This window comes from Hemitrygon akajei, chromosome 18 (genome assembly GCF_048418815.1).
Source record: "Hemitrygon akajei chromosome 18, sHemAka1.3, whole genome shotgun sequence".
Taxonomy (NCBI): Eukaryota; Metazoa; Chordata; class Chondrichthyes; order Myliobatiformes; family Dasyatidae; genus Hemitrygon; species Hemitrygon akajei.
Genome location: NC_133141.1, coordinates 71568783 through 71640318, shown reverse-complemented (window position 1 = coordinate 71640318; position 71536 = coordinate 71568783). Strand labels below are relative to the sequence as shown.

Genomic DNA, 71536 nt, shown 5'->3' with positions numbered 1-71536 from the left:
GAAAGGCCTAGGCAGAGTAGATGTGGAAAGGATGTTTCCCATGGTGAGAGTCTAGGACAAGAGGGCACAGCCTCAGGATGGAGGGGCACCCTTTCAAAAACAGAGATGCGGAGAAATTTCTTTAGCCAAAGGGTGGTGAAATAGTGGAATTTGTCGCCACGTGCAGCTGTAGAGGCCAGGTTTTTGGGTGTATTTAAGGCAGAGATTGATAGGTTCTTCATTGGACACGGCATCAAAGATTACGGGGAGAAGGCTGGGAACTGGGTTTGAGGAGGAGATAGAGAAAAGGATCAGCCATGATTGAATGGCGGAGCAGACTCGATGGGCCAGATGGCCTAGTTCTGCTCCCATGTCTTATAGTCTTATTGAGCATTGGAGAAAGTCCAGTAGAGGTTCACAAGAATGATGCCAGGAATGAAAGTGTTCACATGTCTGTTTGATGGCTCTGGGCTTGTACTCACTGTTTAGGAGAATGAGGGGGACACCTCATTGAAACCTATTGAATAGCCTAGATAGAGTGCATTTGGGAGATGTTTCCTGTAGTGGAGGAGTCTAGGACCAGGGGGCACAGCTTCAGAATAGAAGACCTCCATTTAGAACAGAGATGAATATCTTTAGCTAGAGGGTGGTGAAACTGTAGAATTCATTGCCAAAGATGGCTGTGGAAGCCAAGTCATTGGGAATATTTGAAGCAGAGGTTGATAGATTTGTCATTAGGGCATCAAAGGTTACACAAAGAAGACAGAAGAATGCGATTGAGGGGAATAATAAATCAGCCATAACAGAATGGTGGAGTAGACTGGATAGGCAGAATGACCTAATTCTACTCCCCTGTCTTACAGTGTCTATAAAATGGTACCTGGGGGAAGCAACAGAGTCCGGTCCTGTGGCTCAGAAGGGTAGGGAAAGGAAGAGGATGGCAGCAGTGATAGTGGACTCTAGTTAGGGGGTCAGACAGGCGATTCGGTGGACGCAGGAAAGAAGCACAGATGCCATGGTCTGGATGTTTCTGATCGCGTCCACAATATCCTGAAGTGGGAAGGAGAACAGCCAGAGGTCGTGGTACATATTGGTACCAACGACATAAGCAGGAAAAGGGAGGAGGTCCTGAAAGCAGACTACAGGGAGTTAGGAAGGAAGTTGAGAAACAGGACCACAAAAATAGTCATCTCGGGATTATTGCCTGAGCCACGTGACAGTGAATATAGGAAGACAGTGAGGTGGAGGATAAATGAGTGGCTGAGGGTTTGGAGCAGGGGACAGGGATTCAGATTTCTGGATCATTGGGACCTCTTTTGGGGCAGGTGTGACCTGTACAAAAAGGACGGGTTGCACTTGAATCCCAGGGGGACCAATATCCTGGCGGGGAGGTTTGCTAAGGCTATTGGGGAGAGTTTAAACTAGAATTGCTGGAGGGTGGGAACCAAACTGAAGAAACAGAGGAAGAGGCGGTTGGCTCACAAACAGAGAAAGCTTGGAGACGGTGCGAGAGGGAGGTTAGGCAGGTGTTAGAGAAGGGATGTGCTCAGACCGAAGACTTGAGATGTGTCTATTTTAATGTGAGGAGTGTTATGAATAAAGTGGGTGAGCTTAGAGCGTGGATCAGTACTTGGAGATATGATGTTGTGGTCATTACAGAGACTTGGATGGCTCAGAGGCATGAATGGTTACTTCGAGTGCCGGGTTTTAGATGTTTCAGAAAGGACCGGGAGGGAGGCAAAAGAGGTGGGGCTGTGGCACTGTTGATCAGAGATAGTGTCACGGCTGCAGAAAAGGAGGAGGCATGGAGGGATTGTCTATTGAGTCTCTTTGGGTGGAGGTTAGGAACAGGAAGGGGTCAATAACTCCACTGGGTGTTTTTTATAGACCACCCAATAGTAACAGGGACATCGAGGAGCAGATAGGGAGACAGGTTCTGGAAAGGTGTAATAATAACTAGGTTGTTGTGGTGGGAGAGTTTAATTTCACAAATATTGATTGGCATGTCCCTAGAGCGAGGGGTTTAGATGGGGTGGAATTTGTTAGGTGCGTTCAGGAAGGTTTCTTGACACAATATGTAGATAGGCCTACAAGAGGAGAGGCTAGACTTGATCTGATATTGGGAAATGAACCTGGTCATGTGTCAGATCTCTTAGTGGGAGAGTATTTTGGAGATAGTGATCACAATTCTATCTCCTTTACCATAGCATTGGAGAGGGATAGGAACGGACAAGTTAGGAAAGTGTTTGATTGAAGTAAGGGGAAAAATGAGGCTATCAGGCAGGAACTTGGAAGCATAAATTGAGGACAGATGTTCTCAGGGAAATGTACGGAAGAGATGCGGCAAATGTTCAGGGGATATTTGTGTGGGGTTCTGCATAGATACATTCCATTGAGACAGGGAAAGGATGGTAGGGTACAGGAATCGTGGTGTACAAAGGCTATTGTAAATCTAGTCAAGAAGAAAAGAAGAGCTTACGAAAGGTTAAAAAAACTAGGTAATTAAAGAGATCTAGAAGATTATAAGGATATCAGGAAGGAACTTAAGAAAGAAATTAGGAGAGCCAGAAGGGGCCATGAGAAGGCCTTGGCAGACAAGATTAAGGAGAACCCCAAGACATTCTACAAGTATGTGAAGAGCAAGAGGATAAGATGTGAGAGAATAGGACCAATCAAGTGTGACAGTGGGGAAGTGTGTATGGAGATAGCAGAGGTACTTAATGAATACTTTGCTTCAGTATTCACTATGGAAAAGGATCTTGGTGATTGTAGGGATGACTTACAGCGGACTGAGAAGCTTGAGCATGTAGATATTAAGGAAGAGGATGTGCTGGAGCTTTTGGAAAGCATCAAGTTGGATAAGTCGCCGGGACCGGATGAGATGTACCCCGGTCTACTGTGGGAGGTGAGGGAGGAGATTGCTGAGCCTCTGGTGATGATCTTTGCATCATCAATGGGGACGTGAGAGGTTCCGGAGGATTGGAGGGTTGCGGATGTTGCTCCCTTATTCAAGAAAGGGAGTAGAGATGGCACAGGAAATTATAGACCAGTGAATCTTACCTCAGTGGTTGGTAAGTTGATGGAGAAGATCCTGAGAGGCAGGATTTATGAACATTTGGAGAGGCATAATATGATTAGGAATAGTCAGCATGGCTTTGTCAAAGGCAGATCATGCCTTACAAGCCTGATTGAATTTTTTGAGGATGTAACTAAACACATTGATGAAGGTAGAGCTGTAGATGTAGTGTATATGGGTTTCAGCAAAGCATTTGACAAGGTATAAGCAAGGCTTATTGAGAAAGTAAGGAGGCATGGGATCCAAGGGGACATTGCTTTGTGGATCCAGAACTGGCTTGCCCACAGAAGGCAAAGAGTGGTTGTAGATGGGTCATATTCTGCATGGTAGTCGGTGACCTGGAGATTGGTGTGCCTCAGGGATCTGTTCTGGGACCCCTACTCTTTGTGATTTTTATAAATGACCTGGATGAAGAAGTGGAGGATGGGTTAGTAAACTTGCTGATGACACAAAGGTTGGAGGTGTTGTGGATAGTGTGGAGGGCTGTCAGAGGTTACAGCAGGACATTGATAGGATGCAAAACTGGGCTGAGAAGTGGCAGGTGGTGTTTAACCCAGATAAGTGCGAGGTGGTTCATTTTGGTAGGTCAAATATGGCAGAATATAGTATTAATGGTAAGACTCTTGGCAGTGTGGAGGAGCAGAGGGATCTTGGGGTCCGAGTCCATAGGACACTCAAAGCTGCTACGCAGTTGACTCTGTGGTTAAGAAGGCAGACGGTGCATTGGCTTTCATCAATCGTGGGATTGAGTTTAAGAGCCGAGAAGTAATGTTGCAGCTGTACAGGACCCTGGTCAGACCCCACTTGGAGTACTGTGCTCAGTTCTGGTCGTCTCACTACAGGAAGGATGTGGAAACCATAGAAATGGCTAACACGAGAGGGCACAGTTTTAAGGTGCTTGGAAGTTGTCATAGAGGAGATGTCGGGGTAAGTTTTTTACTCAGAGAGTGGTGAGTGTGTGGAATGGGCTGCCAGCAACGGTGGTGGAGGTGGATTCGATAGGGTCTTTTAAGAGACTCCTGGACAGGTACATGGAGCTTAGAAAAATAGAGGGCTATGGGTAATCCTTGGTAATTTCTAAGGTAAGGACATGTTCAACACAGCTTTGTGGGCTGAAGGGCCTGTATTGTGCTGTAGGTTTTCTATGTTGCTATATTGGGGGGGGTGAATACCTATGCAATCAGTTATTTTGTGTTTTAAATTTGTAATTTAGATCACTTTGTAGAGATCTGTTTTCACTATGACTTGAAAGAGTCTTTCCTGATCAGTGTAAAATAAAGCCAAATTAAATTCACTGTGATTCAATATTGTAAAATAATAAAACATGAAAACTTCTGGGGGGGGGGAGGGGGAGGGGTGAATACTTTATGTAGGCACTGTATGGTGTTTGGTCTGATGGTCATAGATGCTGCCTGACCTGCTGAATTCCTCCAGCATTTTGTTTGTGTGTTGCTCAAGACTTTACTGAATCTCTTGTGTATCAATTTAATTAAATACCTTTTGAAAGCTCATTTATACCATATCAACTTCATTTCCCTCTTTACAATTCATTACTTCATCAAAATTGACTCCATTTATTATAATTAAAGTACTCTAATTCTAAGTAAACTCATCTCCAAACAATTCAACCTGGGACTAAACACCTCTCTTTGCAACTGAGGTACAGGAGCCTCAGGTCCCACACCACCAGGTTCAGGAACAGTTATTACCCCTCAACCATCAGGAAGGAGGTACAGGAGCCTCAGGACCCACACCACCAGGTTCAGGAACAGTTATTACCCCTCAACCATCAGGAAGGAGGTACAGGAGCCTCAGGACCCACACCACCAGGTTCAGGAACAGTTATTACCCCTCAACCATCAGGAAGGAGGTACAGGAGCCTCAGGTCCCACACCACCAGGTTCAGGAACAGTTATTACCCCTCAACCATCAGGAAGGAGGTACAGGAGCCTCAGGTCCCACACCACCAGGTTCAGGAACAGTTATTACCCCTCAACCATCAGGAAGGAGGTACAGGAGCCTCAGGTCCCACACCACCAGGTTCAGGAACAGTTATTACCCCTCAACCATCAGGAAGGAGGTACAGGAGCCTCAGGACCCACACCACCAGGTTCAGGAACAGTTATTACCCCTCAACCATCAGGAAGGAGGTACAGGAGCCTCAAGACCCACACCACCAGGTTCAGGAACAGTTATTACCCCTAAACCATCTGGAAGGAGGTACAGGAGCCTCAGGTCCCACACCACCAGGTTCAGGAACAGTTATTACCCCTCAACCATCAGGAAGGAGGTACAGGAGCCTCAGGATCCACACCACCAGGTTCAGGAACAGTTATTACCCCTCAACCATCAGGAAGGAGGTACAGGAGCCTCAGGACCCACACCACCAGGTTCAGGAACAGTTATTACCCCTCAACCATCAGGAAGGAGGTACAGGAGCCTCAGGTCCCACACCACCAGGTTCAGGAACAGATATTACCCCTCAACCATCAGGAAGGAGGTACAGGAGCCTCAGGTCCCACACCACCAGGTTCAGGAACAGTTATTACCCCTCAACCATCAGGAAGGAGGTACAGGAGCCTCAGGTCCCACACCACCAGGTTCAGGAACAGTTATTACCCCTCAACCATCAGGAAGGAGGTACAGGAGCCTCAGGATCCACACCACCAGGTTCAGGAACAGTTATTACCCCTCAACCATCAGGAAGGAGGTACAGGAGCCTCAGGACCCACACCACCAGGTTCAGGAACAGTTATTACCCCTCAACCATCAGGAAGGAGGTACAGGAGCCTCAGGTCCCACACCACCAGGTTCAGGAACAGATATTACCCCTCAACCATCAGGAAGGAGGTACAGGAGCCTCAGGTCCCACACCACCAGGTTCAGGAACAGTTATTACCCCTCAACCATCAGGAAGGAGGTACAGGAGCCTCAGGATCCACACCACCAGGTTCAGGAACAGTTATTACCCCTCAACCATCAGGAAGGAGGTACAGGAGCCTCAGGACCCACACCACCAGGTTCAGGAACAGTTATTACCCCTCAACCATCAGGAAGGAGGTACAGGAGCCTCAGGTCCCACACCACCAGGTTCAGGAACAGTTATTACCCTCAACCATCAGGAAGGAGGTACAGGAGCCTCAGGACCCACACCACCAGGTTCAGGAACAGATATTACCCCTCAACCATCAGGAAGGTGGTACAGGAGCCTCAGGACCCACACCACCAGGTTCAGGAACAGTTATTACCCTCAACCATCAGGAAGGTGGTACAGGAGCCTCAGGACCCACACCACCAGGTTCAGGAACAGTTATTACCCTCAACCATCAGGAAGGAGGTACAGGAGCCTCAGGACCCACACCACCAGGTTCAGGAACAGATATTACCCCTCAACCATCAGGAAGGAGGTACAGGAGCCTCAGGACCCACACCACCAGGTTCAGGAACAGATATTACCCCTGAAACACCAGGTTTCTGAACCAATGTAGATAACTTTACTCACCTCAACTCTGAACTGATTCCACAACCTACAGATTCACTTTCAGGGACTCTATAATTCATGTTCTTAGTATTATTATTTTGTTAATATAGAGACACAGTACAGTAACAGGCTCTTCTGGCCCAATAAGCCCACGCTGCCCAATTACATCCGTGTGATCAATTAACCTACTAACCAGTACGCTCTTGGACTGCTGGAGAAAACGCATGCGATCGTGGGGAGAACGTCGAAACTCCTTACAGACACAGGCAGTAATTGAACTGAGGCAGTCACTAACGCTGTAATAGCGTTGCGTTTATCGCTACACTACTGCTCTGCCCCAAATAAAGTATTGTTTATTTATTATTAAGTCTCACACCGCCAGGTTCAGGAACAGCTGCTACCCTACAGCCATCAGGCTCCTGAACCAACGTGAACAACTTCACTCACCTCAACCCTGAACTGATTCTACAATCTACAGACTCACTTTCAAGGACTGGACAACTCATATTCTCAGTATTATTTATTATTTGCGCAGTTTGTCTTTTGCACATTGGTTGTTTGTCAGTCTTTGTAGATTTTCATTAATTCTATTGTATTTCTCTGTTTTACTCTGAATCTCAGGGTTGTATATGGTGACATAAAGGTACTTTGACCTTTGCCCCACAAGATGGCCTCGTCAGTCCTTACCGCCTTGTGCTCTCGTGACTGTTCAAAGTGTGTATTTGTTGATAATGGTGGTCATTTGGAATTCTCACTGTAAAATACTGACCATATTCTTCTGCCTCTTGTAGGATCCCTTTGGAGAGAGGCGAGGTCATTTTGATTACCAGACCTTACTGAGTCGGCTGCAGGTCATTAGACAGCGGTTGAAAAAGAAAAACGAAGAGGACACAGTGGAAGCCGAGTCTGACAGCAGCTCTTCAGGAAATGAGCAAGACAGTCAAGGTGCCTCCCATCCCTAGAAAACAAACTCTGGGACAGGCCCCACCTACGATGGTGAGGACCCAAAGGAGGTTGTGGGCTGAAGCCGCCGTCCAGGAGTGAGACTGAACACGTGGTTTTGTAAATAGACCAAAGATCTGGGATCTTTGTGGGCAGCCTGTTTTACTCAGCTTTCGCTTTGTAATGATAGCAAGAGGAAAGAAGGGTAGAATTGCCTTGGTAAGAATCATATAATTATAATTTTTTAAAAAGTTTTTTGCTCTCCAATCCGTACTCCCTAATGGCAGGGCACTGCTTTTATTGTGGAGTGTTGCTCTATAATACCTACATCACCCATCAAGGGTGCCAGTCCTTCTCAGTATAACCGCCTGTTTGAGATGGTATGGGCATTTTGTGTTTTTATATACTGGCATTTACATGCAGACAGGTCTGTGGTGACTTCCTCTGGGGTGTGATTGTTCCGTATACTTACAGGGGTTTTATGGACCAATGCCACTAAGCAAGGGCTCTGTGGAACCCAGGTTGGGAACCCCTGCCTTAGGCTGATGTGAGGAGAGATCTGCAAAAAAGAAAAATCTTTAAATCATGAAATTATCCATTCATTCTCAATATACAAAGTTAATTCACTCCATTTAAAGAAAATTGCCTTTGCACACACTCACGGATTGATCCATGGGGTGTTAAGGCCCTTTGATCTCACAACTACTGTACAGTTAAATACTTATTAAATACAAAATGAATAATACAAAATCAGAAAAGTACAGCACAGAAACAGGCCCTTCGGCCCATCCAGTATGTGCTGAACCATTTAACCTACCTAGTCCCTTTGACCTGCACCGGGACCACAGCCCTCTATCCCCCCTCCCATCCATCCAAACCTCACTTAAATGTTGCAATTGAAATGGCATCCACACTCGCGCTGCCAGCTCATTTCACGCTCACCACTTTCTGGATGAAGAAGTTTCCCCACGTGTGTAATGGAATTTCCACTTACATGCATCGATGTTAGCGACACAGTGCTCTAGTGGTTAGTGCAATGCTGTTACAGCTCGCGACGTCAGAGTTCGGAGTTCACTTCCGGCATCCTCTGTAAGAAAGTTTGTACCTTCTTCCTGTCTGCCTGTGGGTTTCCACTGGGTGCTCAGATTTCCTCCCACAGTGCAAAGACGTACTAGTGAGTAGGTTAATTGGGCCTGTGATTAGGCTGGTGTTGGATCAGAGGGTTGCTGGGTGATGTGGCTCAGTGGTCACGGACATGCACATACACAGTAACAGTACCTCAAATAAAGTAACAAATAAGGTGCATTTACGACACAAGTCAAAAAGTGAACAGTATAACGCTGCTGGTGCGATGAGACCTGGGTGGTGGTAGGGAGTTCAGAAGTCTTATGGCCTGGGGGGGAGAAGCTGTTTCCCATCCTGACCGTTCCTGTCCTAAATACCTAGTACCTGACAGTAGAGGGTCAAAAAGATTGTTGAACAGATGGGAGGGATCATTGACATACACAGCGATCCTGAATATACTTTTCAACGTATTGAGACTGGCAACTGTAAGTATTAAAAATGATGAATTGATCATAGCCTAACTTCAAATCTCATACCTAGTATTGTTGATCAACTCTAGACACCTGCAGATTGTCTTTTGGAATAACTTGCTCGGTAATCAGTTACCCATTACAACTGTGGGGGTTGGAGTTCAGAGTTCAATTCCGGAGTCCTCTGTAAGGAAGTTTGTACGTCCTCCCTGTGTGTGTGTGTGTGTGTGTGTGTGTATGTGTGTGTGTGTGTGTATGTGTGTGTGTGTGTGTGTGTGTGTGTGTGTGTGTGTGTGTGTGTGTGTGAGTGTGTGTGTGTCTGTGTGTGTGTGTGTATGTGTGTGTGTGTGTGTGTGTGTGTGAGTGTGTGTGTGTCTGTGTGTGTGTGTGTGTGTGTGTGTGTGTCTGTGTGTGTGTGTGTGTGTGTGTTTGGGGGGGTGGGGGGGGGTCTCCTCCGGGTGCACAGTCCAAAGACGTATCAATTGGTCATTGTAAATTGTCCTGTGATTAGGCTGGGTGGCACGGCTCAGTGACTCGCAAGGGCCAGTTCCACACTGCATCTCTAAATAAATAAATAGAAGGTTTTGTGAAGTGTGAGTTGGCAAATTAAATGGAATCCAGTAAAAGCCCTACTATGTAATGTGGGATAACAATCAGTTTGAAATATTCTACCTGATTTGTCTGTTTCGTTATGTATTTATGAGGCAGGTGATAGCTGTCTAGTTCTCTGGATCATATTTGAAGATTGCGTGTTTGTGACAAAGTCCTGAAGCACGGTATCTCAAATATTCAGTGAGCCAGCTCCCTGGAACGGAGCTGTACAGATCAGACAATGCAAAATATTAGAAATACTCAGCCAGTTAGGCAGCATTTGTGAAGAAAGAAACTGGGTTACTAGTTCTGTTCTTGCACAGCAAAACTTTTCCCTGCAGGCCAAAGGTAGCCAAGTTCTGATTCATTAGTGTCCATTGGGTTAGCGCATTCCTGTCTCCTTGACTTGCTGCCATTTATCGGGGGGAGGAGGAGAGTAACATTCTCCAAGCTGCCTTTGTTCCTGATAAGTACTCAAAAGTTCTTGTTGGGAAGTACTTGAGGATGAGTTCAGGTGTGGTGAACATCCTCAGTCAACCAGCCCGCGATTTCCCCCATTGGGAAAGGCATCTTGGGGAAGGATGCTTCTGCCACTCTACCCAGCAAAGAGTTGGGTGCTCCGATAGAAGTGTGCTTGGTTGCTATGTCACGTGCATTATTTCCACATTAAAGAGGCCGGTGATTATATCCAAAAGTATTGATTGCAGATGCTAAGCACTTCTAAATATACTGTATGATGCAATTAATACTGGAGGCCAGTGTGAGATTTGCTGTTCTAAGCAAATTCGTTGGATAGATACAGTACTTTGCAAAAGTCTGAGGCACATATATATAACCAGGGTGCCTGCACAGTACTGTATTTGTCAACGTGGGGCAGAGCAAGTTTGTAAATCTGGCGGGAGCAAAGGATGCTGGAAATGGTGAGGGTGGGGCGCTGTGGGAGGGGTGTGGGACAGGTGGCAGAAAAGGAGTGCTAGGGGTCAGGGGGTGCAGACACACCCAGCCCTGAGACACCAAACAATCGGTTTATTGATCATTACAGAATGTCTCCCTGGTGCTTCTCTCTCCCTTCCCCGTTTCCCAACCATGATCCCCCTCTCCCTGCCCCCCCCTTCCCACTGTCAGTCCATGAGACCCATTATCCCATTATCAGAGTAAACACGAGGAATCTGCAGATGCTGGAAATTCAAACAACACCACACACAAAATGCTGGTGGAACACAGCAGGCCAGGCAGCATCTATAGGGAGAAGCGCTGTCAACGTTTCAGGCAGAGACCCTTCGTCAGGACTAACCAAAAGTCTTTCGGGCAGAGACCCTCGTCAGGACTAACCAAAGACTTTCAGTTAGTCCTGACGAAGGGTCTCGGCCCGAAACGTCAACGGCGCTTCTCCCTATAGATGCTGCCTGGCCTGCTGTGTTCCACCAGCATTTTGTGTGTGTTGTTTATCCCATCATCAGAATTAGGTTTATCATCACTCACATATATCATGAAATTTGTTTTTTTGTGTGTCAGCAGTAAAGTGCAATACATAAAATTACTACAGTACCGTGCAAAAGTCTTGGTCTCACTCACACACATGGTGAGGGGTCCGTGGATGCCAGGTTGGAAACTCCTGCTCTCAGATGAACAACACCTGACTTCAGTCAGACCACCTCAGTCGCTTTGTTTTAGTGTAATGTCCAGGGACCGTTTATTCGTCAGTACTACTGCAAAACAGTTCAGGCAACATGCATTTCTCTGGTGTCATTTAAAATCTGTTGTCTTGCATCCTCCACAGACGACACGGTACAACATTGTACCATAGGGACATGAAAAACATCTTGCAGTTCATAGCTTGGCTTACTTTACACAGATGTGCAAATACTGCACCATTACAAATGTAGAGAAACCTCTTTCATGTGGAATGTAAGCTTCACAGCCCAGAACTAGGAGGAGAATTAGGCCATTCAGCCTTTCGCCATTCCATCATGCCTGATCTTATATATAGGGACCCCTGGGCTAAAAAAAATTCCTCCTCATCTCTGTCCTAAAAGGACATCCTTCTATTCTGAGGCCGTGCCATCAGGTCCTAGACTCTCCCACTATAGGACTGCCTCATGTCCACTCTATTTAGCCATTCTGATATTTGTTTCAAGGCAGATATTGACTTGGTCGTGCATATTCTCTGAATGTGAAGCAGGTTTGCCCCTCTGAGTTAGAGCCACCCATACATTAAGACAAAATTTCTCAAAGACACTATTGCTGAACAGAGGGAATGTTTGAACTGTTGTGTTTGGTCCATTACTAGATGACCGTGTTTAATGACCTATCCACCAGAGCCCTGGCCATTTGGGAAGATTGTTGGACTGTGAGTGAACTGCTCTCCCGTTTACTGAGTTTGTGGGTCATCTGTTCATTTCGGGTAGTAACTTGTCAAACTGGAATTGTATTGAAAGCTGTCATTCTGCGATTAACTGCCAAGCTGATTTATCTACCCAAAGGCTTACCTGAATGATAACTGCTGCCAGAATGGGAAGTATCAGAAAAGCTACTCATTGACAAAGAATGGATTGCAAAGATGTTGTTAGTGGGAGTCAGCCTAAAAGCTATTACTGTACATTCACTAGGATACCATTGAAGCGTACTGGTTGGGGTCCAACCAAAAAAGCACTGATTACTTCATTGCTGAATTGTCTCCTTTCCTACGGGTTGGAAGCTAGATCTCTTTTACATGGGCAGGAAAACCTCAAATCTCTTTCTGGTCAGAAAGGCTTCTCTCACAGAGGATTAATCTCTCACCTGTGTTTAGCTTTGTTTGAGCAATGCCTGCAATAATCCAATGCCTTTTATTTCAATTGCTTTATGTTAAACCCAATTTTTCATTTTTCTTTGTTAGTGAGTATTTGACTGTATGGTCTACACTTGAATGAGTGAATATGAGCTGACACTGGCCAACTAGAGCAGAAGATTCTAATTTTTGGAGGTGATGAGTTGATTCTGATGACTTTAGTTAGTCTTCCCAACCCACTCATCATCCACTGGCACCCAAAATGCTTGTATGTTGGCCTATAATAGGCACTTTACCGTCTCCGCTTTTGGCCAAGCAATCTGCACGTCACTACAGGAACATGTGAGCCATTTGCAGGAGGTTTTGTATTGGGGGGGGGGGGGGTGCAAGTGTCCAAGAACCATACCTCATCAAAGAATTAGGAAAGAAAATATCAGAGTTGAGAACTTTTTATATATTAAAAAAGTACATCTGCTTGCATCACATTTTGTAAATTTAAACACTGGTGTCCTTCAGCCTTGGCTTCTAATGTTAGTCACACCTCAATGCCACAATGCCTTGGTCAACAGACCCGGACCACATGGGAGATTTCTGCTCTCAAAAATACCAGACAGCGCTGCACTAGTTTTGGTCTCCAATTGGCTTCCTTTTCTGGTGGAAAACCCTATCAAGTAGAGTAATAATTCAGCTTGACGTGCTGTGGAAGTTGGAAGTTGTTCATCATCGGTGAGCTAGGACTTTATCCAAGGCAACATGAGGGAAGTGATTAATGTTTAATCATGGGGTAGAAGGACAATCCAGTGATGCTGATCAGGCTGGGCAATGATACCGATTGTGCAAGACTGTCCAATCATGGTTAATGACTAATATGCAAAAGCACTGATGATGTTTCATATTGTACATAAGCAACAAATGAATCTTTTGGTGCAATAAAATTTGCTAATAGCAGAAAATTTACATAAGTGTGTGGCTTCATTCTCTGTGGGATGTGTACTAGTTGAAATCTCAGCGTCATATTGATGTGGGTGATCATGGTCTCATGGTCATGATTGTTCTGGACAAATTTTTCCATAGAAGTTGTTTCCATTGTTGCCTTCTGAGCAATGTCTTTACAAGATGGGTGACTCCAGCCATGATCAATACTCTTCAGAGATTGTCTGCCTGGCATCCATAACCAGGACTTGTGATCTGCACCGGCTGCTCGTACGACCGTCCACCACCTGCTCCCGTGGCTTCACCTGACCCTGATCGGGGGCTAAGCAGGTGCTACACCTTGCCCAAGGGTGACCTGCAGGCTAGCGGAGGGAAGGAGCACCTCACACCTCCTTTGGTAGAGACATATCTCCACCCCACCACCCTAAAATCTCAGCACAGAGGTTTTATAAAAAGCCTTTCAGTTCATTATAAACACAAGAAATTCTGTAGATGCTGCCGGAGACCCTTCTTTATTCATTACATCACATTATATCCCTTCAACTTCAAACCAACACATCAGACAGGACCTCGATTCGAGTCAGGTCGCGGTATGGCGAGGTACAGGTACAAAGAAAACTTGCAGCAGTATCACAAGCACATAATGTAGGTACAAACACCACAATAGAAATTATACATAAAATTATTCTAAGTTATCCATTTGTCAGTCACTCTGTAGTCAACCCACCCACCTGTCCTAAGGGAGTCTGCAGAATCTGGAAATCTGGAGCAGCACATGTATGTTCTCCCCAAAGAATGCATGAATTTTCTCCAGGTGCTTCAGTTTTGGACTTTGGTTAATTGGTGATTGTAAATTGTCCTGTGATTACACTAGGGTTAAATTGGGTGGGGAGGTGGTTGATGGATGTTGTGCCTCAAGTGGCCTACTCCATGCTGTATCTCAATAAAAAGCTGGAGGAACTCAGCAGGTTGGGCAGCATCTATGGAAAGGAATAAAGAGCTGACCTTACATTAGACATTTTACAGAGCAATCCACTTACTGCCCCATTGCCTTGCAAACCTTTTTTTTAGATGACTCTTTGTGGAATCCATTGTGTCCACAAAACTAGATTTCACTTGAGAAGCAAGCAACTGAGTTGCTACATGTGGTTGTCATTTAGGAATTTGGATAGGTTCATGGATGGGAGAGGTATAGAGGGCTATGGTCCAGGCTGAGTTGATGGGACTGTGCCTAATTATCGTTCACAGATTTAGATGTGCCAAAGGATCTGTTTCTGTGCTGTAGTTCTCCATGACTTAAGATGTAATAGTCACTCAGGCTTAGGATGAGTCATTAGCAGATTCATCACTTTAAAGAAGACCATAAAACATTAGAGCAGAATTAGGCCATTCAGCCCATTGAGTCTGCTCCACCATTCCATCGTGGCTTATTTATTAACTTTCTCAGTCTCATTCTCCTGCCTTCTCCCGTAACCTTTAACACCAGTACTAATCAAGAACCTATCAACCTCTGTTCTAAATATACCTAATGATCTGGCCTCCACTACCATCTGTAATAAATTCCACAGATTCACCACCCTATAGTTAAAGAAATACCCCATCTCTGTTCTAAAAGGACATCCTTTTATTTTGAGTCTCTGCCCTCTGGTTCTAGACTCCCTCACAATAGGAAACATCCTCTCCATGTCCACTCTATCTGTGCCCTCTGGTCCTAGACTCCCCCACTATAGGAAACATCCTCTCCACATCCACTCTATCTGTGCCCTCTGGTCCTAGACTTCCCCACTATAGGAAACATCCTCTCCACATCCAGTCTATCTGTGTCCTCTGATCCTAGACTCCCCCACTATAGGAAACGTCCTCTCCACATCCACTCTATCTGTGTCCTCTGATCCTAGACTCCCCCACTATAGGAAACGTCCTCTCCACATCCACTCTATCTGTGTCCTCTGGTCCTAGACTTCCCCACTATGGGAAACATCCTCTCCACATCCACTCTATCTGTGTCCTCTGGTCCTAGACTTCCCCACTATGGGAAACATCCTCTCCACATCCACTCTATCTGTGTCCTCTGGTCCTAGACTCCCCCACTATAGGAAACGTCCTCTCCACATCCACTCTATCTGTGTCCTTTGGTCCTAGACTCCCCCACTATAGGAAACGTCCTCTCCACATCCACTCTATCTGTGTCCTTTGGTCCTAGACTCCCCCACTATAGGAAACGTCCTCTCCACATCCACTCTATCTGTGTCCTCTGGTTCTAGGCTCCCCCACTATAAGAAACATCCTCTCCACATCCACTCTATCTGTGCCCTTTGGTCCTAGGCTCCCCCACTATAGGAAACATCCTCTCCACATCCACTCTATCTGTGTCCTCTGGTCCTAGGCTCCCCCACTATAGGAAACATCCTCTCCACATCTACTCTATCTGTGCCCTCTGGTCCTAGACACCCCCACTATAGGAAACATTCTCTCCACATCCACTCTATCTGTGCCCTCTGGTCCTAGGCTCCCCCACTATAGGAAACATCCTCTCCACATCCACTCTATCTGTGTCCTCTGGTCCTAGGCTCCCCCACTATAGGAAACATCCTCTCCACATCTACTCTATCTGTGCCCTCTGGTCCTAGACACCCCCACTATAGGAAACATCCTCTCCACATCTACTCTATCTGTGCCCTCTGGTCCTAGACACCCCCACTATAGGAAACATCCTCTCCACATCCACTCTATCTGTGCCCTCTGGTCCTAGACACCCCCACTATAGGAAACATCCTCTCCACATCCACTCTATCTGTGTCCTCTGGTCCTAGACTTCCCCAGTATAGGGAACATCGTCTCCACATCTACACTATCTGTACCCTCTGGTCCTCGACTCCCCCACTGTAGGAAACATCCTCTCCACATCCACTCTATCTGTGTCCTCTGGTCCTAGACTCCCCCACTATAGGAAACATCCTCTCCACATCCACTCTATCTGTGTCCTCTGGTCCTAGACTTCCCCAGTATAGGGAACATCGTCTCCACATCTACACTATCTGTACCCTCTGGTCCTCGACTCCCCCACTATAGGAAACATCCTCTCCACATCCACTCTATCTGTGCCCTCTGGTCCTAGACTCCCACACTATAGGAAACATCCTCTCCACATCCCCTCTATCTGTGTCCTCTGGTCCTAGACTCCCTCACAATAGGAAACATCCTCTCCATGTCCACTCTATCTAGTACCTTGTTGCATTTTTTGTGTGAGAATTTATTGACCTGCAGGAACAGGAATCACTGCTTTGCTTGCAAGCACCATCCTCTTTTTTGACAGCACCAAATAATCATACCTTAGCGTATTCTGGCTCAGTACGAAACGATGTTCAAGCTTCACCAACTTTCTGACTGAGCACAGAGTGTGGTTGCGTTAAATACCAGGCAGATGAGCAACAGGCTTGGGATAATACATTTAAATTGCTGAAGAATTCTTTATTTGGGGTGGCCTTCTGGTTTTCCACCACAGACTTGGATGGTGCAGTAACATAGTAGCTTGCATAATGCTCCACAGTGCCAGCAATCAGGGTATAATTCCTGCCACTGTCTGTAAGGAGTTGTACGTTCTCCCCATGACCACTTGAGTTTCTCCCATTTCTTCCCACATTCCAAAGATGTTTGGGTTAGTAAGTTGTGGGCATGCTATGTTGACACTGATAGCATTCTCATCCTTGACACAAACAATGCATTTCATCGTATGTTTCAATAAAGCTAATCTTTCTTTTCTCTTTCTTAAACTTCCACCAATAAGAATACATGGCAGCTGCCTTGCCAGAAATGAAGGACCTGTGTGCATCTTGTTTTGAAGTACACTCAGCCACTTTATTAGGAACCCAGTGTGGTCTTCTGCTGCTGTTGCCCATCCACTTCAAGGTTCGACAAGTTGTGCATTCAGAGATGCTTTTCTGCACACCACTGTTGTAACACATGGTTATATGAGTTACTTTTACCTGACTGTAGGCTTGAACCAATCTGGATGTTCTCCTCTGACCTCTCTCATTAACAAGGCGTTTTCACCTACAAATCTGTCGCTCACTGGATGATTTTTGTTTTTCATTCGCGAGTTTCTCTTCTCTTGGTTTTTCTCTCAGGATGGACTGCCCAGTTCTTTTTTTCTGTTTAGAATAGTGTTTTTTTTTCCTTTTATGAACATTTCTAATAGTTCTTCCTTTCTTCATAAATTGATGAGAATTATACATTCTATATCAAATTTATACTTTGTAGATCAACAGTATGTGTGATTCTGACATTGCTTATTTTACCTTCTGTAAATACTGCTATTGACATATATACCAGAGATACTCTCCTCCGGTTTGTACACACTTTTTAAAAAAAAATCAATAAAAAGATTGGAAAAAGAGAGAAGACTGTTGTGTGTGAAAATTCCCTGAGATCAGCAGTTTCTGAGATACTCAAACCACCCCATCTGGCACCAACAATCATTCCATGGTCAAAGTCACCTAGATCACATTCCTTCCCCATTCTGATCCTTGGACTGAGCAACAACTGAACCTCTTGACCATGTCTGCATACTTTTATGCATTGAGTTGCTATAACATGATTGGCTGATTAGATATTTGCACGGAGAGAGTAAATGTGAAGAGGATGTTTCCCATAGTGGGGGAGTCTAGGACCAGAGGACACAGATAGAGTGGATGTGGAGAGGATGTTTCCTATAGTGGGGGAGTCTAGGACCAGAGGACACAGATAGAGTGGATGTGGAGAGGATGTTTCCTATAGTGGGGGAGTCTAGGGCCAGAGGACACAGATAGAGTGGACGTGGAGAGGATGTTTCCCATAGTGGGGGAGTCTAGGACCAGAGGACACAGATAGAGTGGATGTGGAGAGGATGTTTCCTATAGTGGGGGAGTCTAGGACCAGAGGACACAGATAGAGTGGATGTGGAGAGGATGTTTCCTATAGTGGGGGAGTCTAGGACCAGAGGGCACAGATAGAGTGGATGTGGAGATGATGTTTCCTACAGTGGGGGAGTCTAGGACCAGAGGTCACAGATAGAGTGGATGTGGAGTGTATGTGTCCTATAGTGGGGGAGTCTAGGACCAGAGGGGACAGCCCAGGATAGAGGGACATCCATTTAGAATGGAGATGAGGAGGAATTTCTTTAGCCAGAGTGGTGAATCTGTGGAATTCGTTGCACAGGTGGCTGTGGAGGCCGAGTCACTGGGTATATTTAAGGCAGAGGTTGATAGATTCTTGATGAGTCAGGGCATGAAAGCTGGAGATTGGGGCTGAGAAGGAAATGGATCAGCCATGATGAAATGGCGGAGCAGACTCGATAGACCAAATGGCTGAATTCTGTCTTATGGTCTTAACGAAACGTGGCCACTGAGTGGATACGCAGGTGCTGCAGGAAAGGTCAGCTATCTTCCATGCAGTAACTCTCCACCAACTGATGATGCTCCAGCCTGTTTTAGGGATGGTGGTTGAAAGGGAAATACTGGGAAATTTTGTACTGTTCATCAAAATTATATTTATGGAACCATTTCTGCCCTGATGAAAGGGTGGACGTGAGCTGATTGAACAGCTCAAGGTGGCACACTGTGCCATTGCACTAAATCGTGTGTTCATTCTTGTGGACTGAGTCCTGAACCCAAAAGATGTGTTGGCATTGGAGTCCAGAGGAAGTTTATGAGTGATGCTGGTATCACAAAGGGTCTGTGTATAAGGAGCATTTGATGGCTGTGGGTTTGTACTCACTAGATTTCAGAAGAAGAGTCGGGTGTTGGGAATCTCGTTGAAAGGCTTATTTAGTATTATTTCTTTCTTTTTCTATTTGCACAATTTGTTGTCTTCAGAACGTTGATTGAATGCCCAAGTTGGGCAATCTTTCATTGATTCTGATATGCTTATTATTCTTTTGATTTATTGAGAACGCCCACAAGAAAATGGAATTGAGGGTTGTTTAAAGTGACGTATACGTACTTTGATAATGAATTGACTTTAAACTTTGAATCTTTCCAATAGCAGAGTCTAATACCAGAGGGCATAGTATTAAGGTGATTGGAAGGAAGTATAGAGGAGGATGTCAGAAGTAAGTTCTTTACAGAGAGTGGTGAATTCGTGGAACACCCTGCCAGGGGTGGTGGTAGAGGCAGAAACATTAGGGCATTTAAGAGATTCTTCAATACCCACATGGATGATAGAAAATGGAGGCTAAGTGGGAGGGAAGGGTTAGATTGTTCTTCAGACTAGGTTAAAAGTTTGGCCCAACATCATGGGCCAAAGGACCTGTGCTGTAATGTTCCATGTTTTGATATTTAATGCAAAATGACAAGTTTTACTTTTAGACTTTATTCAATACCCCTCAAGGCGAGCTTGTTCCTGTATCAGACTCCGCACAACAGAAACTCCAGCTGGCCCACAGTTCAGCAATACACTTCACATTTCTTTTTTTTAAGAAAGATATACAACAAGTTGATTTCCTTCTCCCCCCACCTCTCTACATCCTGGTAAAACTAAACCCTGTCACCAGCCCTGGACATGTACTCAGGCAAAGAGTGGGTCTCTGTAAACTGCAGTACAGAAAGTTGCCACCAATAGCAATCTGACAATGAGATCTTCGCAACTGACACCAGAAATTTATCTGGATCTTCAGCTTTCGTCAGCTTCTTCTGGTGTCACATCCTGGGAGTACAGATCAGAGAAGAGGGCAGGCAGCCAATACTGTGGCTCCCCAGGAGCTTGTTTGTCAATCCACGCCAAGCCTTCCTTCAACAAGTGTTCCTGAAGGAAAAAGCATGGGAAGGTTTTATTCACAATGGATTTTGATAATGTTATAACATTTGTACACAAGAATCAAGCCCCAGACCACAGGCCATTCGGCCCACAACATTGTGCAGACCTTTAACCTACTCTCCAGTCAATCTAACCTTTTTCTCCTCCATGCACTCACCACTCTGTGTAAAAAAAAATCTGACATCCCTCCTATACTTTCTTTCCCTCAATCACCTTAAAATTATGCCCACTGGTATTACCTATTTCTGCCCTGGGATAAAGTCTCTGGCTAGCCACTCGATCTATGCCTCTGTCATCTTTTACACCTCCATCAAGTCATCTCTCATCCTCCATTCCAAAGAGAAAAGCCCAAGCTCACTCAACCGACACCCTCTCTAATCCAGGCAACATCCTGGTGAGTCTCCTCTGCACCCTCTCTAATCCAGGCAGCATCCTGGTGAATCTCCTCTGCACCCTCTCTAATCCAGGCAGCATCCTGGTGAATCTCCTCTGCACCCTCTCTAATCCAGGCAGCATCCTGGTGAATCTCCTCTGCACCCTCTCTAATCCAGGCAGCATCCTTGTGAATCTCCTCTGCACCCTCTCTAATCCAGGCAGCATCCTGGTGAATCTCCTCTGCACCCTCTCTAATCCAGGCAGCATCCTGGTGAATCTCCTCTGCACCCTCTCTAATCCAGGCAGCATCCTGGTGAATCTCCTCTGCACCCTCTCTAATCCAGGCAGCATCCTGGTGAATCTCCTCTGCACCCTCTCTAATCCAGGCAGCGTCCTGGTGAATCTCCTCTGCACCCCCTCTAATCCAGGCAACATCCTGGTGAATCTCCTCTGCACCCTCTCTAATCCAGGCAACATCCTGGTGAATCTCCTCTGCACCCTCTCTAATCCAGGCAGCATCCTGGTCAATCTCCTCCGCACCCTCTCTAATCCAGGCAGCATCCTGGTGAATCTCCTCTGCACCCTCTCTAATCCAGGCAACATCCTGGTGAATCTCCTCTGCACCCTCTCTAATCCGGGCAACATCCTGGTGAATCTCCTCCGCACCCTCTCTAATCCAGGCAGCATCCTGGTTAATCTCCTCCGCACCCTCTCTAATCCAGGCAGCATCCTGGTGAATCTCCTCTGCACCCTCTCTAATCCAGGCAACATCCTGGTGAATCTCCTCTGCACCCTCTGTAATCCAGGCAGCATCCTGGTGAATCTCCTCCGCACCCTCTCTAATCCAGGCAGCATCCTGATGAATCTCCTCTGCACCCTCTCTAATCCAGGCAGCATCCTGGTGAATCTCCTCTGCACCCTCTCTAATCCAGGCAGCATCCTGATGAATCTCCTCTGCACCCTCTCTAATCCAGGCAGCATCCTGGTGAATCTCCTCTGCACCCTCTCTAATCCAGGCAGCATCCTGATGAATCTCCTCTGCACCCTCTCTAATCCAGGCAGCATCCTGGTGAATCTCCTCTGCACCCTCTCTAATCCAGGCAGCATCCTGGTGAATCTCCTCTGCACCCTCTCTAATTCAGGCAACATCCTGGTGAATCTCCTCCACACCCTCTCTAATCCAGGCAGCATCCTGGTGAATCTCCTCTGCACCCTCTCTAATTCAGGCAACATCCTGGTGAATCTCCTCCGCACCCTCTCTAATCCAGGCAAATCCTGGTGAATCTCCTCCGCACCCTCTCTAATCCAGGCAGCATCCTGGTGAATCTCCCTCTGCACCCTCTCTAATCCAGGCAGCATCCTGGTGAATCTCCTCTGCACCCTCTCGAAAGCTTCCACATCCTTCCTAATGAGACAGCCATAACTGAACACATTATTCTAAGTGTGGTCTAACCAGGGTTTTACAAAGCTGAAACATCACCTTGTGCTCTTTTTTAATTTTTTTTATTGAATTTTCAAATAGGTTACATAGAGTAGAATAGAATAATATCAGCCCTCCCCCCTCCCTTAACCCTTCCCCCCATAACATCCCTATCTAAAAAAAAGAAAAAAGAAAAGAGAAGAAGAAAGAAAGACTGCTTGGATATCGGAAGATCCCCACATGCTCCATGGAATTCAGAATAGCTTTAATACATGTATTTGTTTCTTTCCCCAAATGACTAATAACTTTATCTTCAGAACACCTATATATTTAATCCTATCTTTTGTAAATAAGGGCGCCAAATTTTCAGAAATATGTCATATTTATTTCTTAAATTATAAGTGATTTTTTCAAGTGGAATGCAGCTAAAAATTTAATTCTTCCAATGATCCATACTTAAGTATGAATCTGATTTCCAATAGCCTTTTTGGCTACTGCCAATGCAATTTTTATAAATTCTTTCTGATATTTGTTCAATTTAAGTTTCGGTTTTATCCCTTCAATATCACCTAGTAAAAATAATATTGGGTTATGTGGAAGTTGTGTTCCAATAAAACTCTTAAATTTATCCAAAAAGGTTGAATTTTAAAACAGGACCAAGTAGAGTGTAAAAAAAAGTACCAATTTCTTGATTACATCAAAAAAATTGATCAGATAAATTTGGGTTTAATTTATTTTTTGTGGTGCAATATATAATTGATGTAAAAAATTGTATTGTACTAATCTAAGTCGGACATTTATTGTATTTGTCATACTGTCAAGACATAGTCTTGACCAACTTGTTTCATCAATTTTAATATTCAAATCAGTTTCCCATTTTTGTCTTGACTGATGAATTCCTTGTTTAATTGTCTGTTTTTGAATCAAATTATACATACAAGATGTAAATTTTTTAATTTTTTCCTTTTTGAATTAAAGTTTCTATTTCATTAGGTTTCGGCATTAACATTGTTTGACCCAGTTTATCTCTTAAATAAGCCCTTAATTGGAAATAACAGAAAAGAGTGTTATTTGATATTTTATATTTATTCTTTAACTGATCAAATGACATTAATATACCTCCTTCAAAACAGTCTGCTATATATCTGATCCCTTTTTGAAACCAGCTATATAAGAGTTGGTTATCCATTGTAAAAGGAATAAGTCTATTCTGAATTAGAGGTCTCTTTGCTAATAAAGATTTCTTTATCTCATCATCAACATTTGTCTTATTCCATAAATCAATCAAATGTTTTAATATAAGGGATTCTTTCTATTCCCGTATCCATTTAGATTCCCATTTATATATAAAATCTTCTGGTATATTTTCTCCTATTTTGTCTAATTCTATTCTAATCCATGCCGGTTTATCTTCATCAAAAAAAGATCCAATAAATCTAAGTTGATTTTCTTTGTAATAATTCTTAAAATTTGGTAATTGTAACCCTCCTAGATCAAATTTCCATGTCAATTTTTCCAACGATATTCTTGACATCTTACCTTTCCAAAGGAATTTCCTCACACATTTATTTAACTCTTGAAAAAACTTCTGCGGTAATTGTATTGGTAGTGTTTGGAATAAATATTGTAATCTAGGGAATACATTCATTTTTACAGCATTTACTCTGCCTACTAATGTTATTGGTAGCATCATCCATTTATCAAGATCTTTTTGAATTTTTTTCAATAATGGCAAATAATTTAATTTATATAATTTCTTTATATCGTTATCAACTCTTATACCTAAATACTTTATACCATTTATTGGCCATCTAAATTGACTTATTAATCGACACTGACTATAATCTCCTTTCGTAAGGGGTAAAATTTCACTTTTATCCCAATTTATTTTATACCCTGATATTTTCCCATATTCTTCCAATCTAGAAGATAATTTACGCAACGAGTACAATGGGTTTGTTAGATAAAGCAGAACATCGTCAGCAAATAGGTTAATCTTATATTCCTCCTGAAACTCATAATATCTGAGTCAGTTCTAATTAATTCAGTTAATGGTTCTATCGCCATAAAGCAGGTGATAATGGACAACCTTGTCTAGTTGACCTTGTTAACTGAAATGATGTTGAAATTTGGCCATTTGTCACTACTTTAGCGTTGGGATTAGTATTTAAGGTTTTAATCCAATTTATAAAAGATACTCCTAATCCATATTTTTCCAATACCTTAAATAAAAAATCCCATTCCAATCTATCAAATGCTTTTTCTGCATCTAAAGCAACTGCCACGCTCATTTCCTCCCTCTTTTGTGCCAGATGAATTATGCTAAGTAACCAAGTCACATTATCTGCCGATTGTCTGTTTTTAATAAATCCTGTTTGATCCATATGTATTAATTTTGGTAAGTATTTAGATAATCTATTAGATAAAATCTTTGCTATTACTTTATAGTCCATGTTCAACAAAGAAATAGGCCTATATGATGTTGGCTTTAAAAGATCTCTATCTTTTTTTAGCAATACTATTAAAATTGCTGTCAAAAAAGATTCTGGAAGTTTATGTGTTCTTTCCGCTTGATGTATTAACTCCATAAAAGGAGGAATTAATAAATCTTTAAACTTTTTATAAAATTCAGGCGGAAAACCATCTTCTCCTGGAGATTTATTACTCTGAAGTGATCTTAAAACTTCTTCGACCTCTTTTAATGTAAAAGGCATATCTAATCCCTTCTGTTCTTCCAAATTCAATTTTGGGAGAGTTATTTGTGATAAACCCTTTCAATCTCAACAATATCATTTTGTGATTCTGATTGATACAATTCAGAATAAAAACTTTTAACAGTTTCATTAATTTCTAAAGGTTTATAAGTAATTTTATTTACACTTGTTCTAATTGCATTTATTGTTTTGGAAGCCTGGTCTGTTTTTAACTGCCAAGCAAGAATCTTGTGTGATCTTTCACCTAGTTCATAATATCTCTGTTTAGTTCTCATAATTGCTTTTTCTGTTCGGTATGTCTGAAGTGTATTATATTGTAGTTTCTTATTAACAAATTGTCTTCGTTTTTCTTCTGTCGTATATCTTTGAGATTCTTTTTCTAATTTTGTAACCTCTTTTTCCAATTGATCTGTTTCTACCATATATTCCTTCTTAATTTTAGAAGTATAACTTATCTGGCCCCTCAAATATGCCTTCATTGCTTCCCATAATACAAATTTTTCATCAACTGAATGTGAGTTTGTATCTAAAAAAAACAAACTGTTTTTTCATAAAATCACAAAAATCTTGACGTTTTAATAATATTGAATTAAATCTCCATCTGTAAATCGGTTCCTCCTTATCTATTATTATCATTGTCATTATCAAGGGGGAATGATCTGACAATATTCTTGCTTTATATTCCATATTTTTCACTCTATCCTGAATATTCGTTGATAATAGGAAAAAATCTATCCTTGAGTAAGTTTTATGTCTATTTGAATAAAATGAATAATCTCTTTCTCTTGGGTTAATTCTTCTCCATATATCAATCAAATTTAAATTTTTCATCAATGATAAAGTTAATTTTACTACTTTTGATTTTGTAACAACCTTTGTTGACCTGTCTAAAACTGGGTCTAAACAAAAGTTAAAGTCTCCACCTTGAACTCAATCTCTCAACTAATGAAGGACGATACCTCAAACACCTATCAACTTGTACGGTAACTGAGAGATCTATGGACGCGAATCCCAATATCCCTCTGTTCCTCCACATTCTCAAAAACCCTGTTAATAACCCTGTATTCTGCCTTCAAATTTGACCTTCCAAAATGAATCAGTTCTCATTTTTCTGAGTTAAACTCCATCTGTCAACACCCAGCCCAGCTCCACATCCATCACGTCCCATTATAACCTATGACAACCTTCTACAAAATACAGAGCTGCAATAAACCTTCATGTCATCTGCAAACTTAGTAACCGACCCTTCTACTTCCTCATCCAAGTCATTTATAAAAAGCAGGGATCTCAGAACGCTGTCTGTAAGGAGTTTGTACGTTCTCTCCGTGACTGCGTGGGTTTCCTCCCACGGTCCAAAGACATACCATTGGTAGGTTAATTGGTCATTGTGAATTGTCCCCTGATAAGGCTCGGGTTAATCAGAGGATTGCTGGGCTGCGTGGCTCGAAGGGCCTTTTCCATGCTGTATCTCAATAAATTGAAGATCCCTGTGGATAATTACTGGGGACCATCCTCCAGGCAGAATATACTCCATCTACTCCCACCTTCTGTGGACAAGCCAATTCTAAATCCAGCCTGGATCCCATGCCTCCTGACCTTCTGAGTGAGTCTATCACCGGGAACCTTATCAAAATCCATAGACACCACATCCATTGCTCTACCTTCATCTACATGCTTTGTCACATCCTCACAATGACCTGCCCTCACAAAACCATGCTGACTATTCTGAGTCAGACTATGCTTCTCCAAATGGTCATAACTGAAAAGGTCAGGGTGTCGAGGCCTGAGGTGAGATGCGGACCAGCTCCACGGTGCTTACTCGGCTCTGCACCGAACTATGAGACTCTTGTGGACTTCAGTTCAGAAACAGTTTGCTTGCGGTTACTGTTTGCATGATTTTTATTTTTCAGTGTATATCGGTCTTTTTTATGCATTATTTTCTTATTTTATTCCTTTATTTTTTTAAGGGCATGATGTGGTTTTTATTCTCCGCACATTGAGAGTTAGACAGTCATACATTCATTCATTCTTTGGGATTCTTTGTTTCATGGCTGCCTGTTCGAAAACGAATCTCAAGGTTGTATAATGTATACATACTTTGATAATAAATGTACTTTGAACTTTGAAATCCTGTCTCTAAGAATCTTTTCTAATAACGTGCCCACCACTGAAGTAAGACTCAATGGTCTATAATTCCCAGAATTATCCCTACTCCCTTTCGTGAATCATGTTCCCCTTAAACATTTCACCCTTAACCCATGACCTCTAGTTGTACTCTCACCCAACCTTGGTGGAAAAAGCCTGCTTGCATTTACCCTATTTGTTCATTTATTATGTGCCGTGTCGTACGACATGGGAAATCATGGTCTTTCCATGACCATAATTACCATAATTGTTCTTGGCAAATTTTTCTACAGAAATGGTTTGCCATTGTCTTCTTTGGGGAGTGGGGGGCAACTAAGCAGGTGCTAAGGTGACCTGCAGGCTAGCGGAGGGAAGGAGTGCCTTCCACCTCCTTTGGTAGCGACATCTCTCCACCCCAGCACTCAACCCTATCTACACACCTCTATCAAATCTTCCCTACATTCTAGGGAATAAAATTCTAACCCGTCCAATCTTTCCCTATAACTCGGGTCCTCAAGTCCCAGCATCCTTGTAAATTTTCTCTGCACCCTTTCAATCGTATTTACCAAAACAGTCAGTCAGCGTCTAGAAGATGCAGCGAGAATGGCAACAGCAGACTGCTCTGACCTCATGAACAGGGGCTAAAGGCAACCCAGACCACGTAAGTACCTACCAACACCTGGTTGGCACGTTCTGTCTCCCACTTCAGGCTGGATTTGATTTCACTGACAGTTACGTATCCGTTCCTCTGCAAGGCAAGATGGGGATGAGTCAGATCGTGCCCCTGAATAAATCAACATCTAATTACATGAAGCATCTGAAACAAGTGAGAGCATGAATAGAAACAGATAAGCATGGTCTGACAGCTTGCACAGATGTGCGGTGGAGAGCAATCACAGTACAACCCTCCCCACCACTGAGGATATCTTCAAGAGGCACTGCCTCAAGAAAGTCTATTTATCATTAAGGACCCTTACCATTCAGAATGTGCCCTCTATCCATTATTACCATCGAGGAGGTGGTGCAGGAGCCTGAAGACACACACTCAATGTTTTAGGAATAGTTTCTTCCCCTCTGCCATCAGATTCCTGAATGGTCAAATACTCTACCTCTTTTTTTCCCCCATCTCTTTTTGCACTACTTATCTAATTTTACGTATATATTCAGATTCTTGAATAGTCCATCTGTTGTGCGTTCAGAGACGCTCGTCTGCACACCACTGTTGTAATGTGTGGTTATTTGAGTTACTGTCACCTTCCTGTCAGCTTGAACCAGTCTGGCCATTCAAATCTGATCACTCTGATAAACAAGGCGCTTTCTCCCACAGAACTACCGCTCGCTGGATGTTTTTTGTTTTTCGCACCATTCTCCGTAAACTCTAGACCAGGGGTTCCCAACCTGGACCCGATGGACCTCTCGGTTCAATGGCTTAAAAAAATGTTGGGAACCCCTGCTCTGGAGGCTATTGTACAGGGGGTACCTAGTAAAGTTGCCACTGAGTGTATAGGAGAGGGTTTGAATAAACCTGATTCTGACCCCTCCCCCTGTCCTGTTGTAGCACTCCTAGCCCACAGTTTTTAAATCTTCATTGCTACCATCAGGGAGGAGGCACAGGAGCCTGAAGACACACACTCAACGATTCAGGAACAGCTTCTTCCACTCTGCCATCAGGGAGAAGGTACAGGAGCCTGAAGACACACACTCAGCGATTCAGGAACAGCTTCTTCCCCTCTGCCGTCAGGGAGGAGGTACAGGAGCCTGAAGGCACACACTCAACGATTCAGGAACAGCTTCTTCCCCTCTGCCGTCAGGGAGGAGGTACAGGAGCCTGAAGACACACACTCAACGATTCAGGAACAGCTTCTTCCCCTCTGCCATCAGGGAGGAGGTACAGGAGCCTGAAGACACACACTCAACGATTCAGGAACAGCTTCTTCCCCTCTGCCATCAGGGAGGAGGTACAGGAGCCTGAAGACACACACTCAACGATTCAGGAACAGCTTCTTCCCCTCTGCCATCAGGGAGGAGGTACAGGAACCTGAAGACACACACTCAACGATTCAGGAACAGCTTGTTCCCCTCTGCCATCAGGGAGGGGGTACAGGAGCCTGAAGACACACACTCAACGATTCAGGAACAGCTTCTTCCCCTCTGCCATCAGGGAGGAGGTACAGGAGCCTGAAGACACACACTCAACGATTCAGGAACAGCTTCTTCCCCTCTGCCATCAGGGAGGAGGTACAGGAGCCTGAAGACACACACTCAACGATTCAGGAACAGCTTCTTCCCCTCTGCCATCAGGGAGGAGGTACAGGAACCTGAAGACACACACTCAACGATTCAGGAACAGCTTCTTCCCCTCTTGTCATCAGATTTCTGAATGAACACTGAACCCATGAACATTACCTCACTGTTTCCTCTTTATGCATTATATTTTGCAATTTATGGTAATTTTTTTATGTCTTTTCACTGCTGCTGCAAAACAACAAATTTCACATGATTTAAGTCGGTGATAATAATCATGATTCTGATAAAGAGGATGAGAGACTGGAACCAGAACAAGGGGCAGAATAGTGAGGACAAACAGGAAGACAGAAAAAGATGGTGGAGTGACTCTGTTAACGATGATCTCAGCAGAATATAGAGTGGGACAACCCAAGTTCAAACTGCTGTTAGGCCACATCTGGAGTATTGCATACAGTTCCAGTCACCCCACTATAGGAAGGATGTTGAATCTCTGGAGAGGGGGCAGAAGAGGTTTATCAGGATGTTGCCTGGTACAGAGGGCATGTGCGATCACGACAGGCTGGGTAAACTTCGGTTGCTTTCTCTGGAGCGGTGGAGGCTGAGGAGATATCTGAGAGAGGTTTGCAAGATTAAGAGATGCTTAGATAGTTCAACCAGGGTTGAAATATCTAATACCAGAGGGCTTGCATTTAAGGTGTCGGGGGTTAATTTCAAAGGAGATGTGAGCGGGATGATTTTTTTTTATATACAGTGAGTCCTTGGGAGGAAAATGGAAAATTTGGACACTGGGTAGGCAGAACCATGCATGGAATGGACCGATGGCAACGGTGGTGGAGTCAGATACGATGGGGTCTTTTAACAGACTCCTGGACAGGTACATGGAGCTTAGAAAAATAGAGGGCTATGGGTAAGCCTAGGTAATTCTTCAGCACAGCTTTGTGGGCCGAAGGGCCTGTATTGTGCTGTAGGTTTTCTATGTTTCTACCAGAGCTTTAAGGTGAGGGGGAAAGTTTAAAGATTTACAAAGTTTTCTTTGTTTAAACAGAGAGCTGTTGGGTGACTGGAATGTGCTGCTGGGGAAGATGGGGCTGGCAGGTACGATAACAAGGTGTAAGAGACATTTCGAAAATGGAAGGATATAAATCACATATGGGATGTTATGTTGAAGTTGTTTACGACATTGATGGGGCCTAGTTTGGAGTATTGTGTACAGCTTTGATCACCTACCTACAGGGAAGATGTAAATAAAGTTGAAAGAGTACAGCGAAAATTTACAAGGATGTTGCTGGGTCTGCAGGACCCGAGTTATAAGGAAAGATTGATTCCGTAAAACGTAGAAGATTAAGAGGAGATTCAATAGAGGTATACAAAATTATGAGGGGTAGAGATAAGGTATATGCAAGCTTTTTCTACTGAGGACGTGTGAGACTACACCCAGAGGTCATGGGTTAAGGGTGAAAGGTGAGAAGTTTAAGGGAACATGAGGGGGAACTTCTTCACATGAGGGTGGTGAGAGTGTGGAACGAGCTGCCAGCACAAGTGGTGGATGTAATTTCAATTCCAATGTTTAACAGAAGTTTGGATAGGTACATGGATGGGAGGGGTATGGAGGCTGTGGTCCGGGTGCAGGTCGGTGGGAGTAGGCAGATTAAATGGTTCGGCACGATGGGCCTGTTCCTGTGCCCTACTTTTTTATGACTCTATGTGGGCAAATGTGCAGTTTAAATTGGCATCACAGTCGGGACACTATGGGCTGAATGGCCTGTTCCCACGTGGTACTGTTCTAAATAATCAGAGCTTGTCAGAAAAATATAGCAGCTAATTCTGGGGGGATGTTTAACATTGACTAGACTGGAAGGACTGTTTGGGGGCCCTGAGGGAGGGGGCGAATGGGCAGGGATAATACATAAATATTGTTTCTGCTTCCCAAGTATAGTCTGGTCATTAAACGTGTGAAACCACAATTAGGATCCGGCTGGAGGGATCTGACTCTGCTCTTCAGCACCAATCCCAGCACACAGACTGGAGTGAGTTTGCTGCCCATGGCACCACAGACTCTCAGGTTAACACTGACTTATATACCGACTCTATCCTTGAGCACATCAACAGGTGTGTAGATAGAGTGACATCACAAAAACAAAGAAAAGGTTTCCCCAATCAGAAACCATGGATGAACAGAGAGGTTCGCCTCCTGCTCAAAGCCAGAGATTCAGCCTTCAGGTCTGGAGACCAGGAGGCTTACAGCTCAGCCAGGGCCAACCTGAGGAGGGGAATCTCTCAGGCTAAACACGCATACAAACAGAGAATCCAGGAGCATTTCAACTCCTCGGACCCCCGGTGCATATGGCATGGCATACAGGTCATTACAGACTTCAAACCACCTAGTACTGTGCCCCCTCCCAGCCCTGCTTCCCTCCCTGATGAGCTCAATTATTTCTACGCTCACTTTGACTGAGGGAACAAGGAGGTCACCCTCAAAGCGGATCTCCCACCCAGTGAACTGTCTCTCTCACTTTCCACCTCCAATGTTTGTGCCACCCTGAGCAGGGTGAATGTACGGAAGGCAGCTGGTCCGGGTGGAATACCTGACCGTGTGCTCAGAGTCTGTGCAGGGCAGTTGGCCGGGGTTTTCACCCTGAGCAGGGTGAATGTACGGAGGGCAGCTGGTCCGGATGGAATACCTGGCCGTGTGCTCAGAGTCTGTGTAGGGCAGTTGGCCGGGGTTTTCACCCTGAGCAGGGTGAATGTACGGAAGGCAGCTGGTCCGGATGGAATACCTGGCCGTGTGCTGAGAGTCTGTGCAGGGACGTTGGCCGGGGTCTTCACGGACATTTTCAATCTGTCCCTGGCCCAGGCAGTTGTCCCCACAAGATCGCCACCATCGTGCCAGTGCCAAAGCATTCCACTGCCATGGGCCTGAATGACTTCTGCCCAGTTGCACTCACCCCCATCATAGAGACTGGTTCTATCACATCTGAAATCCTGTCTGCCCACTACCCTGGACCCCCATCAATTTGCCTATCGCACCAACAGGTCAACAGAGGACACCATCTCCACGGCACTTCACTCTGCCCTGACCCACCTGGACAGCCCCAACTCTCACGTCAGAATGCTGTTCATTGACTTTAGTTCGGCATTCAATACTGTGATCCCCTCCAAGCCGATCGCCAAACTTCACCAGCTTGGTATCAGCTCATCCCTCTGCAATTGGGCCTTGGACTTTCTGACTAACAGACCCTAATCTGTTAAGTTAGACAACCTCTCCTCCTCCACTCTCACCCTGAACACCGGCGTGCCTCAAGGCTGTGTGCTGAGCCCTCTTCTGTACTCCCTTTTCACCCATGACTGTGTTCCTGTACATGGTTCTAACTCCATAACCAAGTTCGCAGATGACACCACGGTGGTTGGCCTGATCAGAGGGGATGACGAGACAGCCTACAGGGACGAGGTCCAGCACCTGGCCGCATGGTTTGCTGACAACAACCTGGCCCTTAACACCCAGAAGACCAAGGAGATCATTGTGGACTTCAGGCATGCTAGGAGCCACACTCACGTCCCCATCTACATCAACTGAGCTGTAGGGGACCGTGCATCAAGCTTCAAATTCCTTGGTGTTCACATTTCTGAGGATCTCACCTGGTCCCTGAACTCCTCCATCCTGATCAAAAAGACTCAAAATCACCTTTATTTCCTGTGGAGAATTAAGAAAGCTCACCTCTGTCCCAGGATACTGACGGACTTATACCGCTGTAGCACTGAGAGCATACTCACCAACTGCATCTCAGTGTGGTACGGCAATTGTCCCATATCGGACCACAAAGCACTCCAGCAGGTGCTGAAAACTGCCCAGCAGATTATCGGCACCCAATTGCCCACCGTTGAGAACATCCACCATAAACGCTGCCTGGGCAGGGCGAAAAGCATTATCAAGGATGCATCTCACCCTAACCATGGACTTTCTACTCTCCTCCCATCCGGTAGGCGCTACAGGAGCCTCCGCTCCCGCACCAGCAGGCTCAGGAAGAGCTTCTTCCCTGAAGCTGTGACCCTGCTGAACCTCACATCACAGCGCTAAGCAGTATTGCACCCATATTGTAGTGTCTCAGTACTTTTATATTTGTGTGCTGTAGCACTTACTTTTTATTCAGTTATTTTGTAAATAACACTATTCTTTGCATTTCTGGTTCGATGCTAACTGCATTTCATTGGCTTTGTATCCGTACTCGGCACAACGACAATAAAGTTGAATCTAATCTAATCTAATGTACAAACATAAAGTTCAAACTCTATAAATATGTAATAAAGAATTAAACTAAGAGTTGATTGCACAGGAAATTCATGAAGGAAAAGAAGATCGCAGGAGATGAATCAAAGTGCTGTTTTGTGTGCAGGTGAGGCACACTTCACTGAGCCTGTCGTGGTTGTCTACTGTATCCGGTGCTCCCAATACAGCCATCTCTACATCTGTCAGACCTCCTCTCCATCTGCAACAAGCAGGATTTCCCAGTGACCAACATTTTTAATTCTTATCCCCACTCCTATTCTGCACGCCAGTCCACGGTCTCCTCTACTGCCACGATGAGGCCACCCTCGGGGTGGAGGAGCAACACCTCAAATTCTGTCTGTGTAGCCTCCAACCTGATGGCATGAACATCGATTTCTCTAACTTCAGGTGATTTCTCCCTCCTCCCCTTCTCTCATTTTCCATTCCGCACTCTGGCTCCACCCTTAACCCTTCTCTTCTTCTCACTTGCCTATCACCACCTGGTTCCCTTTCTCCTTCCCTTTCCCCCACGGTCCACTCTCCTCTCCCTTTACCCTTCCCACCCATCACCTCCCCCAGGGTTCCCTCCTCCTTTCCTTTCCCCCACGGTCCACTCTCCTCTCCTATCAGATTCCTTCCTCTCCAGCCCTTTACCTTTCCCACCCATCACCTCCCCCTGGTGTCCCTCCTCCTTTCCTTTCTCCCACTGTCCACTCTCCTCTCCTGTCAGATTCCTTCCTCCCCAGCCCTTTACCTTTCCCACCCATCACCTCCCCCTGGTGTCCCTCCTCCTTCCCTTTCTCCCACCGTCCACTCTCCTCTCCTATCAGATTCCTTCCTCTCCAGCCCTTTACCTTTCCACCTATCACCTCCCAGTTCCTCACTTCACCCCCTCCCCATTTACTACCTCCCCTCCCCTCACCTATCACCTCCCAGTTCCTCACTTCACCCCCTCCCCATTTACCACCTCCCCTCCCCTCACCTATCACCTCCCAGTTCCTCACTTCACCCCCTCCCCATTTACCACCTCCCCTCCCCTCACCTATCACCTCCCAGTTCCTCACTTCACCCCCTCCCCATTTACCACCTCCCCTCCCCTCACCTATCACCTCCCAGTTCCTCACTTCACCCCCTCCCCATTTACCACCTCCCCTCCCCTCACCTATCACCTCCCAGTTCCTCACTTCACCCCCTCCCCATTTACCACCTCCCCTCCCCTCACCTATCACCTCCCAGTTCCTCACTTCATCCCCCTCCCCATTTACCACCTCCCCTCCCCTCACCTATCACCTCCCAGTTCCTCACTTCATCCCCCTCCCCATTTACCACCTCCCCTCCCCTCACCTATCACCTCCCAGTTCCTCACTTCATCCCCCTCCCCATTTACCACCTCCCCTCCCCTCACCTATCACCTCCCAGTTCCTCACTTCATCCCCCTCCCCATTTACCACCTCCCCTCCCCTCACCTATCACCTCCCAGTTCCTCACTTCACCCCCTCCCCCTCACCTATCACCTGCCAGTTCCTCACCACCCCCTCCCCATTTACCACCTCCCCTCCCCCTCACCTATCACTTCCCAGTTCCTCACTTCACCCCCTCCCCATTTACCACCTCCCCTCCCCCTCACCCATCACCTGCCCTCCCTCCCACCTTCTTGTTCTGCCTTCTTCCTCCTTTCTTTCCAGTCCTGATGAAGGGTCTCAGCCCAAAACCTCTACTGTTTCTTTCTCTCCACAGATGCTGCCTGACCTGCTGAGTTCCTCCAGCACTGTGTGTGTTAATCAGTTTGTGGAGATACTTTGGCAGCCAGACAGCATTCCTTGATGATTTGAAAGATTTATACTGCTTGGCACTGAGTAAATTTCCCCTTGTCCTCTTTTCTGTGGGGCTTCAAATTACAACCGCCTAATCCACTATCAAGTGTACTACCCACTGAGGCAGTGGAATAAAGCAGATATGATTCTGGGCCTGCATTGAACTGATTGAAGGGTTTGAGTTCAAGTTCAAGTTTAATTGTCATTCAACCATACATGAGTATTGCCAAAAACAGTGTTACTCCGGAGTCAAAGGGCAAAACACAGTACCAACAGTCACACACAGCACACGGCACATATAAGATAGCAAGCACATATAAGTTATCAGTAAAGTACAGTCACACAAACATGTACAGTCCAAGTCCCTGAGTCCATGAATGTTGCAGCAGTCTGCAGTCAAACACAATACAGCTTGTCTTCTGCCGAGCGAGCACCAGGGGGCAGCACTGGTGCCAGCTTGGATGCCACACCACACCCAGCACCTCTGGCGGCGTACACCGACTGACAGCTCCCCCGGGTGGCGGGAGGCCTACTCCTCACAGCTTGCCCTGCCGTCTCCCGATAAATCAGTGAATCGAACTTGCAGCATTCCACCTGAACGATGTCCAACAATGACAAGAAAAGTGACCGAGACAATCACTTGCTGTTGGGCTGCACACCTCCTCTGACGCCCTGCACCAAGTTTCCCCGCCAACAAGCAAGTTCTTAATATCTAGCAGGGTCTTGCAATTGCAAAAAAAGTTTTAAAAAGATGATAGGACCTTTGGTTGACCCTGTAGAAGCCAGTGCAGTTGAACATGCCGCCATCTTACTGGAAGCTGTGGAAGCTTTAAGGGTCTCTCTCTCTCACACACAGACACATCATTGTACACAAGCCCCATTGCAAATACCTCATAATTACCAGCCAGTCCTACAGCCCTTAAAACCCTAATGTCTCCCGCTCCTCAATTAGGCTCAGTGTCGTATTCTGACAAGGATCCTGGAAAACACACACCACGCTGGAGGAACTCAGCAGGCCAGGCAGCATCTATGGAGAGGAATAAATAGTCGATGTTTCGGGCCAAGACACTTCTTCAGGATGTCCTGGGATGTCTGACTCTGTTATCGATGCTGTGTATAACAGCATAGCCTTGGGGAACCAGGGCACCTACCTCCGCAATCTGGAGCACCACTGTGTGATCCATGTTGAGTTCTGCAGGAACAGACTGCACCAGGTACCTGCCTCCCACTGGGATAATGGTAAAGCCATTGCCCAAGGATTTCAGCTTCTTTATGGCTCGGATGAGATCATCCCTGGATAAGAAAGTCAGGAGAAAGTAAGGTAGTTGAACGCCAAGGAATGAGTTCAAAGTTCAAAGTAAATTTATTATCAAAGTACATATATGTCACCACATACAACCCTGAGATTCATTTCCTGTGGGCATTCACAGTAAATAGAAAGAAACGCAATAGAATCAGTGAAAAACAGACAACCAGTGTGCAAAAGACAACTGTGCAAATACATAAAGAAAAAATGATAATAAATAAGCAATAAATATCAAGAACATGAGTTGTGGAGTCTTTGAAAATGATTCCATAGGTTGTGGAATTGGTTCAGGGTTCAGGTGAGTGAAGTTATCCACACCAGTTCAAGAGCCTGATGGCTGAGGGGTAATAACTGTTCCTGAACCTGGTGGTGTGGGTCCTGAGGCTCCTGTACCTCCTTCCTGATGGCTGAGGGCTAATAACTGTTCTTGAACCTGGTGGTGTGGGTCCTGAGGCTCCTGTACCTCCTTCCTGATGGCTGAGGGGTAATAACTGTTCCTGAACCTGGTGGTGTGGGACCTGAGACTCCTGTACCTCCTTCCTGATGGCTGAGGGGTAATAACTGTTCCTGAACCTGGTGGTGTGGGTCCTGAGGCTCCTGTACCTCCTTCCTGATGGTTGAGGGGTAATAACTGTTCCTGAACCTGGTGGTGGGGGTCCTGAGACTCCTGTACCTCCTTCCTGATGGTTGAGGGGTAATAACTGTTCCTGAACCTGGTGGTGGGGATCCTGAGACTCCTGTACCTCCTTCCTGATGGTTGAGGGGTAATAACTGTTCCTGAACCTGGTGGTGTGGGGCCTGAGGCTCCTGTACCTCATTCCTGATGGTTGAGGGGGTAATAACTGTTCCTTAACCTGGTGGTGTGGGTCCTGAGACTCCTGTACCTCCTTCCTGATGTCAGCAACAAGAAGAGAGCAAGGCCTGGCTGGTGGGGGTCCTTGATCAAAACGTACAAACAAGCTGGATGAACTCAGCAGGTCGGGCAGCATCCGTTGAAAGAAGCAGTCAACGTTTCGGGTCAAGACCCTTTGTCAGGACTAAAGAGGGAGGGGGCAGAGGCCCTATAAAGAAGGTGGGGGAGGGTGGAAAACCAATCAGAGGAAAGATCAAGGGGTGGGGGAGGGGAAGCAGGGAGGGGATAGGCAGGAGAGGTGAAGAAGGAATGTAAGGGGAAAGCACTATGGGTAGTAGAAGGAGGCGGAACCATGAGGGAGGTGATAGGCAGCTGGAGGAGGAGACAGAGTGAAGGTGGGATGGGGGAAGGGAGAGGGAGGGAATTACCGGAAGTTGGAGAATTCGATGTTCATACCATGGGGCTGGAGACTACCCAGACAGTAGATGAGGTGTTGCTCCTCCAACCGGAGTTTGGCCTCATCATGGCAGTAGAGGAGGCCATGTATGGACATATCCGAATGGGAATGTGAAGCAGAGTTGAAGTGAATGGCAACCGGGAGATCCTGTCTGTTGTGATTGACAGAGCAGAGGTGCTCGATGAAGCGGTCCCCCAATCTGCGTCGGGTCTCGCCGATGTAGAGGAGGCCACACCGGGAGCACCGGATGCAATAGACGACCCCAACAGACTCACAAGTGAAGTGTTGCCTCACCTGGAAGGACTGTTTGGGGCCCTGAATGGTGGTAAGAGAGGAGGTGTAGGGACAGGTGTAGCACTTACGCTGGCAGGGATAAGTACCAGGTGGGAGATCTGTGGAGGGGGACGTGTGGACCAGGCAGTTGCGAAGGGAACGATCCCTGTGAAAAGCAGAGAGGAGTAGAGAGGGAAAGATGTGCTTGGTGGTGGGGTCCTGTTGAAGGTGGCAGAAGTTGCGGAGGATAATATGCTGGATCCGGAGGCTGGTGGGGTGATAGGTGAGGACAAGGGGAACACGGTCCCTGTTGGGGTGACGGGAGGATGGGGTTAAGGGCTGAAGTGTGGGAAATGGAGGAGATGCGGGTGAGGGCATCATTGATGATGGCTGAAGGGAAACCAACATTCTTAAAGAAAGAGGACATTTGGGATGTCCTGGAATGGAAAGCCTCATCCTTGGAGCAGATGCGGCGGAGACAGAGGAACTGGGAATAGGGAATAGAATTTTTGCATTTGGCAGGGTGGGAAGAGGTATAATCAAGGTAGTTATGGGAGTCAGTAGGTTTATAGAAGATGTCAGTGGACAGTCTGTCTCCAGAGATAGAGACCGAGAGATCGAGAAAGGGGAGAGAAGTGTCCAAGAGGGACCAAGTGAATTTGAGGGCTGGGTGAAAGTTAGAGGCAAAGTCAATGAAATTGACGAGCTCAGCATGGGAGCAGGAAGCAGCACCAATGCAGTCATCAATATATCGAAGGAAAAGTTGGGGAGCAGTACCAGTATAGGTTTGGAGCATAGACTATTCCACATAACCCACGAAGAGACAGGCATAACTAGGGCCCATGTGAGTGCCCATAGCTACACCCTTGGTCTGGAGAAAGTGGGAAGAGCCGAAAGAGAAGTTATTAAGTGTGAGTACCAGTTCCGCCAACCGGAGAAGTGTGGTAGTGTTGGGGAACTGGTGAGGTCTATTGTCAAGAAAGTAGCGGAGGGCTTTGAGGCCTTCTTGATGGGGAATTGAAGTGTATAAGGATTGGACATCCATTGTGAAAATGAAGTGGTTGGGACCGGGGAACTGGAAGTTATTGAAGAGGTGGAGAGCATGGGATATATCCCGGATGTAGGTAGGGAGGGACTGAACTATGGGTGACAAAATGGAGTCCAGGTAGGCAGATACAAGTTCGGTGGGGCAGGAGCAGGCCAAAACTATGGGCCTACCAGGACAGTCAGGCTTATGGATCTTGGGGAGGAGGTAAAAGCGAGCAGTGCGGGGTGTGGGAATTATGAGTTTTTTGGCTGAGGATGGAAGGTCTCCGGAGTTGATAGGGGCAGTGATGGTACGGGAGACAATGGTTTGATGTTTTTTGGTGGGGTCCTGTTCCAGGGGTAAGTAAGAGGAGGTGTCAGAGAGCTGCCGTTTGGCCTCAGTGAGGTAGAGGTCCATCCGCCAGACTACTACGGCACCACCCTTGTCTGTGGGTTTGACGGTGGGGTTAGGATTAGTGCAGAGAGAGTGGAGGGCAGTGCGTTCAGAGGGAGTGAGGTTGGAACAGGAGAGGGGAGTGGTGAAGTTGAGACGGTTGATGTCTCAGCGACAGTTGGAGATGAAAAGATCGAGTGCAGGTAGAAGGCCCGGTGGGGGTGTCCAGGAGGAGGAGGAGGATTGAAGATGGGAGAAGGGGTCATCAATAGGGGGAGGGGAATCCCTGTTGAAGTAGTAGGCTCGGAGACGTAAGCAACGGAAGAAGAGTTCAGCGTTATGCCGGGCACAGAACTCACTGAGGTGTGGATGGAGGGGGACAAAAGTGAGGCCCTTGCTGAGCACAGAATGATCTGCCTCAGAGAGGGGAAGGTCAGAGGGGATGGTGAAGACATGGCAAGGGTTGGGGCTGGGGTCAGAGAAGGGTAAAGAGTGGGAGGTCTCAGGAGGGAGGGGGGGTTGGGATGTTCAGGGAGAGCGGGCTGAGGGGAGGATGAGGGATCATAGGAATGGAGGGGAGATGAGGGGTGGAGGGAGGGTTGGGAGTCGCGGGGAGGATAGGGGGTAGTAGAGGAATAAGACGAGCAGTAGACAAGGGGTCCTTGAAGATGGACGCTGCTTTCCTGCGACAGTGTTCCTTGTAGATGTGCTCAATGGTAGGGAGGGTTTTACCCGTGATGGACTGGGCCGGATCCACTACTTTTTGTAGGAATTTCCCCATCAAGGGGATTGGTGTTCCCATATAGAGCTGTGATACAACTAGTCAATATACCCTCTACCGTGCATATATATAAGTTTGTCAAACTTCTAAGAAAATAGAGGTCTTCTTTGTAATGGCAGTTATATGCTGGACCCAGGACAGATCCTCTGAAATGATAATGCCAAGGAATTTAAAGTGGGAAAATGTGAAGCAATTATCAGTTTCACGTCACCAGCTGGACAGTTGAAGAGACGACAGATCGGGCACTGTGCACATGTTGAGGAGAAGGAGACCATTCAGTCCCTCAAGGTTCACCATCATCAAGCACCCCCTCCATCCAGGCCATGGTCTCTTCACGCTATCATCAGGAACGAGATACAGGAGCCTTAGGTCCCACACTGTTGAGAAACGATGCCTCAAGAAGGTATGAATGATCCTCACCAGGAAGAATACAGGATCCTGAAGGCACTTTACAAGCAGCTTCTTCCCCTCCACTATCAGACTGCTGAAAGGTTCACCAACCTATGAACACTCTTTTGTTCTTTTTGCAATATTTATTTATCAAAATTACATACAGGTGTCCCCCATTTTTCGAACGTTCACTTTACGACACCTCGCTGTTACGAAAGACCTACATTAGTGTGGTGAACTACATATACCTGTCTGAACACACCGCTCTGCTGACTGCTCCTGTGGCTCCTCCCACAGACCCCTGTATAAAGGCAATTGGGGCACTGCTCCTCCCTCAGTCTCCGAGATGTCGTGCTCCCTTTTGCTGCTAATAAAAGCCTATCGTTCACCTCCCGTCTCTGAGAGTTATTGATGGTGCATCAATAGTTACCTGTTTTCGCTAACAGAAGGTGTTTTCACTGTTACAAAAAAAGGCAGCACACGCCCCGAGCAGCCAAGTTCCTCCCCCGGAACTGCATTCTAGCCGGCATTGCTTAAACACGTGCCTCTGAGCATCTGTGCTTTATGTCGATTTATTTTGCGCATCCTTTAGCAAGATGAGTTCTAAGATATCGGAAAAGCCTAAAAGAGCGCGTAAGGGTGTTACACTTAGCGTAAAACTGGACATAATAAAGCGTTTCGATCGTGGTGAACAAAGTAAGGACATAGTGAGTTTGGCTAAAGTTGACGAAGATGATGTTGAAGAGGTTTTGGCATCCCATGACCAAGAACTGACAGATGAAGAGCTGATGAAGAGGAAAGGATAACAATTGAAGCCGAACTCAGTAGCGAACGGCCCAAAAGTGAAGACATTCAGGAACTAAACGGGAAGCAATTGCGTGAGATTTTCGCTGCAATGATTGCAGAAAAATATGACTTTAATTTTGAAAGGGTACGTAGGTTTAGGGCATATTTGCAGGATGGTTTGAGTGCTTACAAAGAACTGTATGATAGAAAAATGCACGAGGCTAAGCAGTCAAGCATATGGTTGTTTTTCAAGCCTTCCACAGCAGACGACGAAACTCGACTTTCGACATCGAGGTAGGCAGACATAGCAGAAGGTGACCTGCCTGCCCTGATGGAAACAGACGACGATGAGATGACACCCCAGTCTCCTCTACCTCCCACCACCCCAACCTCCAACGACTCAGCCTAACACACTATCATCAGTGTGCTCACTGTCTTCCCGATTCCGGTAAGTGAAACTCCACTGGGCGTACATTATTTCTACTTTATATAGGCTGTGTACTTTTATGTGTTATTTGGCAGCTTCATAGCTTAAAGGTTACTGGAAAGAGTGTTTCTGCCAAGAGCACTTGCGCCGTGTGTTTCTGCCGCGTGCGTTTGCGCCATGTGCTTTTGCCGTGTGTTTTTGCTGCCGAGAGCGCTTGTGCCAAGTCTTTCTGCCGAGAGCACTTGCGTATTTTCGCTGCGGTGGACAGAACTGCAATAATCGCAGAAAAGTATTCCTACTTTATATAGGCTGTGAATTTATCAGATCATATCCTGCTTTTACTATATGTTACTGTTATTTTAGGTTTTATGTGTTATTTGGCATGATTTGGTAGGTTATTTTTTGGGTCTGCGAACCCTCACAAATTTTTCCCATATAAATAAATAAATGGTAATTGCTTCCTCACTTTACGACATTCCGGCTTACGAACCGTTTCATAGGAACGCTCTACCTTCGAATAGCAGGGGAAACCTGTATTCTTCTTGTAGCTTATAGTAATTTTTCGGAACTGCCACAAAACAAATTTGTGTCAGTGATGATAAACCTGATTCTGAGATCTACCAGAACCCATCTGCTCAGTCAATCCCTCTGTACAATCACTTCAGAAAGACCAGCAACACTACAACATCGTGCCTGTAGAGACCTGCGAAGTTAATCCACGATGAATACTCGATGAGTTGGCAAACACTCGGTGATGAATGATTACACAAAGGTAACCGATGGGCTAGGTGCTCTGAACCTAAGAAATAGGAGCAGGAATCGGCCATCTGGCCTTTCGACCCTGCTCCGCCATTCAGTAAGATCATGGCTGACCTGGCCACAGACTCATCTCCACCTACCTGCCTTTTCACCATAGTCCTTAATTCCCCAACTGTGCAAAAATCTATCCAATCGTGTCTTAAATACATTTACTGAGGTAGCCTCCACTGCTTCATTGGGCAGAGAATTTCACAGATTCGCCACTCTCTGGGAAAAGCAGTTCCTCCTCATCTCCGTCCAAGTCCAGACAGACTTGGTTATCGACTGCCATTAGGTACAGATGTTACTTAACAATCCAACAATGATTCCCGCTGTACTCACTGACTGACGTCTTGAGCAAACTTGCCTCTTCCTTTCAGCACGCGCTGATGCAGTTCGTCCAGTGTGATCAGACCTGGCCAGGGATAGAACAAAAACTGGAATAAGTCCTGCACAGGTCCCATTCATCTATTACTCCCCAGCTGAGCAACACCACTACCTCAGACTGACTATTGTACACAAGCTCCTCCATAACCACCGTCCCTTTCTCACTCTGGGATCTCTACATTCTGATCAGGGCCCTTACACATTCTTCAGGACCAGGTTCAGGAACAGTTATTACCCCTCAACCAACTTGAAGCAAAGGGGAAACTTCACTCGCCTCATCACTGAACTGTTCCCACATATTGCTGAATGATTTATTATTATTTTGCTTGTTTTTTTGTTGTTTCTTTTATTTACTGAATTCATTGGTGTTATTTCAGAGGATCTGTCATGGGTTCAGTATGAAAGCACCGTTACAAAGAAGGCATGGCAGTGCCTCTACTTGGAGGTGCATAAATTCTACTTGCATAGATTCGGCCTGTCATCTAAAACTTTGACAGACTTCTATAGATGCATGGTAGAGAGTATATTGACGGGTTGTATCACAGTTTGGTATTGAAGCACCAATGGTCTTGAACATAAAAGGTTAGAGAAAGTAGTGGATATGGCCCAGTCTTTCACAGGTAAAGCCCTCCCCAGCATTGAGCACATCTACAAGGAAAGCAGCATCCATCATCAAGGACCCCAGTATCTACTTCATGCTTCTCTTCTCGGTGCTGCCATCAGGAAGGTACAGGAGCCTCAGGTTCCACCTCAACGGGTTCAGGAAGTTATTACCCCTCAACTATCGGGCTCTTGAACCAGAGGGAATAACTTCACTCAACTCAACTCCGAACCCATTCCACAACCAATGGACTCACTTTCAAGGAATCTACAACTTGTATTCTCGATATCTATTGCTTATTTATTATATTTTTATATATTTTTTCTTTTTGTTGTTTTTTGCACGTTGGTTGTTTGTCCGTCTCTGTCGTGTGCAGTTTCTCACTGATTCTATTGTGTCTTTCTATTTACTGTGAATGCCCACAGTAAAATGAATCTCAGGGTTGTATGTGGTGACATATATGTACTTACTTTGAACTTTGTACTGCTGCCACAAAACAACAAATTTGACAGTCAGTGATAATAAACCCAATTCTGATTCACCTTTAGGAAGTCAGAGTAATCTAAGCCCACAGGGAAAACGTGCAATTGTCTTCAGCGATGCCCTGGGAGACGTGGTTTTGGAGTAGGTTGTGTTTCCGTACCTGAAGCCCCAGGATGCACTGGGTCCTTGGAGTCAGTGCCTGAACCAGCAGACCGTGCTGTAATTCCAGTCCGGCTCTACAGAGTATCCAGCCTTCGGGCATTGTTTATCCCAGACTCATCCGCAATGCCTTACAAGCTGCTCTAATATATTCTTAACAATACTTGAAAAATGTTTTGCAAACTAAGGCTTTTATACAAAACCTTTTCCTATTGCAAGTAAGGCTGGGAGGATCTGAAATGCCTGTTCTTCATCTCCTCTTGTAAAGGAAAAGATAAAGTTACAGATTAAAGAAACGCACACAAAACGCTGGAAGAACTCAGCAGGTCAGGTAGCGTCTATGGAAAAGAATAAACAGTCGACGTTTCAGGCTGAGACCCTTCATCAGGACTGAGAAGGAAGGTAGAAGATGCCTGAATGAAAAGGTGGGGGGGGAGGGGGAGGAGGATAGCTGGAAGGTGACGGGTAAGGCCAGGTGGGTGGGAAAGGTGAAGGGCTGGAGAAGAAGGGATCTGATCAGAGAGGAGAGTGGAACGTAGGAGAAAGGGAAGGAGGACGGGTCATTGGGGGTGGGGGAGAAATAGTAAAAAGTCAGTGTGGGGAATGGGGGGGGTTCGGAATTTTATTCAATTGAAGGAGAAATCGATGTTCATGCCATCAGGTTAGAGGCTATCCAGACGGAATGTGAGATGTTGCCCCTCCATCCTCCTCCTCTTGGCACAAGAGGTGGCCATGGATAGGCACGTCAGAACGGGAATGGAAATGAAATATTTAGCCACCAGGAAGTCCTGCTAGTGGTGGATGATGCAGAGGTGCTCAATGAAGTGATCCCCCAATTTATGATGGGTCTCATCCGTCGGAGTGATGCGGAGGTTGCATCAGGAACACTGAACACAGTCGGTGACCCCAGCAGATTTGCAGGTGAAGTGTTGCCTCACCTGGAAGGACTGTTTGGTGCTCTGAATGGAGGTGAGGGAGGAGGTGAATGGGCCGGTGTAGTTCTTAGGGTGCTTGCAGCATTAAGTGCCTGGAGGGAGATTAGTGGGGAGGGACAAATGGACAAGGGAATGGTGGAGGGAGTGATCCCTGCAGAAAGCGGAGAGTAGGGAGAGGTAAGTTTAGTGATAGGAGCCCTTTGCGGATGGCAGAAGTTGCAGAGGACAATGTGTTGGATGCAGAGGCTGATGGGGTGGTAGGTAAGGACAAGAGGGACTCTATCACTACTATGGCAGATTCACTATTATGAAGATGAGGTGAGCACAGATGTATGGGAAATGGAGGAGATGCAGGTGAGAGAGGGAAATACTATTCTTTAAAGGAGGAGGACATCTTTGATGTTCTGGAATGGAAAGCTGTGCCCTAATAACAGATGCGGCAGAGGTGACGAGACTCCGAGAAGGGAATATCATTTCTACAGGAGATAGGGTGACAAAAGGTATCGTCGAGATAACTATGGGAATCTGTAGGTTTATGAAAGATGTCAGTTGACAGTTTGTCTCCAGAGATTAGAGTTTAGCTTTGTTTGTCATATGTACATTGAAAGATTAAAACGTACAGTGAAGTGGGGAGCATGTCAGAATAAAAAGGTGGGGGTAAGGGTAAGGGGGCTAGCTGGAAGGTGTTAGGTGAAGCCAGGTGGGTGGAAAAGGTCATGGGCTGGAGAGGAAGGGATCATAGAAGAGTGGGAGAAAGGGAAGGAGGAAGGGACCCAGGGGGAAGTGATAGGCAGGTGAAGAGAGCTAAGAGACCAGCGTGGGGAATAAAGATGGGAGGAGAAATCAACATTCACACCATCAAGGTTGGAGGCTATCCAGATGGAATATAAGGCGTTTCTGCTCCACCTTGAGGGTGGCCTCAACTTAGCACAAGAAGACCGATGTGTTGGAGCGGAAATGGAAATCAGAATTAAAATGCTTGGAGAGAATGTAGAAGCTCCTCACAGACAGAACCCAGATCACTGGTGATCGCTGCTGCTGTAAAGCGCTGCACTAACTGCTACACAACCATGGCAACCATCTATGCTACGCTGTTGTCCATTGTCTGAAATAGCACTTGGAACATTCTGCAAACTAAAGCTTTATAGAAAAGCCTGTTACTGTTACAAGTGAGGCAGAGAGGGTCCCCAGAACTTCATTCCCCTCTCTCTGAACAGTCTGATTTTCTTCTCTAGTTGTACCTCTTCAGACACCTTTCAAACACAAGGAAGAGTGACCACAACGAACATTTCCTCACACAAACTCCAGGTTAAGCCCACCCCATCTATACCCGGTCACTGCTCTGAAAACACTTCAAATGCTGGTATTTATGTAGTGATGCATATTTTATTCCGTATCAGTGCCATAACCTCTAAATTTTTTCTTTATAAGTATTGAATACTTTTTCTTTCTTGCATGTTGTACCCTGACCAACACACTACAGCAAATTCCTAATACATGTAAGTGTACACTTTATTAGATACCTCCTGTACCTAAGTGGTCAGCGAATGTACGCTCGTAGTTTTCTGCTGCTGTAGCCCATCCACTTTAAGGTTTGACATACTGTGCATTCAGAGATGGTCTTCTGCACACCACTGTTGTAATGCATGGTTAGAAACATAGAAAACCTACAGCACAATACAGGCCCTTCGGCCCACAAAGCTGTGCCAAACATGTCCTTACATTTAAACTACTTGGGCTTTACCCATAGCCCTCTATTTTTCTAAGCTCCATGTAGCCATCCACTAGTCTCTTAAAAGACCCTATTGTTTCCAACTCCACCACCATCGCTGGCAGCCCATTCCACGCACTCACCACTCTCTGCGTAAAAAACTTACCCCTGACATCTCCTCTGTACCTACTTCCAAGCACCTTAAAACTGTGCCCTCTCATGCTAGCCACTTCAATGCCTCTCATTATCTTTTACACCTCTATCAAATCACCTTTCATCCTCCATCGCTCCAAGGAGAAAAGGCCGAGTTCACTCAACCTATTCTCATAAGGCATGCTCCCCAATCCAGGCAACATCCTTGTAAATTTCCTCTGCACCCTATGGTTTCCACATCCTTCCTGTAGTGAGGCAACCAGAACTGAGCACAGTACTCCAAGTGGGGTCTGACCAGGTCTGATACAGCTGTAACATTACCCCTCGGCTCTTAAACTCAATCCCACAATTGATGAAGGCCAATGCACCATATGCCATCTTAACCACAGAGACAACCTGCACAGCAGCTTTGAGTGTCCTATGGACTCGGACCCCAACATCCCTCTGATCCTCCACACTGCCAAGAGTCTTACTATTAATACTATATTCTGCCATCATATTTGACCTACCAAAATGAACCACCTCACACTTATCTGGGTTGAACCACCTCACACTTATCTGCCACTTCTCAGCCCAGTTTTGCATCCTATCAATGTCCCGCTGTAACCTCTGACAGCCCTCCACACTATCCACAACACACCCAATCTTTGTGTCATCAGCAAATTTACTAACCCAACCCTCCACTTCCTCATCCAGGTCATTTATAAAAATCATGAAGAGTAAGGGTCCCAGAACAGATCCCTGAGGCACACCACTGGTGACCGACCTCCATGCAGAATATGACCCGTCTACAACCACTCTTTGCCTTCTGTGGGCAAGCCAGTTCTGGATCCACAAAGCAATGTCCCTTTGGATCCCATGCCTTCTTACTTTCTCAATAAGCCTTGCATGGGGTAACTTATCAAATGCCTTGCTAAAATCCATATACACTACATCTACTGCTCTACCTTCATCAGTGTGTTTAGTCACATCTTCAAAAAATTCAATCAGGCTCGTAAGGCATGACCTGCCTTTGACAAAGCCATGCTGACTATTCCTAATCATATTATGCCTCTCCAAATGTTCATAAATCCTGCCTCTCAGGATCTTCTCAATCAACTTACCAACCACTGAAGTAATACTCACTGGTCTACAATTTCCTGGGCTATCTCTACTCCCTTTCTTGAATAAAGGAACAACATTCGCAACCCTCCAATCCTCCAGAACCTCTCCCGTCCCCATTGATGATGCAAAGATCATCGCCAGAGGCTCAGCAATCTCCTCCCTCACCTCCCACAGTAGCCTGGGTTATATCTCATCTGGTCCCGGTGGTTTATCCAACTTGACACTTTCCAAAAGCTCTAGCACTTATCTGAGTTACTGTCACCTTCCTGTCAGCTTGAACCACTCTGACCTCTTTCATTAAAGGCATTTTCACCCATAGAGCTGCCACTCACTGGATTTTTTTTTGTTTTTCACACCATTCTCTGTAAACTCGAGAAACTACTGTGTGTGAAAATTGTAGGTCAGCAGTGTCTCAAACCAACTGATCTGGCGCCAGCAATCATTCCGTGGTCAAAGTCACTTGGATCACATTTCTTCCCCATTCTGATGTTTGATCAGAACAACAACCGAACCTCTTGACTACGCCTGCATGCTTTTATGCATTGAGTTGCTGCCAGGCTAGATATTTGCATTAACAATGCGTACAGGTGTACCTAATGAAGTGTGTACAGTGAAAAAATTTGATCCTTGAAGACAAAAACTTCGCATGCACTTTAGTTCTTCACTTTAGTCTGAAAAGTGACTTTAAAGTTCCAACCATGAACAAGGCACTAAGACACATGCAAGAATTCTCAGTGAAGTACCTCCATTTCTGTGTTTCAGAGCCAGACAGACTTCAATAATCTGTACCCCCAACTCGTAGTAAAAGTCTCCAACACCCAGCATCTCCGACCAGAATCCTTTTCCAGCTGAAAAGAAGCAGAGAGATACTCAATACTGTAACTGATGCCTTGATTCATTTTTAAATACACCACCATAACAGTGTGCATACACAGTACGTTACACACACTTTAATTGTAATTTAGTTTTTTTAATGTAACACACTGTACTGTTGCTACAAAACAATAAATTTCATGACATATGTCAGTGATATTGAACCAGATTCCGAGGCCTACTCAAACTGCTATCCACTGAATTGCAAAGGAGTCACTCCCTGGCTCTGCACAATTCAAGGATGCTTATCTTGAGGGATAAATATCTCAATGCTGATCCAATGGAGTGCGTTGGTATCTGAGAACAGTTTGTACTACCAGGAAGGCTGATGTACAATCACAGAACATCTCTTCAGTTGACCGTTCCCTCCTACACCCACACAGACGTTTAATTGGCTTCATTTGTCACACGTATATTGAAACATACAATGAAATGCATCGTTTGCGTCAACAACCAACACAGTCCAAGTTGTGCTGTGGGCAGCCCGCAAGTGTCACTGCCGCCAGTGCTAACATAGCGTGTACGCAGCTTACTAACGGGTACGTCTTTAGGCTGGGAGGAAACCAGGGCACCCGGAGGAAACCCACGCGGTCATGGGAAGAACATGCAAACTCCTTTCAGACAACAGCCCAGGCTAACTGCTACACTACCATACCACCTTTTTTAAAAAACAGATTTTAAAGATCTATAATGCAATTTTGGAGAGCTTTCTTGTTCAACTGCAAAGTCAAATGTGAGAGGGAACAGAATGCTCATCAGTTTCTCCTCACACGCTGTCTTATCAAACACTCCCAGAACAGGTACAATATGGGTCAGATTCAGGGCAATCTTCCCTCTTCACTGTACCATCTAATGCGGCCGGGGCAATGACAGCATGGATTAGGCACAGTAAAGCCCCTTGGGCTCCCATCAAACACCTTCAGGACGAGTATGTAGTGTTACGATTTGAAACTTCAAAACACTAAAGCAATTCAAAGGAAGACAGAGGAATCCAAAGTGTTTAACTTTAAGCAAGGCGCACACATATCATGACGTTTGCAATTCACTTATTTTTACCTATAACCTGCAGTGAATTATTTAAGCAAACTAGACTGTCTAATCAACCAATACATTTTTGCAAGATTACTCAAATATTACTGAAATATTAAATACACAACACGTAGCAATACACAGAGTGCTGGAGGAAATCCACGACGAGCTACTTTGTGAGTTGTTCGAGATTTCCATCTGCAGTCTCCCATTTCTCCAGGGCAGGGAACTCTCCCTTCCATAGACGCTGTTTCTCCAGTATTGATTGTGTGAGTGCGAGAGAGTGTGTTACGAGACACGGAGGCTCGTACTGTGAGTGTTACTTTAAGAGCGCCTGAGTGAGGCGGGACTATGACGTCAGTCACAGGCTGTGGAGGAGGGAGAGGAGTTGCTGAAACTTCAGCTTGTCACTGCTACGGTTTGGAACTCTTCAATGCCCAAAAGATTGGGTTGATTATCGGCACGCAGTGCACAACGGATGTGTGACTGTCACTTTGTATAATCCATATGTGTGGATTTGTTGGGAGTATCCTGTGGTACCACTTTCGTTGGCCTTTGATTGGAATCAGGGCGTTGTGGTATCCACTTGAAGACAATATTCCTGTGACTGTCATCTGGTGATATGTCAAGTGGATTTCAGAACGACTCAACGGACGAGATCTTCAACGATTGTTATTTTGTTTACCCAGCTGGGAACCTGTGACTCTTTGTAATCGCCTACTCTCTACATTATATCCTGGATTACAAATCTCTCACTCACTTATTTTGTGGATTACTGAACTTTTCTACTTTACCATTTTAAGACTTTAAGAATTGTTCCTAGTCTGCATATACACACTCATACATACGCACTACACTGTTAACTTTGTTTATTTCATTTAAGTTACTATATTCTGAGTAGATACTAATAAAGATTGTGGTTTTAAGATTAAAACCTGACTCAGTGTATAATCTATTACTGCTAGTACGTAACAAGTGCGAGACACACAGACAGACTCAGGATTTACAGCATCTACAGAATCTTGATTTCAAGTATGTTATGGGTTAGGAATAGAGTACAGCTCTATCTACACGATTCCACGCACACAAAGGTCGTGCGATGTGGAAGGGTAAAGGGAGACCAGAGAGAAACAAGCAGGCTTACATGCAAGGGGGTCCACTCCGATCGTTGCACACATGTCTTGAAACTGAACTCGGAACTGTGAGTTTTTCCGTATCTCCTGCTTGTGTTTGCTGGCAAATTCTTCCAGATGTGTCTTGAACATTTCCAGCTGTTTCGACATCTGCAAAATGCAAGACAAACTTTGAAATGATTGGATAGCCATCCATTGGTATCTCCATCCAGAGAGATGCAGAAACTTGAAGAAAAACACAGGGAATTCTGCAGATGCTGGAAATCTTGAGGAACACACACAATGTGTTGGAGAAACCTTATGGTGAAGGGTCTCAGCCTGAAACATTGACCTTTCCATCGACGCTGCCTGACTTGCTGAGCTCCCCCTAGCTCTTTGTGTGTGTTCCTCAGCAACATCAGAAACTAAAGTGATAATGTGAAAGGAAAGCAGCCCGAAGCAATGGGCACTGACCTGGGCCAGCTGGTCTTCAGCCATCACTGTTCCTCTCTCCTTATACTTGGCCTAAACAACAAAAAAGTACATTTATTATCAAAGTATGTTTCCCATCTGTAATCTTGAGATTAATTTTGGTATTTGAAATACCATAAGACATAGCAGCAGAATTAGGCTATTCAGCCCATCATTTGATTTATTCTCTCCCTGAACCCCATTCACCTGCCTTCTTCCCGTAACCTTTGATGCCCTGACTAATCAAGAACCTATCAACCTCCACTTTAAATATACTCAATGACTTGGCCTCCACAGCCATCTGTGGCAGTGAATTCCACAGATTTACCAACCCCTGGCTAGAGAAATTCCTTTTCATCTCTGTTCTAAAGGGATGTCCATGTATTCTGAGGCTGTGCCCTCTGGTCATGGACTCTCCAATATACAATAGAATCCATGAAAAAAGTGCACACATAACCAACATTTAATGTGCAAAAGAGGATAAATCATTCAAACAATAAAAAAGAAAACAAATATTACCGAGATCATGAGTTACAGAGTCCCCAGCCTGTGGAATCAGTGAAGCCATCCACACCAGCCCAGGAGCACGATGGTTGTAGGGCAACTACTGTTCCTGAACCTGGTGGCGTGGGACCCAAGTAGGCAAATTAGAGTCACACACAACCTGTTGGTTCCTTAAGGTAACCGTAGCCAGGAGTAGTAATGAGGACAAGCTCCCACTACCTATTAAATACTCCCAATGGCGTATGACTCAAATAGCCTCTGACAACCAAGTCCAGCTCCTGGCCTTCACGTGCAGCTGGCTACTAGGCTCATTGAGGAGAAGGAAAACTGATCACAAACCACCGCTGCCTCGTAGTTACATCCACTTATGGGGAAGGCTTCAGGAGTAAACCCAGAGGGAAAAATCCAAAGCTGGGGTCCCTACGGCAGTCCAACATTGAGTTCGACGCTGACCAGTAACTCCTGGTGCCAAACTGTATCGGTCTCTGCCGTTCCTTTGGGTTCATCAGATGTGTGGAGAGGGGGAGCCCGCTACACGGGCAACAGCTCGCTCTCCATATCATACTGCCTGGGCTTGTGTATCCAGACAGCTAGGATGCAATATCCATGGTCAACCCCGACCGACATACACAAACTGTAAACTCAATGTGCTGAATGAACGTTAGCATTTCTACCTGCAGCGAAGTTTCAGGGAGCCACATACTTGTACGCTCATACCCGTGCTTTGGTATATACTAAAATTGTAAAATTTGGCAAGAGTTGTAGTTTGAGGTACAAGCCAAAAGACCCTCTGAGTAAACTCGCCATAGATGACCTACTTTTCTCAGTTTAATCCCCACATCTTCGGTCGGTCTTAAGACTGGAGCACACACAATAACTGAATATTTTACAGAAATAAGCTCTGCAGTCACAGAAAGAAAAACATTTCTCCTAATCTCTATTCAAAATCTCTTACTTTAAGATTTGCCCCCTCAATTCTAGACTCAGTTCAGAATCAGATTCAGGTTTATTCTGACAGACATTGTAAAACTTTTTGTCAATTCCTCACAGAATACAGTTTATTGATTATCTTAATGATATCACCTCTCATTCTTGTCTACTCCAATATGGGTGAATCTTCTTCAAATCTCCATTTAAAGGGTAAGTCACTCACTCAAGGAACTTGACAAAGATTACTTCTTCAATGGTTTTATCAACTTTTATGGGTTCTATTTTGAGTTCTTCCCTTCAGGGAGGGTTCTGAACCTGAACCCACACCCTGCAGGCTCTGACAAAAGGTGCTGCCGGAGGCTGCTCCAGACAGACAGGTCAGAGGCACCAGCAGAAGGAGCAGGCCTTCCACTCTCTTGATCACAATTCCTCTCCTCCATTAGTGGTGTCTGCACAATAGCCCAAGCAGAAATACACAAATTGTGACTAAACAGGTTGATGAAGGTAGAGCCGTAGATGTAGTGTATATGAATTTCAGCAAGACATTTGATAAGGTACCCCATGCAAGACTCATTGAGAAAGTAAGGAGGCATGGGATCCAAAGGGACATTGCTTTGTGGGTCCAGAACTGGCTTGCCCACAGAAGGCAAAGAGTGGTTGTAGATGGGTCATATTCTGCATGGAGGTTGGTCACCAGTGGTGTGCCTCAGGGATCTGTTCTGGGACCCCTTCTCTTAGTGATTTTTATAAATGCGCTGGATGAGGAAGTGGAGGGATGGGTTAGTAAATTTGCTGATGGCACGAAGGTTGGAAGTGTTGTGGATAGTATGGAGGGCTGTCAGAGGTTACAGCGGGACATCGATAGGATGCAACACTGGGCTGAGAAGTGGCAGATGGAGTTCAACCCAGATAAGTGTGAGGTGGTTCATTTTGGTAGGTCAAATATGATGGCAGGATATAGTATTAATGGTAAGACTCTTGGCAGTGAGAAGGATCAGAGGGATCTTGGGTTCCGAGTCCATAGGACACTCAAAGCTGCTGCGCAGGTTGACTCTGTGGTTAAGAAAGCATCAACCGCGGGGTTGAGTTCAAAAACCGAGGTAACATTGCAGCTATATAGGACCCTGGTCAGACCCCACTTGCAGTACTGTGCTCAGTTCTGGTCACCTCACTACAGGAAGGATGTGGAAGCCATAGAAAGGGTGCAGAGGAGATTTACAAGGATGTTGCCTGGATTGGGAAGTATGCCATATGAGAATAGGTTGAGTGAACTCGGCCTTTTCTCCTTGGAGCGACGGAGGATGAGAGGTGACCTCATATAGGTGTATAAGATGATGAGAGGTGTTGATCATGTGGATAGTCAGAGGCTTTTTCCCAGCACGAGAGGGCACAGTTTTAAGGTGCTTGGAAGTAGGTACAGAGGAGGTGTCAGGAGTAAGTTTCTTTTTACGCAGAGTAGTGAGTGCGTGGAATGGGCTGCCAGCAATGATGGTGGAGGCGGAAACGATAGGGTCTTTTAAGCAACTCCTGGATAGGTACATGGAGCTTAGAAAAATAGAGGCTATGGGTAACCCCAAGTAATTTCTAAAGTATTCTGCTGTCGGTTTTCTATGTTTCTAAATCTTTCAAATATAAAGTGAACCCACATTGCAATGAGATGTTGGTCATGATTAGACTGAACTCCTGCCTCAGCAAGGACCTGGACCCATTGCAATTTGCCTATGGTCACAATAGGTCAACGGCAGAGGCAATCTCAATGGCTCTCCACACGGCTTTAGACCACTTGGACAACACAAACACCTACGTCAGGATGCTGTTCATCGAATATAGCTCAGCATTTAATACCATCATTCCCACAATCCTGATTGGGAAGCTACAGAACCTGGCCTCTGTACCTCCCTCTGCAATTGGATCCTCGACTTCCTAACCGGAAGACCACAATCTGTGTGGATTGGTGATAACATATCCTCAATAATGGCACACCTCAGGGGTCTGTGCTTAAGCCCACTGCTCTACTCTCTCTATACCCATGACTATGTGGCTAGGCATAGATCAAATGCCATCTATAAATTTGCTAACGATACAACCATTGTTGGTAGAATCTCAGATGGAGACAAGAGGACATACAAGAGCGAGATATGCAACTATTGGAGTAGTGTCACAGCAACAACCTAGCACTCAATGTCAATAAGACAAAAGAGCTGATTGTGGACTCCAGGAATGGTAAGACGAAGGAACACATACCAATCCTCATAGAGGGGTCAGAAGTGGAGAGAGTGAGCAGTTTCAAGTTCCTAGGTGTCAAGATCTCCAAGGACCTAACGTGTTCCCAAGATATTGATGCAGCTTTAAAGAAGGCAAGACACTGTCTATACTTCATCAGGAGTTTGAAGAGCTTTGGTATGTCAACAAAAACACTAAAAAACTTCTATAGATGTACCATGGAGAGCATTCTGACAGGCTGCATCACTGTCTGGTATGGGGGGGAGGGGCTACTGCACAGGACGGAAAGAAGCTGCAGACGGCTGTAAATCTAGTCAGCTCCATCTAGGGTACTAGCCTACAAAGTACCCAGGACATCTACAGAGAGCGGTGTTTCAGAAAGGCAGCGTCCATTATTAAGGACCTCCAGCACCCAGGGCATGCCCTTTTCTCACCGATACCTTCAGGGAGGAGGTACAGGAGCCTGAAGACACACGCTCAGCGATTCAGGAACAGCTTCTCCCCCTCTGCCATCAGGGAGGAGGTACAGGAGCCTGAAGACACACACTCAGTGATTCAGGAACAGCTTCTTCCCCTCTGCCATCAGGGAGGAGGTACAGGAGCCTGAAGACACACACTCAACGATTCAGGAACAGCTTCTTCCCCTCTGCCATCAGGGAGGAGGTACAGGAGCCTGAAGACACACACTCAGCGATTCAGGAACAGCTTCTTCCCCTCTGCCATCCGATTTCTGAATGGACGATGAACCCATGAACACTACCTCACTTTTTATATATATAATTTCTATTTTTGCACAATTTTTAATCTAGTCATTGCATGTATACTGTAACAGATTTACTTCTTTTTTTCTTCTATATTCTGTATTACGTTGAACTGCTGCTGCTAAGTTAACAAATTTTCAAGACACATCCGGTGATAATAAACCTGATTCTGAATTAACATTTTGGAAGAGAGGGAGAGAAAGGGGGTGAGATGGTTAAAAGGGAGAGGGGAGGAAATGGAAAGAGATGGAGGAAGTTGAGGGGAGGCAGAAAATGATGGGAGGACAATGAGGGGTGAGAGGAACGAGGGGAGTGAGGGAGAGGAGTAAAGGAGGGGATGAGGGGAGTCAGGGAGGAGTAAAGGGACGAGGGGAGTGAGGGAGTGGAGTGAAAGAAGGGACGAGGGGAGTGAGGGAGAGGAGTAAAGGAGGGGACAAGGGGAGTGAGGGAGAGGAGTAAAGGAGGGGACGAGGGGAGTGGAGTGAGAGAGGGGACGAGGGGAATGGAGTGAGAGAGAGGACGAGGGGAGTGAGAGGGGACGAGGGGAGTGAGGGAGAGGAGTGAGAGAGAGGACGAGGGGAGTGAGGGCGAGGAGTGAGTGAGGGGACGAGGGGAGTGAGGGCGAGGAGTGAGTGAGGGGACGAGGGGAGTGAGGGAGGAGTAAAGGAGGGGACGAGGGGAGTGAGGGCGAGGAGTGAGTGAGGGGACGAGGAAGTGGATGAACGGAGGCGGATGGCGTTGAGAGGGAATGAGGAGGAGTCACGGGCAGCAGAGGCACCAATCAGTCACCCACTTCAGCGAGCTTCTTCCGGGCGATGGCGCCGGCCCCGACCCCCCTGCGGTGCATCGCGATCCTCAGCTTTGTGTCGCCGCCGAAAGAGAACCTTCAGAACACGGAGCCCGAAGCCTGGACACCACCAGGCCCCAAAGCTCCGGCCAAGACCTCGGTCCACGTCCAACGATCAGACGCCAGGCCGATTCCCGGGCTCAGGCTCCGCCTCCCGCCCGCGTAACCGCCGCAAAACAAAACCATTCCCCGCCCCCGTCCTCCACTTCCTTCTATCTACCTCCACCCACAACCGCCCATCCCTCTGTCAAAATGCACCCTCAAACCTCTGTCAGTCTGCACCCCTCCCGTCCCTCTGTCAGTCTGCACCCCTCCCGTCCCTCTGTCAGTCTGCACCCCTGATGCACCATCAATAACTCACGCCGAAACTTAGGAAGTGAGATTATCGGCTTTTATTGACTGAAGGACAACACTACATCCTGGGGAAAATGAGGGAGAGCAGCAGGCCACAGTCGCCTTTATACAGGGGTCTGTGGGAGGAGCCACAGGGGTAGTCAGCAGGGTCTTGGGAGGAGCCACAGGAGCAGTCAGACAGGTATATCTAGTTCACCACAACCCCTCCCATCCCTCTGTCAGTCTGCACCCCTCCCGTCCCTCTGTCAGTCTGCACCCCCATCCCTCTGTCAGTCTGCACCCCTCCCGTCCCTCTGTCAGTCTGCACCCCTCCCATCCCTCTGTCAGTCTGCACCCCTCCCGTCCCTCTGTCAGTCTGCACCCCCATCCCTCTGTCAAAATGCACCCTCAAACCTCTGTCAGTCTGCACCCCCATCCCTCTGTCAGTCTGCACCCCTCCCATCCCTCTGTCAGTCTGCACCCCTCCCATCCCTCTGTCAGTCTGCACCCCTCCCGTCCCTCTATCAGTCTGCACCCTCAAACCTCTGTCAGTCTGCACCCCTCCCATCCCTCTGTCAGTCTGCACCCCTCCCGTCCCTCTGTCAGTCTGCACCCTCAAACCTCTGTCAGTCTGCACCCCTCCCATCCCTCTGTCAGTCTGCACCCCTCCCGTCCCTCTGTCAGTCTGCACCCCTCCCATCTCTCTGCCAGTCTGCACCCCTCCCGTTCTCTGTCAGTCTGCACCCCTCCCGTCCCTCTGTCGTTCTGCACCCCCATCCCTCTGTCAGTCTGCACCCCTCCCGTCTCTCTGTCAGTCTGCACCCCCATGCCTCTGTCAGTCTGCACCCCCATGCCTCTGTCAGTCTGCACCCCCATCCCTCTGTCAGTCTGCACCCCTCCCATCCCTCTGTCAGTCTGCACCCCTCCCGTCCCTCTGTCAGTCTGCACCCCTCCCATCTCTCTGCCAGTCTGCACCCCTCCCGTTCTCTGTCAGTCTGCACCCCTCCCGTCCCTCTGTCAGTCTGCACACCTCCCGTCCCTCTGTCAGTCTGCACCCCCATCCCTCTGTCAGTCTGCACCCCCATCCCTCTGTCAGTCTGCACCCCCATCCCTCTGTCAAAATGCACCCTCAAACCTCTGTCAGTCTGCACCCCCATCCCTCTGTCAGTCTGCACCCCTCCCGTCTCTCTGTCAGTCTGCACCCCCATCCCTCTGTCAGTCTGCACCCCTCCCGTCTCTCTGTCAGTCTGCACCCCCATCCCTCTGTCAGTCTGCACCCCTCCCGTCCCTCTGTCAGTCTGCACCCCCATCCCTCTGTCAGTCTGCACCCCCATCCCTCTGTCAGTCTGCACCCCTCCCGTCCCTCTGTCAGTCTGCACCCCCATCCCTCTGTCAGTCTGCACCCCTCCCGTCCCTCTGTCAGTCTGCACCCCTCCCGTCCCTCTGTCAGTCTGCACCCCCATCCCTCTGTCAAAATGCACCCTCAAACCTCTGTCAGTCTGCACCCCCATCCCTCTGTCAGTCAGCACCCCTCCCGTCCCTCTGTCAGTCTGCACCCCCATCCCTCTGTCAGTCTGCACCCCTCCCGTCCCTCTGTCAGTCTGCACCCCCATCCCTCTGTCAAAATGCACCCTCAAACCTCTGTCAGTCTGCACCCCCATCCCTCTGTCAGTCTGCACCCCTCCCGTCCCTCTGTCAGTCTGCACCCCCATCCCTCTGTCAGTCTGCACCCCTCCCGTCCCTCTGTCAGTCTGCACCCCCATCCCTCTGTCAGTCTGCACACCTCCCGTCCCTCTGTCAGTCTGCACCCCCATCCCTCTGTCAGTCTGCACCCCCATCCCTCTGTCAGTCTGCACCCCTCCCGTCCCTCTGTCAGTCTGCACCCCCATCCCTCTGTCAGTCTGCACACCTCCCGTCCCTCTGTCAGTCTGCACCCCCATCCCTCTGTCAGTCTGCACCCCCATCCCTCTGTCAGTCTGCACCCCTCCCGTCCCTCTGTCAGTCTGCACCCCCATCCCTCTGTCAGTCTGCACCCCTCCCGTCCCTCTGTCAGTCTGCACCCCCATCCCTCTGTCAGTCTGCACCCCCATCCCTCTGTCAGTCTGCACCCCTCCCGTCCCTCTGTCAGTCTGCACCCCTCCCGTCCCTCTGTCAGTCTGCACCCCCATCCCTCTGTCAGTCTGCACCCCTCCCATCCCTCTGCCAGTCTGCACCCCTCCCATCCCTCTGTCAGTCTGCACCCCTATCCCTCTGTCAGTCTGCACCCTTCCCGTCCCTCTGTCAAACTGCACCCCCATCCCTCTGTCAAAATGCACCCCCATCCCTCTGTCAAAATGCACCCTCAAACCTCTGTCAGTCTGCACCCCCATCCCTCTGTCAGTCTGCACCCCTCCCGTCCCTCTGTCAGTCTGCACCCTTCCCGTCCCTCTGTCAAACTGCACCCCCATCCCTCTGTCAGTCTGCACCCCCATCCCTCTGTCAGTCTGCACCCCTCCCGTCCCTCTGTCAGTCTGCAACCCCATCCCTCTGTCAGTCTGCACCCCTCCCATCCCTCTGCCAGTCTGCACCCCTCCCATCCCTCTGCCAGTCTGCACCCCTCCCGTCTCTCTGTCAGTCTGCACCCCTCCCGTCCCTCTGTCAGTCTGCACCCCTCCCATCCCTCTGTCAGTCTGCACCCCTCCCGTCCCTCTGTCAGTCTGCACCCCTCCCGTCCCTCTGTCAGTCTGCACCCCCATCCCTCTGTCAGTCTGCACCCCCATCCCTCTGTCAGTCTGCACCCCTCCCGTCCCTCTGTCGTTCTGCACCCCCATCCCTCTGTCAGTCTGCACCCCTCCCATCCCTCTGTCAGTCTGCACCCCTCCCGTCTCTCTGTCAGTCTGCACCCCCATCCCTCTGCCAGTCTCACCCCTCCCGTCTCTCTGTCAGTCTGCACCCCTCCCGTCCCTCTGTCGTTCTGCACCCCATCCCTCTGTCAGTCTGCACCCCTCCCATCCCTCTGTCAGTCTGCACCCCCGTCTCTCTGTCAGTCTGCACCCCTCCCGTCCCTCTGTCGTTCTGCACCCCCATCCCTCTGTCAGTCTGCACCCCTCCCATCCCTCTGTCAGTCTGCACCCCCGTCTCTCTGTCAGTCTGCACCCCCATCCCTCTGTCAGTCTGCACCCCTCCCGTCTCTCTGTCAGTCTGCACCCCTCCCGTCCCTCTGTCGTTCTGCAACCCCATCCCTCTGTCAGTCTGCACCCCTCCCATCCCTCTGTCAGTCTGCACCCCCGTCTCTCTGTCAGTCTGCACCCCTCCCATCCCTCTGTCAGTCTGCACCCCTCCCGTCTCTCTGTCAGTCTGCACTCCCATCCCTCTGCCAGTCTGCACCCCTCCCGTCCCTCTGTCAGTCTGCACCCCCATCCCTCTGTCAGTCTGTACCCCCATCTCTCTGCCAGTCTGCACCCCTCCCGTCCCTCTGTCAGTCTGCACCCCCATCTCTCTGCCAGTCTGCACCCCTCCCGTCTCTCTGCCAGTCTGCACCACTCCCGTCCCTCTGTCAGTCTGCACCCCCATCCCTCTGTCAGTCTGCACCCCCATCTCTCTGCCAGTCTGCACCCCTCCCGTCCCTCTGTCAGTCTGCACCCCCATCCCTCTGTCAGTCTGCACCCCTCCCGTCCCTCTGTCAGTTTGCACCCCCATCCCTCTGTCAGTCTGCACCCCTCCCGTCCCTCTATCAGTCTGCACCCCCATCCCTCTGTCAGTCTACACCCCTCCCGTCCCTCTGTCAGTCTGCACCCCTCCCGTCCCTCTGTCAGTCTGCACCCCCATCCCTCTGTCAGTCTGTACCCCCATCTCTCTGCCAGTCTGCACCCCTCCCGTCCCTCTGTCAGTCTGCACCCCCATCTCTCTGCCAGTCTGCACCCCTCCCGTCTCTCTGCCAGTCTGCACCCCTCCCGTCCCTCTGTCAGTCTGCACCCCCATCCCTCTGTCAGTCTGCACCCCCATCTCTCTGTCAGTCTGCACCCCTCCTGTCCCTCTGTCAGTCTGCACCCCTCCCGTCCCTCTGTCAGTCTGCACCCCCAGTCTCTCTGTCAGTCAGCACCCCTCCCGTCCCTCTATCAGTCTGCACCCCCATCCCTCTGTCAGTCTACACCCCTCCCGTCCCTCTGTCAGTCTGCACCCCTCCCGTCCCTCTGTCAGTCTGCACCCCCATCCCTCTGTCAGTCTGTACCCCCATCTCTCTGCCAGTCTGCACCCCTCCCGTCCCTCTGTCAGTCTGCACCCCCATCTCTCTGCCAGTCTGCACCCCTCCCGTCTCTCTGCCAGTCTGCACCCCTCCCGTCCCTCTGTCAGTCTGCACCTCCATCCCTCTGTCAGTCTGCACCCCTCCCGTCCCTCTGTCAGTCTGCACCCCCATGCCTCTGTCAGTCTGCACCCCTCCCGTCCCTCTGTCAGTCTGCACCCCTCCCGTTCTCTGTCAGTCTGCACCCCCAGTCCCTCTGTCAGTCTGCACCCCCATGCCTCTGTCAGTCTGCACCCCTCCCGTCCCTCTGTCAGTCTGCACCCCCATGCCTCTGTCAGTCTGCACCCCCATCCCTCTGTCAGTCTGCACCCCTCCCGTCCCTCTGTCAGTCTGCACCCCCATGCCTCTGTCAGTCTGCAACCCTCCCGTCCCTCTGTCAGTCTGCACCCCTCCCGTCCCTCTGTCAGTCTGCACCCCCATGCCTCTGTCAGTCTGCACCCCTCCCGTCCCTCTGTCAGTCTGCACCCCCATCCCTCTGTCAGTCTGCACCCCTCCCATCCCTCTGTCAGTCTGCAACCCTCCCGTCCCTCTGTCAGTCTGCACCCCTCCCGTTCTCTGTCAGTCTGCACCCCCAGTCCCTCTGTCAGTCTGCACCCCCATGCCTCTGTCAGTCTGCACCCCTCCCGTCCCTCTGTCAGTCTGCACCCCTCCCGTTCTCTGTCAGTCTGCACCCCTCCCGTCTCTCTGTCAGACTACAACCCTCCCGTCTCTCTGTCAGTCTGCACACCTCCCATCCCTCTGTCAGTCTGCACCCCTCCCGTCTCTCTGTCAGTCTGCACCCCTCCCGTCCCTCTGTCAGTCTGCACCCCCAGTCCCTCTGTCAGTCTGCACCCCTCCCGTCCCTCTGTCAGTCTGCACACCTCCCGTCCCTCTGTCAGTCTGCACCCCTCCCGTCTCTCTGTCAGTCTGCACCCCTCCCGTCCCTCTGTCAGTCTGCACCCCGAGTCTCTCTGTCAGTCTGCACCCCTCCCGTCCCTCTGTCAGTCTGCACCCCCAGTCTCTCTGTCAGTCTGCACCCCTCCTGTCCCTCTGTCAGTCTGCACCCCGAGTCTCTCTGTCAGTCTACACCCCTCCCGTCCCTCTGTCAGTCTGCACCCCCAGTCTCTCTGTCAGTCTGCACCCCTCCCGTCCCTCTGTCAGTCTGCACCCCGAGTCTCTCTGTCAGTCTGCACCCCTCCCTTCCCTCTGTCAGTCTGCACCCCTCCCGTCTCTCTGTCAGTCTGCACCCCTCCCATCCCTCTGTCAGTCTGCACCCCCGTCTCTCTGTCAGTCTGCACCCCTCCCATCCCTCTGTCAGTCTGCACCCCTCCCGTCTCTCTGTCAGTCTGCACCCCCATCCCTCTGCCAGTCTGCACCCCTCCCGTCCCTCTGTCAGTCTGCACCCCCATCCCTCTGTCAGTCTGTACCCCCATCTCTCTGCCAGTCTGCACCCCTCCCGTCCCTCTGTCAGTCTGCACCCCTCCCGTCCCTCTGTCAGTCTGCACCCCCATCTCTCTGCCAGTCTGCACCCCTCCCGTCCCTCTGTCAGTCTGCACCCCCATCCCTCTGTCAGTCTGCACCCCTCCCGTCCCTCTGTCAGTCTGCACCCCCATCCCTCTGTCAGTCTGCACCCCCATCCCTCTGTCAGTCTGCACCCCTCCCGTCCCTCTATCAGTCTGCACCCCCATCCCTCTGTCAGTCTACACCCCTCCCGTCCCTCTGTCAGTCTGCACCCCTCCCGTCCCTCTGTCAGTCTGCACCCCCATCCCTCTGTCAGTCTCTACCCCCATCTCTCTGCCAGTCTGCACCCCACCCGTCCCTCTGTCAGTCTGCACCCCCAACTCTCTGCCAGTCTGCACCCCTCCCGTCTCTCTGCCAGTCTGCACCCCTCCCGTCCCTCTGTCAGTCTGCACCCCCATCCCTCTGTCATTCTGCACCCCCATCTCTCTGTCATTCTGCACCCCCATCTCTCTGTCAGTCTGCACCCCTCCTGTCCCTCTGTCAGTCTGCACCCCTCCCGTCCCTCTGTCAGTCTGCACCCCCAGTCTCTCTGTCAGTCAGCACCCCTCCCGTCCCTCTATCAGTCTGCACCCCCATCCCTCTGTCAGTCTACACCCCTCCCGTCCCTCTGTCAGTCTGCACCCCTCCCGTCCCTCTGTCAGTCTGCACCCCCATCCCTCTGTCAGTCTGTACCCCCATCTCTCTGCCAGTCTGCACCCCTCCCGTCCCTCTGTCAGTCTGCACCCCCATCTCTCTGCCAGTCTGCACCCCTCCCGTCTCTCTGCCAGTCTGCACCCCTCCCGTCCCTCTGTCAGTCTGCACCTCCATCCCTCTGTCAGTCTGCACCGCTCCCGTCCCTCTGTCAGTCTGCACCCTCAAACCTCTGTCAGTCTGCACCCCCATCCCTCTGTCAGTCTGCACCCCTCCCATCCCTCTGTCAGTCTGCACCCCTCCCGTCTCTCTGTCAGTCTGCACCCCTCCCGTCCCTCTGTCAGTCTGCACCCCCGTCTCTCTGTCAGTCTGCACCCCTCCCGTCCCTCTGTCGTTCTGCACCCCCATCCCTCTGTCAGTCTGCACCCCTCCCATCCCTCTGTCAGTCTGCACCCCTCCCGTCTCTCTGTCAGTCTGCACCCCCATCCCTCTGCCAGTCTGCACCCCTCCCGTCTCTCTGTCAGTCTGCACCCCTCCCGTCCCTCTGTCGTTCTGCACCCCATCCCTCTGTCAGTCTGCACCCCTCCCATCCCTCTGTCAGTCTGCACCCCCGTCTCTCTGTCAGTCTGCACCCCTCCCGTCCCTCTGTCGTTCTGCACCCCCATCCCTCTGTCAGTCTGCACCCCTCCCATCCCTCTGTCAGTCTGCACCCCCGTCTCTCTGTCAGTCTGCACCCCCATCCCTCTGTCAGTCTGCACCCCTCCCGTCTCTCTGTCAGTCTGCACCCCTCCCGTCCCTCTGTCGTTCTGCACCCCCATCCCTCTGTCAGTCTGCACCCCTCCCATCCCTCTGTCAGTCTGCACCCCCGTCTCTCTGTCAGTCTGCACACCTCCCATCCCTCTGTCAGTCTGCACCCCTCCCGTCTCTCTGTCAGTCTGCACCCCCATCCCTCTGCCAGTCTGCACCCCTCCCGTCCCTCTGTCAGTCTGCACCCCCATCCCTCTGTCAGTCTGTACCCCCATCTCTCTGCCAGTCTGCACCCCTCCCGTCCCTCTGTCAGTCTGCACCCCCATCTCTCTGCCAGTCTGCACCCCTCCCGTCTCTCTGCCAGTCTGCACCCCTCCCGTCCCTCTGTCAGTCTGCACCCCCATCCCTCTGTCAGTCTGCACCCCCATCTCTCTGCCAGTCTGCACCCCTCCCGTCCCTCTGTTAGTCTGCACCCCCATCCCTCTGTCAGTCTGCACCCCTCCCGTCCCTCTGTCAGTCTGCACCCCCATCCCTCTGTCAGTCTGCACCCCTCCTGTCCCTCTATCAGTCTGCACCCCCATCCCTCTGTCAGTCTACACCCCTCCCGTCCCTCTGTCAGTCTGCACCCCTCCCGTCCCTCTGTCAGTCTGCACCCCCATCCCTCTGTCAGTCTGTACCCCCATCTCTCTGCCAGTCTGCACCCCTCCCGTCCCTCTGTCAGTCTGCACCCCCATCTCTCTGCCAGTCTGCACCCCTCCCGTCTCTCTGCCAGTCTGCACCCCTCCCGTCCCTCTGTCAGTCTGCACCCCCATCCCTCTGTCAGTCTGCACCCCCATCTCTCTGTCAGTCTGCACCCCTCCTGTCCCTCTGTCAGTCTGCACCCCTCCCGTCCCTCTGTCAGTCTGCACCCCCAGTCTCTCTGTCAGTCAGCACCCCTCCCGTCCCTCTATCAGTCTGCACCCCCATCCCTCTGTCAGTCTACACCCCTCCCGTCCCTCTGTCAGTCTGCACCCCTCCCGTCCCTCTGTCAGTCTGCACCCCCATCCCTCTGTCAGTCTGTACCCCCATCTCTCTGCCAGTCTGCACCCCTCCCGTCCCTCTGTCAGTCTGCAACCCCATCTCTCTGCCAGTCTGCACCCCTCCCGTCTCTCTGCCAGTCTGCACCCCTCCCGTCCCTCTGTCAGTCTGCACCTCCATCCCTCTGTCAGTCTGCACCCCTCCCGTCCCTCTGTCAGTCTGCACCCCCATGCCTCTGTCAGTCTGCACCCCTCCCGTCCCTCTGTCAGTCTGCACCCCTTCCGTTCTCTGTCAGTCTGCACCCCCAGTCCCTCTGTCAGTCTGCACCCGCATGCCTCTGTCAGTCTGCACCCCTCCCGTCCCTCTGTCAGTCTGCACCCCCATGCCTCTGTCAGTCTGCACCCCCATCCCTCTGTCAGTCTGCACCCCTCCCGTCCCTCTGTCAGTCTGCACCCCTCCCGTCCCTCTGTCAGTCTGCACCCCCATGCCTCTGTCAGTCTGCACCCCTCCCGTCCCTCTGTCAGTCTGCACCCCCATCCCTCTGTCAGTCTGCACCCCTCCCATCCCTCTGTCAGTCTGCAACCCTCCCGTCCCTCGATCAGTCTGCACCCCTCCCGTTCTCTGTCAGTCTGCACCCCCAGTCCCTCTGTCAGTCTGCACCCCCATGCCTCTGTCAGTCTGCACCCCTCCCGTCCCTCTGTCAGTCTGCACCCCTCCCGTTCTCTGTCAGTCTGCACCCCTCCCGTCTCTCTGTCAGACTACAACCCTCCCGTCTCTCTGTCAGTCTGCACACCTCCCATCCCTCTGTCAGTCTGCACCCCTCCCGTCTCTCTGTCAGTCTGCACCCCTCCCGTCCCTCTGTCAGTCTGCACCCCCAGTCCCTCTGTCAGTCTGCACACCTCCCGTCCCTCTGTCAGTCTGCACCCCTCCCGTCCCTCTGTCAGTCTGCACACCTCCCGTCCCTCTGTCAGTCTGCACCCCTCCCGTCTCTCTGTCAGTCTGCACCCCTCCCGTCCCTCTGTCAGTCTGCACCCCGAGTCTCTCTGTCAGTCTGCACCCCTCCCGTCCCTCTGTCAGTCTGCACCCCCAGTCTCTCTGTCAGTCTGCACCCCTCCTGTCCCTCTGTCAGTCTGCACCCCGAGTCTCTCTGTCAGTCTACACCCCTCCCGTCCCTCTGTCAGTCTGCGCCCCCAGTCTCTCTGTCAGTCTGCACCCCTCCTGTCCCTCTGTCAGTGTGCACCCCTCCCGTCTCTCTGTCAGTCTGCACCCCTCCCGTCCCTCTGTCAGTCTGCACCCCTCCCTTCCCTCTGTCAGTCTGCACCCCTCCCGTCTCTCTGTCAGTCTGCACCCCTCCCGTCCCTCTGACAGTCTGCACCCCTCCCGTCCCTCTGTCAGTCTGCACCCCTCCCGTCCCTCTGTCAGTCTGCACCCCTCCCGTCCCTCTGTCAGTCTGCACCCCCATCCCTCTGTCAGTCTGCACCCCTCCCGTCCCTCTGACAGTCTGCACCCCTCCCGTCCCTCTGTCAGTCTGCACCCCCATCCCTCTGTCAAAATGCACCCCTCCCGTCCCTCTGACAGTCTGCACCCCTCCCGTCCCTCTGTCAGTCTGCACCCCCATCCCTCTGTCAGTCTGCACCCCTCCCGTCCCTCTGACAGTCTGCACCCCTCCCGTCCCTCTGTCAGTCTGCAACCCTCCCGTCCCTCTGTCAGTCTGCAACCCTCCCGTCCCTCTGTCAGTCTGCACCCCCATCCCTCTGTCAGTCTGCACCCCTCCCATCCCTCTGTCAGTCTGCACCCCTCCCGTCCCTCTGTCAGTCTGCACACCTCCCGTCCCTCTGTCAGTCTGCACCCCCATCCCTCTGTCAAAATGCACCCTCAAACCTCTGTCAGTCTGCACCCCTCCCGTCCCTCTGTCAGTCTGCACCCCCATCCCTCTGTCAGTCTGCACCCCCATCCCTCTGTCAAAATGCACCCTCAAACCTCTGTCAGTCTGCACCCCTCCCGTCCCTCTGTCAGTCTGCACCCCCATCCCTCTGTCAGTCTGCACCCCCATCCCTCTGTCAAAATGCACCCTCAAACCTCTGTCAGTCTGCACCCCTCCCGTCCCTCTGACAGTCTGCACCCCCATCCCTCTGTCAGTCTGCACCCCTCCCATCCCTCTGCCAGTCTGCACCCCTCCCATCCCTCTGTCAGTCTGCACCCCTCCCGTCCCTCTGTCAGTCTGCACCCCCATCTCTCTGCCAGTCTGCACCCCTCCCGTCTCTCTGTCAGTCTGCACCCCTCCCGTCCCTCTGTCAGTCTGCACCCCCATCCCTCTGTCAGTCTGCACCCCTCCCGTCCCTCTGTCAGTCTGCACCCCTCCCGTCCCTCTGTCAGTCTGCACCCCCATCTCTCTGCCAGTCTGCACCCCTCCCGTCCCTCTGTCAGTCTGCACCCCCATCCCTCTGTCAGTCTGCACCCCTCCCATCCCTCTGTCAGTCTGCACCCCTCCCGTCTCTCTGTCAGTCTGCACCCCTCCCGTCCCTCTGTCAGTCTGCACCCCCGTCTCTCTGTCAGTCTGCACCCCTCCCGTCCCTCTGTCGTTCTGCACCCCCATCCCTCTGTCAGTCTGCACCCCTCCCATCCCTCTGTCAGTCTGCACCCCTCCCGTCTCTCTGTCAGTCTGCACCCCCATCCCTCTGCCAGTCTGCACCCCTCCCGTCTCTCTGTCAGTCTGCACCCCTCCCGTCCCTCTGTCGTTCTGCACCCCATCCCTCTGTCAGTCTGCACCCCTCCCATCCCTCTGTCAGTCTGCACCCCCGTCTCTCTGTCAGTCTGCACCCCTCCCGTCCCTCTGTCGTTCTGCACCCCCATCCCTCTGTCAGTCTGCACCCCTCCCATCCCTCTGTCAGTCTGCACCCCCATCCCTCTGTCAGTCTGCACCCCTCCCATCCCTCTGCCAGTCTGCACCCCTCCCATCCCTCTGTCAGTCTGCACCCCTCCCGTCTCTCTGTCAGTCTGCACCCCTCCCGTCCCTCTGTCGTTCTGCACCCCCATCCCTCTGTCAGTCTGCACCCCTCCCATCCCTCTGTCAGTCTGCACCCCTCTCGTCTCTCTGTCAGTCTGCACCCCTCTCGTCTCTCTGTCAGTCTGCACCCCTCCCGCCTCTCTGTCGTTCTGCACCCCCATCCCTCTGTCAGTCTGCACCCCCCCATCCCTCTGTCAGTCTGCACCCCTCCCATCCCTCTGTCAGTCTGCACCCCTCCCGTCCCTCTGTCGTTCTGCACCCCCATCCCTCTGTCAGTCTGCACCCCTCCCGTCTCTCAGTCAGTCTGCACCCCTCCCGTCCCTCTGTCGTTCTGCACCCCCATCCCTCTGTCAGTCTGCACCCCTCCCATCCCTCTGCCAGTCTGCACCCCTCCCATCCCTCTGTCAGTCTGCACCCCTCCCGTCTCTCTGTCAGTCTGCACCCCTCCCGTCCCTCTGTCGTTCTGCACCCCCATCCCTCTGTCAGTCTGCACCCCTCCCATCCCTCTGTCAGTCTGCACCCCTCCCGTCTCTCTGTCGTTCTGCACCCCCATCCCTCTGTCAGTCTGCACCCCCCCATCCCTCTGTCAGTCTGCACCCCTCCCATCCCTCTGTCAGTCTGCACCCCTCCCGTCTCTCTGTCAGTCTGCACCCCCATCCCTCTGCCAGTCTGCACCCCCATCCCTCTGTCAGTCTGCACCCCTCCCGTCTCTCTGTCAGTCTGCACCCCTCCCATCCCTCTGTCAGTCTGCACCCCGAGTCTCTCTGTCAGTCTGCACCCCTCCTGTCCCTCTGTCAGTCTGCACCCCGAGTCTCTCTGTCAGTCTACACCCCTCCCGTCCCTCTGTCAGTCTGCACCCCCAGTCTCTCTGTCAGTCTGCACCCCTCCTGTCCCTCTGTCAGTGTGCACCCCTCCCGTCTCTCTGTCAGTCTGCACCCCTCCCGTCCCTCTGTCAGTCTGCACCCCGAGTCTCTCTGTCAGTCTGCACCCCTCCCTTCCCTCTGTCAGTCTGCACCCCTCCCGTCTCTCTGTCAGTCTGCACCCCTCCCGTCCCTCTGTCAGTCTGCACCCCTCCCATCCCTCTGTCAGTCTGCACCCCTCCCGTCTCTCTGTCAGTCTGCACCGCCATCCCTCTGCCAGTCTGCACCCCTCCCGTCCCTCTGTCAGTCTGCACCCCCATCCCTCTGTCAGTCTGTACCCCCATCTCTCTGCCAGTCTGCACCCCTCCCGTCCCTCTGTCAGTCTGCACCCCCATCTCTCTGCCAGTCTGCACCCCTCCCGTCCCTCTGTCAGTCTGCACCCCCATCCCTCTGTCAGTCTGCACCCCTCCCGTCCCTCTGTCAGTCTGTACCCCCATCCCTCTGTCAGTCTGCACCCCCATCCCTCTGTCAGTCTGCACCCCTCCCGTCCCTCTATCAGTCTGCACCCCCATCCCTCTGTCAGTCTACACCCCTCCCGTCCCTCTGTCAGTCTGCACCCCTCCCGTCCCTCTGTCAGTCTGCACCCCCATCCCTCTGTCAGTCTGTACCCCCATCTCTCTGCCAGTCTGCACCCCTCCCGTCCCTCTGTCAGTCTGCACCCCCAACTCTCTGCAGTCTGCACCCCTCCCGTCTCTCTGCCAGTCTGCACCCCTCCCGTCCCTCTGTCAGTCTGCACCCCCATCCCTCTGTCAGTCTGCACCCCCATCTCTCTGTCAGTCTGCACCCCTCCTGTCCCTCTGTCAGTCTGCACCCCTCCCGTCCCTCTGTCAGTCTGCACCCCCAGTCTCTCTGTCAGTCAGCACCCCTCCCGTCCCTCTATCAGTCTGCACCCCCATCCCTCTGTCAGTCTACACCCCTCCCGTCCCTCTGTCAGTCTGCACCCCTCCCGTCCCTCTGTCAGTCTGCACCCCCATCCCTCTGTCAGTCTGTACCCCCATCTCTCTGCCAGTCTGCACCCCTCCCGTCCCTCTGCCAGTCTGCACCCCTCCCGTCCCTCTGTCAGTCTGCACCTCCATCCCTCTGTCAGTCTGCACCGCTCCCGTCCCTCTGTCAGTCTGCACCCCCATGCCTCTGTCAGTCTGCACCCCTCCCGTCCCTCTGTCAGTCTGCACCCCTCCCGTTCTCTGTCAGTCTGCACCCCCAGTCCCTCTGTCAGTCTGCACCCCCATGCCCCTGTCAGTCTGCACCCCTCCCGTCCCTCTGTCAGTCTGCACCCCCATGCCTCTGTCAGTCTGCACCCCCATCCCTCTGTCAGTCTGCACCCCTCCCGTCCCTCTGTCAGTCTGCACCCCCATGCCTCTGTCAGTCTGCACCCCTCCCGTCCCTCTGTCAGTCTGCACCCCCATCCCTCTGTCAGTCTGCACCCCTCCCGTCCCTCTGTCAGTCTGCAACCCTTCCGTCCCTCTGTCAGTCTGCAACCCTCCCGTCCCTCTGTCAGTCTGCACCCCTCCCGTTCTCTGTCAGTCTGCACCCCCAGTCCCTCTGTCAGTCTGCACCCCCATGCCTCTGTCAGTCTGCACCCCTCCCGTCCCTCTGTCAGTCTGCACCCCTCCCGTTCTCTGTCAGTCTGCACCCCTCCCGTCTCTCTGTCAGACTACAACCCTCCCGTCCCTCTGTCAGTCTGCACCCCTCCCATCCCTCTGTCAGTCTGCACCCCTCCCGTCTCTCTGTCAGTCTGCACCCCCATCCCTCTGCCAGTCTGCACCCCTCCCGTCCCTCTGTCAGTCTGCACCCCCATCCCTCTGTCAGTCTGCACCCCCATCTCTCTGCCAGTCTGCACCCCTCCCGTCCCTCTGTCAGTCTGCACCCCCATCCCTCTGTCAGTCTGCACCCCTCCCGTCCCTCTGTCAGTCTGTACCCCCATCCCTCTGTCAGTCTGCACCCCCATCCCTCTGTCAGTCTGCACCCCTCCCGTCCCTCTATCAGTCTGCACCCCCATCCCTCTGTCAGTCTACACCCCTCCCGTCCCTCTGTCAGTCTGCACCCCTCCCGTCCCTCTGTCAGTCTGCACCCCCATCCCTCTGTCAGTCTGTACCCCCATCTCTCTGCCAGTCTGCACCCCTCCCGTCCCTCTGTCAGTCTGCACCCCCAACTCTCTGCCAGTCTGCACCCCTCCCGTCTCTCTGCCAGTCTGCACCCCTCCCGTCCCTCTGTCAGTCTGCACCCCCATCCCTCTGTCAGTCTGCACCCCCATCTCTCTGTCAGTCTG

The 71536-nt window shown here is 49.2% G+C and overlaps 2 protein-coding genes across 2 annotated transcripts in view; one reads left to right on the top strand and one right to left on the bottom strand.

Annotated features, from left to right (window-relative positions):
- The window catches only part of ube2z (ubiquitin-conjugating enzyme E2Z), an 82741-nt gene extending 73318 nt beyond the window's left edge, over nt 1-9423 (top strand). Inside the window, exon 7 of the mRNA XM_073071804.1 lies at nt 7328-9423. Coding sequence (XP_072927905.1) covers nt 7328-7498 — 171 coding nt within the window. The 3' untranslated portion in view covers nt 7499-9423. The remainder of the gene's footprint in view (nt 1-7327) is intronic.
- A 10216-nt stretch (nt 9424-19639) lies between these two features.
- snf8 (SNF8 subunit of ESCRT-II) lies at nt 19640-57005 on the bottom strand. Its single transcript, XM_073071803.1, has 8 exons — nt 56778-57005; nt 51570-51620; nt 51128-51266; nt 48825-48929; nt 42891-42963; nt 36209-36350; nt 27406-27480; nt 19640-20087 (listed from the first exon to the last, which is right to left on the bottom strand). The coding sequence occupies exons 1-8, from the start codon at nt 56829-56831 to the stop codon at nt 19956-19958; spliced, it is 771 nt and encodes a 256-aa protein (XP_072927904.1). The 5' UTR covers nt 56832-57005; the 3' UTR covers nt 19640-19955.
- Between the last annotated feature and the right edge of the window lie 14531 nt (nt 57006-71536).

Excerpts from the sequence above, each read along its gene's own strand:
- snf8 (XM_073071803.1), bottom strand. The coding sequence starts at position 56,831 with ATGCACCGCAGGGGGGTCGGGGCCGGCGCCATCGCCCGGAAGAAGCTC. Across the intron at positions 51,267-51,569 it reads CTGAAGACCAGCTGGCCCAG|ATGTCGAAACAGCTGGAAAT; the intron begins GTCAGTGCCCAT and ends TGCATTTTGCAG. Across the intron at positions 27,481-36,208 it reads TGGTGCTCCAGATTGCGGAG|AGGAACGGATACGTAACTGT; the intron begins GTAGGTGCCCTG and ends CTTGCCTTGCAG.